The sequence below is a fragment of the Panthera pardus genome, unplaced genomic scaffold, assembly GCF_024362965.1.
Source record: "Panthera pardus isolate Hobbes unplaced genomic scaffold, ASM2436296v1 HiC_scaffold_13, whole genome shotgun sequence".
Classification (NCBI taxonomy): Eukaryota; Metazoa; Chordata; class Mammalia; order Carnivora; family Felidae; genus Panthera; species Panthera pardus.
In genome coordinates, this window is record NW_026526688.1 from 148,999,668 (window position 1) to 149,057,418 (window position 57,751).

The 57,751-nt window shown below is 36.3% G+C and overlaps 1 protein-coding gene and 1 long non-coding RNA gene across 3 annotated transcripts; one reads left to right on the forward strand and one right to left on the reverse strand.

Moving 5' to 3' along the window:
* Nucleotides 1–367: 367 nt before the first annotated feature.
* On the forward strand, nucleotides 368–852 carry LOC128776595 (uncharacterized). Its single transcript, XR_008421757.1, has 2 exons — nucleotides 368–488; nucleotides 723–852. It is a non-coding gene; the product is annotated as an uncharacterized LOC128776595 (long non-coding RNA).
* Nucleotides 771–49,428, reverse strand: LOC109278196 (UDP-glucuronosyltransferase 2A2-like). 2 transcript variants are annotated; one of them, XM_019468321.2, is made up of 6 exons: nucleotides 49,320–49,428; nucleotides 20,770–20,918; nucleotides 15,656–15,787; nucleotides 6,961–7,048; nucleotides 4,951–5,170; nucleotides 771–3,035 (listed from the first exon to the last, which is right to left on the reverse strand). In XM_019468321.2, exons 2-6 carry the CDS (start codon nucleotides 20,890–20,892, stop codon nucleotides 2,756–2,758), a joined length of 843 nt encoding a protein of 280 aa, XP_019323866.1. In that variant the 5' UTR covers nucleotides 20,893–20,918; nucleotides 49,320–49,428; the 3' UTR covers nucleotides 771–2,755. The 2 variants fall into 2 exon arrangements, with proteins under 2 accessions (XP_019323866.1, XP_019323844.2); XM_019468299.2 differs by lacking the exon at nucleotides 49,320–49,428 and adding an exon at nucleotides 27,272–28,071.
* Nucleotides 49,429–57,751: the final 8,323 nt, after the last annotated feature.

Here is a 57,751-nt window from a genome sequence, read left to right on the forward strand (position 1 = left end):
GGGACTGAGAAGCAAAGAACCCGGGGAGAAAATAAAAGTGAGATTAGAAGGCACGTAGTGATTCAGTGTAAATTGTGGAACTTACATTTTTCTGTCCCATAGGCAGCAGACACATTTTAGTCTCAACTACAACAGTTTAAAATATCATAAATATAGAGGTGCCTGGGTGGCTCAGTCAGTTAAGCCTCTGACTTCAGCTCAGGTCGTGATCTTATGCTTCCTGAGTTCAAGTCCAGCATTAGGCTCTGTACTGACAGCTCAGAGCCTGGAGTCTGCTTTGAATTTTGTGTCTGCCTCTCTTTCTGCCCCTCCCCTGCTTGTGCTCTCTCTCTCTCTCTCAAAAAGAAGCATTAATTTTTTTAAAAAATAAAATACCACAAATACAAAAAAGAAATTCACAAATACTATTCCCTTTAATGTAGGGAGTATGGTAGATCTGAGCCTGCAGGTGAATCATTACTTTTGGTAAAATATGTAGAATATATGGGGTGCCTGGGTGGCGCAGTCGGTTAAGCGTCCGACTTCAGCTCAGGTCACGATCTCGTGGTCCGTGAGTTCGAGCCCCGTGTCAGGCTCTGGGCTCATGGCTCAGAGCCTGGAGCCTGCTTCCGATTCTGTGTCTCCTTCTCTCTCTGCCCCTCCCCCCTTCATGCTCTGTCTCTCTCTGTCTCAAAAATAAACGTCAAAAAAAATTAAAAAATAAAATATGTAGAATATAACAGAAACAAATCCCTCATTGAAAAAGCCAAACAAGTTTAAAAATCAAAACATACAATATGAATGAATTTTTATTCACAACATGTAGAACATTCTTTGTGTTAACATATGTGCTCATGTACAAAACAATTACATCTACCTATTAGCATTTTCAATTAAATTATGATCTACGTTTTAATTGACTAGAAAAGCCAGAAGTCATTAAACTCCTGAAAAATGTGTTCTTATTAAAACTTAAACTGGAAAAAATATAACGCTTCAATGGTTTTATTTAGCCTTTGTATACCTAAAATTATTATCAGAGTTTATATATTTAATATTATGCTTTATAGATTATTTAAATAGGCAAATATTTCTTTTTAAGAAAAGCTTTCATCTCCACAAGGTAGAAAATATTCCTTTAATTGTTAAGGTAGTTGTTTTGAATAAACTCGGTAATTGCTAACAAGGTATGCAAATCTTTACTGTAACTCCTTTATGTCATTTTATAACAAAAAAGAGAAGGAATATCTTTAAGCTATGATTTTAAAGACTATTATAGGAAAGCACATTATCTAATTGCCAGATAAAATAATTCAGCAATATGATACATTGCTTTGATAGATCTTAAACCAAGCAGCATTAGGGTTTACATTTTGAAACTTTATTCTTCAAAGCATCATAATTATTTTCAAATTCATCAAATTGAGAAAATATGTCGTTTATATTTCTTTATTGTTAATTTAACGCCTAAGAATTGTTTGCCTTGCTGTTATTTAGGCCACTATTCCTGTAAAACACAGATAATCCTCCAAATGATTTATATTGTTCTAAGATGCAGCTATAATTTTAGGTCTATTAAACTTGGATTATAAATATCAAACTGTGGTAAATCATTTACTGAGTTTGTTTAATACATAATTCCAGTTGGATTAAATAATTCTTCAACCTCAAGGGTAAAGAACTGGCAGATGTACTGGAAGACAGTTTTTTTAGAAAAGAAAGGGAGAGAGAATCCTTACTTTTACTGAAATTCAATGTATATCCTCATGCTTACTGCAGATTTCTGGCGAATGCTAGTTATCAAGAAGCCTAAGTATTTGTGCTTGGTATAGTGGTCACAGTACAGTTTTTGAGAGGACCAGGAGAAGTGCTGGGGTAAGGGAAAGGATGAAATGGGAAAACCCACTGCATTTCTGTTAGATGGAGAAATCATCCCCACAGCAGACAGAATTCTGAGAAATGCATATCCCCCCCTTCAAATTATCTGCAGTGCAGTTAAAGAGTTATAGTTTTGTCTCTTCTTTCCAAACATGGATATTATAAGTAAAATTGGTGGGAAGAGTAAAGGGCAGGTATTAAATTATAATTGTTTGGTTTTGTTCCACCATACCATCTATAATTCTAAGTAATCGAAATCAACTAGTTCTCTAAAGTCACAAAGTATTACGGTACAAATCTGGTACTATTATTATTAATTTTTAAATCAAGGGCAATCTTCAAATCAAAGACAAAAGATAGTGTTTTGTACTCCAAGGGGAACAAAGATCGATGTGTCATATGAAATGAAATTAATGGTTTTAAAACATGATTCACAGCAGAGTAGAAACTTTGAATCTCCTAATATTTCTATTAGAAGGGAACCTCTGCTTTTTTTCTACTTTGTCTAGTTTAGAGAATATGCAATCATTATAACATACTGGATGCAAAATGATGTTAAGTATTTAGAAAACGTTTAATATGATTGGTACTGAAAATAGAATTTATTATTGCATTCCTGAGTTCTCAAACACCATCCTAATTTGTTGAGCTAAAACAAGTGAATAAAGTACTAGGATTTTAGTAGTAGGAACCTCCATGTGTTTATCTTCTCTTTTTAAAGAATAAGGTATTATACATCTTAACTCTAAATCATGTGGTGAACTCCTTGGGTGATTCTTTGACCTTTGACTTCATAAGCTGAGGAATGGACAAGAACTGGGAAAACCAGGAAAGGAATCTGTTCAAATCACTGGCTGGTTAATTCAGATGGGCCCTGTTTTCTATCTAAACTATTAAACTATTCTCTCTTGTTCTTCTTCCCTGTCTTACCAAATTTCCAGCAACAAAACAGGCAACATTTTGTGACCAGGAATATAGTAGTAGCCACACAGGCCAGCAGGAACCCAATCACATCCAACGAGTGGTACTGGACCCAGGTGAGGTCATGGGAGGTTGGCCGAAGGTGTTTGGCTCCTTTGTGGCGCATGACAAATTCAATCCAGAAGACTGCTCGATCCAAGGGCTTTGTAGGCTGATCATGGTGAATTCTTGATAACCTCATAGCATTCTCTTTATAGCTAAAGATTGGATACATAGATAGCAATTTGAAAAAATTCATTAAGAACATGAGATACCTAAAATTATGTTTCTATCAGTAAAAGGATATTACATAATTATATAAGAAATTGTCATAAATGATATCGAGTACAGAATGCCTATGACAATTTATTTCCTCTTGAGAGATTTCTAGATACGTTGGCCCTATCAGCAGAATTGTTTGTAGTTTAAGTAATAATTGGAAGTAAGGGAGAAAAGACTTGCTAATTGGAAATACCATTAAAAAGTTTAGAAATAGGAATGTAGAGGGACACCTGGTTGGCTCAGTGGGTTAAGCCTCTGGCTCCTGGTTTTGGCTCAGGTCATGATCTCACGGTTTGTGAGTTCAACCCTGAATGGGGCTCCTTGCTGACAGTGTGGAGCCTGCTTGGATTCTCTCTCCCTCCCTCTCTCTGCCCCTCCCCTATTCATGTGCACTCACGAGCTCTCTCTCACTCTCTCAAAATAAATGAAAGTTAAAAAAAAAAAAAAAAAGAAATATAGAATATGTAGGCTGAGAATACAGACTTTTGATCTCATTTGCTAAGCAAGGTATTAGGAACGAGCTAGTGATAGGAAGCAGTATTGAGGGGCAGGCCAGTGATAAGGGGCCCCCTCTCCCCCTGCCTGAGTTTGAGCTGGAGTGTGAGTGGGATGATGCAAGCAAAATGAATCTGTGTTCCTTTTCTTCTTGGGATGTTATTTTCAGTCTGTTGTTGTTGTTGTTGTCGTTGTTGTTGTTCTGATGCGTTGCTAAAATTTGTTAAGTGGACTCTAGTTCTTTTCTGGAGCTGTTTTCTTTCCTGGAGGGCTCTATAAGGTTGACCTTTGCCAGGCAACAGAGAGGCTAGGGTCTTCATCTTGCTGTTTGGATCTCTCAATTGTATTGTATCTTCTTTCTCTTGTTTTAAGTTAGTATATACCAATATAGGGTTTAAAAAATTTTTTTTAATGTTTATTTATTTTTGAGAGAGACAGACAGAATGCGAATGTGGGAAGGGCAGAGAGAGAGGGAGCCACAGAATCTGAAGCAGGCTCCAGGCTCTGAGCTGTCAGCACAGAGCCGGACACAGGGCTCAAACTCACAAACTGTGAGATCATGACCTGCGCTGAAGTCAAGACGCTTAACTTACTGAGCTACCCAGGCACCCCAATATAGAATTTTTTTAATCAAAAAGTAGCATGATCCAATTTTTATAAAATTATTTCTTTTTCTTCCCTATTTATAGATTAGCAAAAGGAAATATCTGAAGTAATATTTCTCTACTGCTAACTAGTTATATCTGCATCAGGAAAGTTATTTTTTATTTTTATTTCTCTATTTCTTGTTACATTGCCTAATTCTTTATACTGGTAATATTTGCAATTTTTAAGAAATAAACAATAAAATTGTTAGTAAAAAATAAAGATCTGCGTCTCTTCAACAATAACTTATTTTCTTTAAATAAACAATATTTCTTTGAGGTTGTAATCTATTACCTATTAACGGTAGGTGAATCAAAAGGCCTACATAAAATTTGAGAAGTATAAAACAATTGAATTTGATATTACCTAAAAGTGTCAGCTTAGGGCACCTGAGTGACTCAGTCATTAAGCATCTGACTTCGGCTTAGGTCATGATCTCACGGTGAGTTTGAGTCCCACATCCGGTGAGCTCCAGCCCCACTTTCAGTGAACATGAGCCCTGTTTCAGGTGAGCCCTGCTTCTCTCTCTCTCTCTCTCTGTCTCTCTCTCACCCCCTCCTTTCTCTCCCTCTTTCCTTCCTGCCCTGCCCCCTGCTCACTTGCACCCTCTCTCTCCATCTCAAAAAAGTGTCAGTTTAAAAATTGAATGAAACAATTTACTCCTTTTAAAACACCAGATGCTTCTCAGAAAAGAATATATTCTATACTTACGAAGGGTTGTTAATAACTGCCTTCAAAGCGTTAAGTAGATCCGAACTTGTCATTGTATGTAAGTCTACTTTAAGAGCTGCCCCTTTGGCTTTCATACGAGCAATATTATCATACTGATCACCAAACATGGGAATTCCCACCATAGGGACCCCATGGTAAATAGCTTCATAGATCCCATTGGTTCCACAGTGAGTGATAAAAGCTCTGGTCTTGGGATGACCTAAGAGGAAAAAACATATCATTATTCAAAGTTGTGAGAGTTTCAGAAACAGAAAATCGTGACGCCTATAAACCATTGATTCAATTAGGTAACATATACTTAAATTCAAGTTAGTTAACATGCCATGTAGTATTGGTTTCAGGAGTAGAATCCAGTGATTCATCACTTTCATATAAAACCCAGTGCTCATCCCACAAGCATCCTCCTTAATGCCCATCACTCATTTAGCCCCCTCCCTCCCTCCCTCCCTCCAGCAACCCTCAGTTTGTTCCATTTTTTTATGGTTATTTATTTTTGAGAGAGAGAGAGAGAGAGAGAGAGAGAGAAAGAGAGAGAGCATGAGCTGGGGAGGGACAGAGAGAGAGGGAAACACAGGATCCGAAGAAGGCTCCAGGCTCCAAGCTGTCAGCACAGACCCCTACATGGGGCTTGAACTCACGAAGCGTGAGAACATGACCTGAGCCAAAGTCGGATGCTTAACTGACTGAGCCACCCAGGCACCCGTTCTATGTCTTTAAAAGTCTCTTATGATTTAGGCAGCATCTTCTACACAATTCTGTGCCATGAGACTATATATAAATTCCTATAAGATCTAAAGAAAGCAGCAATTCGTTATTCCAGGCTAAGCAGCAATTACTTACTCTAGCAAGTCATTTCACAAACCTCTAAGAAGGTCTATGTGGACTTTAAATGATGGAGAGTAGTTGCCAGTTGGACAAATTGGGGTGAGGAATTAATAAAAAAAAAGGATGGAGTGATTTAAAAAATGAAATTCTTGTATGGATAAGGGAAGGAGTGGTGGGAGGTACAGGGTTTCAGTGGGAGAATGTTGGCATAACAGTCTAGGAAGATAAATTAGGGAAAGTTCATGAAGCACTCTGTTTAATAAAATGGGATTTTACATTTGATTTTATAGTAGTATAGAGACATTTACAATATTAGAGATGGTGAATAGGATTCTCACTTTTTTTTTTTTCAAACAGAAGAGGAAAGAAGAGAGGTGGGAGTAAGTGGATATAGAGAACCAGGAGGCTGCTGCAGTATTTTATGCAAGAGTTAATGAGAGCCTGATCTAAATGTGTGTCGACTCTGACTCTGAGGAGTCATAAATGGGAGAATTCTATTTTGATTGTAATTTAGAGCTCGGGAAAGATTTGCTCCTTGACCAAACTCTAGCCAAATTTCTTTGAACTCTCTTCTCAACTAGGCTCTGATTTTGGAGCTTCTGAATTTCTCTCTGCATTGCCCAATTTTAGCAAGAATCCTACTAAATCAGTTTAGCTAGACTCCCCCAGTTTGGTATCTGATCACCCATATTTATATCTGATTGGTTTCCTCATCCTTCACCTTCCCCAGGTGGTGTCTGATGACCCTGGTCTGTTTTCGGCAAGAATCTGCTTAGGTTGGTGTAGCCAGAATCCCTCCCTTGCCCTGATGTTTCCTCTTAGTATTCTTCTACCCAGTGACCCCCACTCTGCTCCTTGGCTATAAGATCCCCACTTTTTCTTATTGTATTCAGAGTTGAGTCCAGTCTCTCTGCTTCACTGCAAAAGTCCATGAACTAGTATCTATATTCATCATAATGGTCTTGAATAAAGTGTGCCTCACACTTTTTAACAAGTATCATGAAGATTTTTTTCTTTAACAAGCTCCAGAAGAAATGCGAAGAAGAAATTAAAAATTTTTTTGCTTGTTTTTAACACAAATTTGTTGGATTGATCCGTTACTAAATTATCATTCAGAGGATCCCTCATTCAGCTCTGTTTAGTTTTGCTTCTCTTTGGTCTTACCAAGAAGATCATTCTGGGGAATCCATTCATATAGCCGGGTATTGGGTCCTAATGTGTCTGGTTTCTTTCCTGTGTATCTCCACAGAACCTGTCAAAATAAATACCTTTAATCTATTAGAAGATTTTCAGAAGCACATCCTTTCAAAATGAGACACTTACTCAGAATTAGCCTAGTTCAATGCCTCCCTGTAACAAATGAACAAAATAAGGCCTTAAATGATTAAGTAATGAATGTTTAAAGCACTGAAACGGCAACCATGTTTTCAAACGCTTGCAATAATCCTAATAGACTGCCATCATCAGGGCCATTCTCAGTAGGTGAAGAAACAAAACCAGACAATCTGTATATGGAATAACTACATATTGGTGTTATTAGGCCTTTGTGGGAATTTTTGGTAATTTTTTTAAACAACGTTTAAAATTTTTTTAAACAACGTTTCCAGAGGCAAAGGAGAAGGATGTTACATTCCCTTTAGGAATTTGTAAGTGTTTTGAACTTTTGTTATAAACTTGACAGTGACATAGAAGCAAGTATTGTTGGGGTGCCTGGGTGGCTTAGTTGGTTAACCGTCTGACTTCAGCTCAGGTCATGATCTCATGGTTCGTGAGACTGAGCCCCACGTTGGGCTCTGTGCTGACAGCTTGGAGCCTGGGACCTTCTTCAGATCCTGTGCTTCCCTCTCTCTCTCTGCCCCTCCTCCGCTTGTGCTCTCTCTCTCTCAAAAATAAATAAATAAAACATTTTTTAAAAAAGAAGCAATGTCTTTTTTATTGTGGTCGAATATATGTAATGATATTTAGCATTTTAATGTATTATAAGTATACAATCCAGTGGCATTAAATACATTCACAATATTGTAGAACCATTACTACTATTTTTAATTCAAATGTGTCTGTCCATCATCTCCAACATGAACTCTGTATCATTAAACAATTAACTCCCTATTCCTCTGACTTGGCAGACTTTGGTTACCTTTATTCTACTTTCTGTCTCTATGAATTTGACTGCTCTATGTACCTCATCTAAGTGTAATCATACCGTATTTGTCTTTTTCTGACTGCCTTATTTCACTTAGCATTATGTCCTCAAGGTTCATTCATGTTATATCATATCAGAATTTCCTTCCTTTTTAAGGCTGAATAATATTCCATTGTGTGTATATACCACATTTTGTTTATCCATTTATTTGGTGGTTGTGAATAATGCTGCTATGACCATTGGTGTACAAATATCTTGTTGAGTCCCTGATTTCATTTGTTTGGGGTTTTTTTGGATATGTAGGTAGGATTGTAAACACTGGGTCATATGAGAGTTTTATGTTTAATTCTTTGAAAAACAAAACTGTTTTTCATAGCTACTACATCATTTTGCACTCCTACCAACAATGTGCAAGGGTTCCAATTTCTCCACATTCTCACTAACACTTGTTATTTCCCAATTTTTAAATAATAGCTATACTAATGGATTTGAAGTGTTACATCTTTTGTGCTTTTGATTGCAATTTCCTTAATGATTAATGATGTTGAGCACCTTTTCATGTACTTATTGGCCATTGTATATATTCTTTGGAGAAATATCTATTCAAGTCCTTTCCCATTTTTGAATTGGGTTTTTGTTGTTGAGTTTTACGTGTCCTTTATGTATTGTGGACATTAATCCCTTATCAGATACATGATTTACAAAGCTTTTCTCCAAATCTGTATGCTGTGTTACTTTCTTGGTAGTATCTTTTGATGCACAAAAGTTCTTAATTTGATGAAGTCCATTTTTTTCTTTTGTTGCCTATGCCTCTGGTGTCATATCTGTGAAATCAAAGCCAAATCCAATGTGATGAAGTTTTCCTCCAATATTGTCTTCTATAAGTTTCATAGTTTTTCTTCTAAAGTTTAGGTTTCTGATCCATTTTGAGTTAGTTTTTGTATACGGTGTAAGATAGGGTTTTAACTTCATTCTTTGGCATGTAGATATCAGGATTTTACCAGCACTTTTTCAGAGACTCTCCTTTCTCTACTGGTCTTGTACCTTTGTTGAAAATCAACTGATCATATATGTGAGGGTTAACTTTTATTCTGTCTTTCATGCCACTGGTTTATATGTCTCTTCTGCCAGTTCCACATTGTTTAATTTACTGTGGTTTTATAGTAAATTTCAAATTTCAGAGTTGAAAAATGGGAGTCCTCTAACTTTATCCTTTTTCATAGATTGTTTTGTCAATTTATGGCTCTTGCAGTTCCATATGAAGTTGAGGATTGGATTTTCATTTGTACAAAAAAGTCTGTTAGAATTTTGATAGGCATTGCATTAAATCTGTACATTGCTTTAGATCATGTTGACAACTTAACCATGTTAAGTTTTTCTATCCATGCACATGGTATGACTTTACTTGTTTAGATATTCTCTGGTTTCTTGAAGAAATGATGTTTTGTTGTTTTCAACATACAAATATTTCACCTCCTTGGTTAGATTTATTCCTAAGTATTTGATTTGTTTGGTTGCTCTTGGGAATGGAATTGTTTTCTTAATTTTATGCTCAGATTGTTCAAATATGTGTGTATAAACACAGCTGATTTTTGTGTATTGATTCCACAATTTTGTTGAGTTTGATTATTAGCTCTATTAGCTCTTTGTGGATTCTTGGGGATTTTCTATGTATAGGATGATGTCATCTGCAAATAAACATTATTTTACTCTTTTGTTCCAATTTGGATGCTTTTTCATTTCTTTTTCTAGTGTAATATGCCCAGACCATAACTTCTGGTACAATGCTAAATAGCAGCAATGAGATTAGGCATCCTTGTATTGTTCTTGATTTTAGGGAGAAAACTTTTAGTTTCTGCCATTAAGTGTGATGTTAGCTATGGGTTTTCCGAGTTTACTCGTTATCACATATTGAGGAATTTACCCTCTATTCCTAGATTTCTGAGATTTTTTTTATCATGAAAGAATGTTGGATTTTATCAAATTCCATTTTTGGGTAAGTTAAAATAATCATGTGGTGTTTTTTTTTTTCCTTCATAAGTATTAATGGATGTATTGCACTGATTAATTAACTTCGGCTGAACTACTCTGGCATTCCTGGGATAAATCCCATTTATGGTGAAACACCTTTCAATATTATAGTGGATATCATTTTTTTAAATAATTAATTTTTTTCTAGTGGATTTTATTTGCAAATATTTTATTGAGTATTTTTACATCTATATTTACAAGGGATCTTGGTCTGTAATTTTATTTTCTTTTACTGTCTTTATCTGGCTTTTGTATAAGGGCAGATTTGGCCTCAGAATCATTTAGGAAGTGATCCCTCCTCTTCAATTTTTTTGAAGAATTTGAAAAGCATTAGTTTATTTAATTATTTCTTAACTGTTTGGTAGTATTTACCAGTAAAGCTATATGTCCAGGACCTTTTGTCATTGAGAGGTTTTTGATTACCAACTGAATGTTTTGAGTTGGTATAGGTTTGTTGAAATATTTGTTTCTTTTTTAAAGTAAATTGTGTTTTTCAAGGAATTTATCCATTTCTTTTAGGTTGTCTAATTAGTTGATATACAATTGTTCCTAATAAGCTCTTATAATCCTTTTTATCTCTGTAAAGTCAGTAATCTGCCCAGGTTCATTTCTGATATTAATTATTTGCATCTTCTTTTTCTTTTTTTAATTCCTCTTTGCCAGCCTGGCTAGAAGTTTCAGAAATTTGTTGATATTTTCAAAGAACCAACTTTTGGTTTCATTGATTTTCTTTATTATTTTTCTATTGTCTTATTTCTGCTCTAATGTTATTTCATTCCTTCTGGTAACTTTGGGTTTAGTTAGCTTTCTTTTTAGGTGTTCTTTTTAGGTGGTTCTTTAAGGTGTAAAATTAGGTGTTGACTTTAGATCTTGCCTCTTTTTCAATGTAGACATTTATAGCTATAAACTTTCCTCTGAGCACTGCTTTCATTGCATCTCATATATTTTGGTGTATTGTCTTCATTCATTTTCAAAGTATTTGTAATTACTCTTGTGATTTATTTTTTGGCTTATAAGTTGTAAAGTACAATAGCATACGTTAACTCTGCTCCTTCATAGCTACATCCCCCACTCTCTGTTCCTGATGACACAAGATACACATTTATACATTGTTTATAAAAATAGATTAGATTAATAATGGCTATTTATGCATTTTTAAAAAATCTTTGAGAAGGTTTTAAAAAGTAGAATACAATAAAATTTTTGAGAAGATTTTAAAAAGAGGAATACAATGGCACAAAAACAGACACTCAGATCAATGGAACAGAATACAGAACCCAGAACTGGACCCACAAACGTATGGCCAACTAATCTTTGACAAAGCAGGAAAGAATATCCAATGGAATAAAGAGAGTCTCTTCAGCAAATGGTGCTGGGAAAACTGGACAGTGACATGCAAAAAAATGAACTTGGACTGCTTTCTTACACCATACAGAAATATAAACTCAAAATGGATGAAAGACCTAAATGTGACAGGAAGCCATCAAAATCCTCAAGAAGAAAGCAGGCAAAAACCTCTTTGACCTTGGCCGCAACTTCTTACTCAACACATCATCTCCCGAGGCAAGGGAAACAAAAGCAAAAATGAACTATTGGTACCTCATCAAAATAAAAATCTTATGCACAGGGAAGGAAACAATCATCAAAACTAAAAGGCAACCGACCAGAATCAGAGAAGATATTTGCAAACGACATATCAGATGAAGGGTTAGTATCCAAAATCTATAAAGAACTGATCAAACTCAACACCCAAAAAACAAATAATCCAGTGAAGAAATGGGCCAAAGACATGAATAGACACTTCTCCAAAGAAGACATCCAGATGGCCAACAGACACATGAACAAATGCTCCACATCACTCATCATCAGGGAAATACAAATCAAAACCACAATGAGATACCACCTCACACCAGTCAGAATGGCTAACATTAATAACTCAGGCAACAACAGATGTTGGCAAGGATGCGGAGAAACAGGATCTCTTTTGCATTGTTGGTAGGAATGCAAACTGGTGCAGCCACTCTGGAAAAAAGTGTGGAGGTTCCTCAAAAAACTAAAAATAGAACTATCTTATGACTCAGCAATTGCACTACTAGGCATTTATCCAAGGGATACAGGTGTGCTGTTTCAAAGGGACATATGCACCCCAATGTTCACAGCAGCACTATCAACAATAGCCAAAGTATGCAAAGAGCCCAAATGTCCATCAATGGATGAATGGATAAAGAAGAGGTGGTATATATATATATATATATACACAATGGAGTATTATTTGGCAATCAAAAAGAATGAAATATTGCCATCTGCAACTATGTGGGTGGAACTAGAGGGTACTGTGCTAAGCGAATTTAGTTGGTCAGAGAAAGACAAAAATCATATGACTTCACTCATATGAGGACTTTAAGAGACAAAACAGATGAACATAAGGGAAGGGAAGCAAAAATAATATAAAAACAGGGAGGGGGACAAAACATAAGAGATTCTTAAATATGGAGATCAAACAAAGGATTACTGGAGGGATTGTGGGAGGGGTTTTGGGCTAAATGGGTAAGGGACTTTGAGGAATCTACTCCTGAAATCATTGTTGCACTATATGCTGACTAACTTGGATGTAAATTTAAAAAATGAATTAAATTTAAGAAAATAAATAAGAAAAAAAGTAAAAAGTCGAATACAATTAAAACTACAATAATACTAGCTTTTGTAATTGCCTTAGTTTTTACCTTTGCTGCACATCTTTATTTTTTCATGATTTTGTGTTACTGTCTAGTAGCCTTTCATTTCCACCATAAAGACCTTTCATTCTTGCAGGGGAGGTCTAGTGGTAATGATCTCCCTTGCTTTTGTTTATTTGTTAATGTTTTAATTTCTGACCTCATATATGAAAGAAACGTGCCTGAAATGAAATTCTCAGTTGGCAATTTTTTCTTTCAGCACTTTGAATATATCAACCCATTACCTTTTGGCCTCAAGGTTTCTGTTGAGAAATCGTCTAGTCACCTTTTGTGTGTTGAGTTGCTTCCCAAGATTCTCTCATTGTCTTTGTCTTTCAACAACTTGATTATGTATCTTAGTGTGGATCCCTTTGAGTTTATTCTACTTTAAATTCATTAAGCTTCTGGATTTTTAGATTTGTGTCTTTCATTGAATTTGGGACCTTTTAAGCCATTATTTCCTCAAATTATTTTTGCCCATTACTCTCAGGGACTCTCAGAGTGTGTTTGTTCTTCCACTTTATACTATCCCATAAGTCCTTTAGGCTTTGTTCACTTTTCTTTGTTTTTCTTTTTGTCCTTCTGTCTTGATAATTTCAATTATTCTTTCTTCAAGTTTATTGATTCTTCTGCTGGCTCATATCCGATTTTGAATCCCTGAAGTGAATTTTTTATTTCAGTTATTGTAATTTTTAGCTGCAGAATTTCTTTTTGGTCATTCTTATGATATCCTTCTCTTTACTGATATTCTTATTTTGTTCCTACATCATTTTCTTCTCTTTATCAGGGTCTTCCTTTAACTATTTGAGCATCTTTAGGGCAATTGTTTTCTTTATCTAGTACTTCCAACAGCTAGGCTTCTTCAGGAATGGTTTCTCTCAGGGTGCCTGAGTGGCTCAGTTGGTTAAACATCTGATTGGGCTCAGGTCATGATCTCATGGTTCATAGGTTTGAGCTCTGTGTTGGGCTCCACACTGCTGGTGTGGAGACTGCTTAGGATTCTCCCTCTCTCTCTCTCTCTCTCTCTCTCAAAATAAGTAAATAAACTTTAAAAAAAGGAACGATTTCTCTCAATATATTTTGGTCCTTTTGATAGGCCATAGTTTTACATACCTTTGTATGCCTTGTCACTTTTTTTGTTGTTGAGAACTGGACAAACGATTTTTGTAATCAATATAATAACTCTGGAAATCAGATTTTTTTAGGCAATTTTTTTTTAATTTTAGAGAGAGAGCATACAGGCAGGGTATTGGGCAGAGGGGGAGAGAGGGAGAGGAAGAGAGAGAGAGAGAGAGAATGAATCTTAAACAGCCTCCATGTTCAGCATGGAGCACAATGCAGGGCTTGATTCCATGACCTTGGAACACGACCTGACCTGAAATCAAGAGTGGGACGCTCAACCAACTGAACCACCCAGTGCCCCTGGAAATAGGATTCTCTCTTTCCTTAGGGTTTGAGGCTTATTTGTTTATTTTCATTATTGAAAAGTGTCTCTTTGCTAGGAATCAGACTGAGGTGAATGCTTTAGATCTTCTATATCTAAAGCATTTTTTTTGAACCTGTATCTTTCCCTTGACATAGATATTGCTTTCTAAATTCCATTGTAGGTCAGGTTGTTTTGAATGGCCTCATTCCTTAATGTCTGGCTCACAGGCAGAGAAAAGAGGGAAAAAGAAAAACAAACAAACAAACAACAGTGCTGCTTCAACTAATGGGTGTTGAAATAATTATGACCAACTTTTGTTTCTACATATCAGTGGATGGAAGGCAATAGTTAGCAATCAGAATGCAGAATCATAATATTTAGAGGATAAGATCCTTTTTGTCCATCTTGGCTCCATCAAATCACACAGTAATACAGGCAGGTTAGCTGCCATGAGGCTGGGTGATACAGGATCTGAAGCTCCTGCAATGCCAAAATTAACTACAATTGACCAAAATTAATTACAATTGATCAGCCAATATTTCACCGCAAATTGCAAGTGCTCAGATAGACTGCAGAGTTCTAATACAGTTACTTCAGAGTTTTTGCTAGTATAATTGCTGTTTAGGTGCTTCCTTGGTGCTTCCTACTTTACCTTGATGTCACCTCTAAACATACTTCAATACAATTAAAAATTTAATACTTTTATGAAGATTTTTAAAAATTAAATATTTAAATGGGTACTGCTTCCACAAACAATTTTCCAAAGGAATTTAGTTATGAATTTAAGCACTGTCATGATTGTTTGGAACTTAAAAATACATGTAATTGTCTATTTTGACTAAAGCTAGAAAACAAAAAAATATCCCTGGTAGTTTAAGAACATTATTAAGTTATAACCTAGAATGTTATTAACTTAAAAATCAGATTTTGCTAGGAACATCATAGAGTGAACTGCACAAATTTTTTATTGTATTACTAAAATTTTTAACTGTTTAAGAGAATCCTTATTTAGGAGTATTCTAGGAAGCGAAGCTGTCAGTTCCAGGCTAAACCAGGACCTGGTTCAAAACCATCAATTAAAAGTCCCAATTATATATAGTCCCAATTATGTCCCAATTATGAATTAAGTTCATATTTTTAAAATATCTTTTCCTTTACGATCATATTCGTTATAACTGGCATGTGTGCCTCAGACTTAAAAATAAACAAGAACAACAAAATAAGATTAGATTACATAGAAGCCTTAAATCCTAGACATAGAGCCAACAGATTGCTTCAGATTAGTGAATGATTTATTTTATCCTATTAGTAAAAATAAAAATACTACAATATGTGTTCCTGATAGTAATGCCAAGTTTAAAGCAAGATAATAATCAAATGTTTTTAGTGGCCCTCTCTAGCATTTAATACTTTTTCCTCAGAGTTCAGTTAAATTGATATTAACAATACTAATAGCTTTTCTTAACATTCGTTAAGTAGATTTTTAAGGAGAACTTCATGGATTTTAAAATGGCTGCCCCTCAAAAAAAGATAAGATTATCCGACCTTCTGTGGAATCTGGGCAAGGGCTGATGCAATTAGATTAGACTTTTCTTCTGTGAGGTTTTTGATCATTGAACCCAGAGTAAATACCACAACTCCATCCTTTCCAGAGCTTTGGACAAACTCTTCTAACTCCTGTAAAGAAAACAGTCTTTGTAATAATGAAAATTTAGAGCTTACAAGAACAAGAAAGCCATATAACTTTAGCACTGTGTTTGAATTATTGAACAGTTCTGTCTTTCCATGTTAACCATTTTGGAGTATGAAATATGATCACTGGTTATCAGGCAAATAAAAATAATTTAGTTTGGAGGTTCCCTTCCAATGTGTTCTAAACACTTTTGAGGTATGTTTGTGTGTGCCTGTGTTTACAAATTATTGACTATGTGTTATCTCCTGCCATGTGCTGAGGTCTTTGGATGCATTATTTAACTTAGATATATGGTGAACTTAAGAGATACGTATACATTTCCACACGGGAGAGCTGTTTCAGAGAGGTTAAGTAATTTGTGCAACGCTACACAGCAGTAGCCGGCAGAACCAAATTTCTCAGTGAAGCTTGTTGACTGTACAGCCAGTGACCATACTTCGTGCTCTCTACTGCCTCTAACATCCTCTCCATAATGCCCCAAATGTGGCATTTGATTACTGCTTTAAGTTAAATTCTTCTGGTACTTCACTTTATATTTAGCCTTGGATGCTAAGAAGATTATCATGAACTTTTATGTTCATTCACAGCCAGAATAATGATATGCTAATGGATACTTACTTTTTTTCTGTTTCTAAATTTAAATTTTCTTTTGGTTACATTTGTGCTTTATATAAGCTTCCAGTACCACATTTAGAAATCAGGTAGCCATACAACTTATCAGATAAGTAACACAGAAATACCTATAATATAATACCTATAAGTGACAATAATATTATGGAAATATATGGCTTTGCATTAAAGATAAAAATGGCATATTTAATCCTGTTGAAGTCAAAAGCAATCTTTTTATCCCATTTTTAAGTACTAAATAAACTAAGCCAATCAAGTAAGACAAGAAAAAAAAATGTATGATGACTGAAAGGGGAAGGCAGGAAAGAGATTCATTTTAAAGAATTGGATCACATGATTATGGAGGCCGACAGGTCCAAAATCTGCAGGATAGGCTATCAGTCTGGAGACTCAGAGAAAAGCCAATAGTGTCTTTCAGGTCTGAAGGCTGTCTGCTATCAGAATTCTCTTTTGCTTCAGAATGGTCAGACTTTTGTTTTATTCAAGCCTGCAGAGGTTCACCAACATAATGGAGAGCAATTTGCTTTACTCAAAATCCACCTATTTAAATGTTAATTTTATCCAAAAATTACCTTGCAGAAACACCCAGAATAATATTTGACAAAATATTTAAGTATTTGGCCCAGGCAAGCTGACACATAAAGGCTTGAACTTTGTGATGATCACTGTCATCACACTGTGATGATAGATGGATTGACTTAATATGTAAACCCAACAGTCTCTTTAATTTTCAATTACAGCAAAATCTTCTTGAGAAATCGGCAAGTATTTTATAATGTATGTAGAAGAATATCTTTCATAAATAATTAACGAATTTTGGAAAATAAAAGGAAATACTTGGAAGTACCTCAGATAATAATATGTAATATATAACATGAAATATGTAAAATGATTGCTCTGATCTCCTAGTAGATGATGTGAACAATAGAACAAAAGTGGTAAGACCAGAAAAAGAACTGAGTATATGAAAGCCTGCCATGGGATAAGAGTGATGTCAGAAGTTAGTGAGACAATCAGTGAGAAAAAAAATCACACTGAGTAGATTATTAGGAGTGGTGTAATAATATATAAATTATTGAGACAAAAAAGGGAAGTGAATATTTATCTCCTACATATATTTATATGATATCATAATAATAATTTAAAATCTAAATAAGCCTGTTCAAGCCTTTAACTGACTGGATCACCCACATGATGGAGAGCAATTTGTTTTACTCATAATCCACCTATTTGTTAATTCTTTAATATGCAAGCATTTTCGCAAAATTTCATTCCCTGAATAATTCAGGTGTTTAGTTTTGGTATTAGAATATTGCAGGATTTTCAGTAATATCCCTAATTATAAAAAGCAGATTAAGGACACTAAATGTATGTTACCTACAAATACAAAAGTCAATGTGAATGTACAAAGTAACCCATAATGAGGATGAAAAGTGAAGTAATCATGAGGTTTGAGGCTCTAACAGAAAGAAACATGATGACAAAATCTGATAAAACTTGATTCTTTCCACAAATAATAACCACATTTGTGTGCTGTTTTTGAGTTAGTGTTTGTACACTTTTGGAGTGTCCCTGGGGTCCTACTATGCTCTGGTGGGAAGAGATATGGGAAATAAGATTGCATTGGAGAAACATATATTATTGGTGAAATAAATAATTATGTAAATACACACAAACATAGATTATGTAAACACATATGGTATATTATGGTATCAGTAATAAGGCAATAGGAGGGTTCTGAATAGTACTGAATTATTAAGATATAGCAAATAAGCCTATAAGTAAATCTTACACCATCCTGACAGTTTTTTCTTTGTCTTTAGAATTGAATCTATACAGTGCATGGATATTTTATCAAAAACTATGAAATAACATAAAGAAGGCTCAGAATATTTAAGTGATTACTTATTTTTTAATGTTTGTTTATTTTGAGAGAGCAAGTAGGGGAGGGACGGAGAGAAAGGAAGAAAGAAAATCCCAAGCAGATTCCATAAGGTCAGCACAGAGCCCAAAATGGACCTTGATCTCATAAACTGTGAGATCATGACCTGAGATAAAATCAATAGTTGGAGCTTAATAGGCTGAGCCACCCAGAGGCCCCTAAGTGATTACTTTCTGAGCAAAAGCAATAGTTTAGAATAATATAGAATGGATTTCCAATATTATTTAAGTTGTCAAAATATTAATTTATATAATAAAATAAAGTAAAACTTCCTGTTACATGGTTTAAAAATTCCCAAATATTCTCAGTCTCTTCGATGAGTATTCCATATACTTTCTGGTCTTACTGAAAATTGGATTTTGCCCTATAATCCTTTAAGTATACTCTATTCATTCTACCATACTTGTATTAGTCAGGGTCCAGATAGACACTTGATCCGTGTTCTCCTCTCTTCTGACTGTATTTCCAACGGTTTCCTTTACTATGCCTTAAAAAAGTATCTTCATCTTTATGTTTTTAATCATAAAAACATATCAATATCAATAACCCATGATTCCTAATGCCAATTGTCAATCTTTTAGGAACAGCCCCCATTCACAGAGGCATCTAGTTCATAGTCTTATGCTCCACCCCAACTTCTGTTTTTACTCTGGGTAACTTAATGTTCACGATAAGCACCCAATATGAAATCATGTTTTTTTTTTATCCCTTGACATCCCTAATTTAAGACCATTGCTTATTTAAAAGGCAAAACCATGGAGGCAGTAAAAAAGTGGTGATCCCAGGGATTTAGGGATAGGGATAGATGAATAAGTGGAGAATAGGAGATTTTTAGGGCAGTGAAACTGTTCCGTATGATACTATAAGGGCCGATACATGACATTATACATGTATCAAAACCTATAATATATATAACATAAAGAGTTAACTTTAAGTTATGGAAATTGGTTGGTATTGATTGTAACAACTGTGCCCCACTAGTGTGGGATATTTATGGTGGAAGAAGCTGTGTGTAGGAAACAGGCAGGAATTCTCTATATTTGCTGCTAAATTTTGCTGTGAATGTAAATGGCTCTAAAAACAGTGTATTAAAATTAAAAGAAGAAAAACACAAATACTGCCTATCCCCTGAGATTAAGACACTGTATTCAACAGCTGCTTACTTAACATCGCATTGGTACCTCAAATTTAGCATGCCCAAATATGAACACATTATTTTCCCTCACAGCTGCTCCCCTTTAATTCTTCACTTTAGTAAATGCCACTATTCTCTGCTAAATTGGCTGTAAGAAACCAACAAAGACATATACAAAGAAACAACAAGCCAAGGATTCATTCTCGAACTCTCTCCCTTAATCCCCACCTCCAGCCAATCACCAAATCATAATGATTTTTTTTGTAAGTACTTCTTAAATCTCTCTACTTCTACTCAAAAATTACTATCATATTATAGTTTGGATCTCTATAATCTCTTGCAGGAATTATTGCAACTGTATCTCAGCTCATTTCCCTGTGTTAAATCTTGCTTCATTCCAAACAATTCAATAGTCAATGTTTATGAAAAGGTAAGTCAATGTTTATGAAATGTTTTGCTGTTTAAAAATTATACACTGATCTTTCATTGATCTTAAGTTTGAAGAATACTTAGTATTGCCCATTTGTTGTTTTTTTGTTTTTTTTTTTAATAAACTATCTCCTGATAACCTTCTCAGTCTAATTTCTCTTCTTTGTTAAAACCAAACAGTTCATCATTGTTGAACTTTTGCCAGGTTTTTTGGATGGGCCATTATATCTCTATTTGAAATATTCTCAAAGTATTATAATTTCCCCACTATTATCCATTTCTAAGACTAGGTTATGCTAAATAACATGCAGCTACAAAATCTCAGTGGCCTAAGACAACAATTTATTTTTTTCTTATGTTGAATCCTTATCTATTGAGCTGCAGCTGGTTTATCCATTCTTTAATCAGGAACTCAGGTTGATATATTATCTAGAACACTACCTGTAGCTACTATCTATAGCCCTTTGACATAACAAAGGAAAAGAGAACTCTGTAGTAACCAGATCTGACAATTAAATAGTGGGCCTAGAAGGGATACATACCACTTTACCTCAGTCTCATTGTGCAGAGTACTCCATGGTTCCACTATACTCAGGGGCTAGGAATCTCATCCTTAGCAAATATGTGACATAGCTGATGAACAACATCACTAGTGGTTGTCATGATAATGTTATAAGATACCTATGGTAGTATAATAGTCTAAGAAAATAATGCCCATTAATTGCTGTGTCTATGTTTTCAGCTTAGGGATTAAACATTATAAATAATAAACTAGAAATAATTCCAGGAGATAAAAAGTTAAACAATCAAAAATAAGCACACTTATTTACCTTCGGTAGGGGCTTTGCAGGCTTGCAGTGCAGTCCTCCAACAAATTCAATGTTAGGTAAATAAGGGTAAGGAAATTCAATATCCCAGTAAGTTCGAATCAACCACATTTCAGCTTTCCCCATAATCTCACATAATGTGGCAGGTTTTCCTGAATAAAAATGAAGGATAATGGAAAACAAACTGGTATATTAAATAGGGAATGTTTGACCATCTAATTTTCTAAGAAAAATCTTTAAAGAACCAATATTGGGCCCATGCAAACCATACAAAATCAATTCACCTTTTCCTGAAGGCACATAATAGTGAGATTTTGAATAACCAAGCAAGGACAAGACCAAAAGCCTGCTGCTTTCTCCTGCCAATGGAGTCTGTCTCTTCAGCTAAGCCTGAGCCCTACTTCATGCTCAGAATTGGCAAATACTCTCAGCAAAGGATAAGAAACAAGCAGTGATCCTTGGCTCATTGTAGTAGGGTCTCTGACTCTTCTGGAATTACAATTTATCTCATTCTTGTTGCTCCAAAAGCCTTGTGATTTCTTTAAAAACTGACCTTTGAAATTCATCTGTCTTCTCGTGTTTTCGAGTGTGCTGTAAACACCTAATCACATCCAGCCAGGAATAGAATCTTTTAATACATTTTTGAAAAGTCTTATCTCCTTTGCTATGCAAAATTAAAGTTCCTGTTTCACAAGAGTTTGTCCTCTTTGGTGGCAAAATATTAGCTATTCTGACATATTTAGTTGACTGACAGCAACAAAGGAGTACCTTTCAACTGATGTGGCAACCAATTGAACATTAACAGAATAAAAACTCAAATTAGTGGCTGAATTAAATGATTTTCCTTATTTAGGAGCCAGAGCTTTATTTCTGAATTCTAGTCAATTACTATGGTATAAGGAAACTTACCCAGAGGTTTTGTGTCCTTTTGAAATATATACTCAGTATTGCTGATACGAGGAAATTGTAACTATATAGTTTTCCACCATAAGGCCTTTTAAATATTCTCCTTGATAATTCTAAACATGTTAAAATTTTGATCAGAAAATATGAGGGATTTTGAATTGACCAGGACAATCTATCTGTATAAGCAATCACAAACAAATCTCAGTAATTTATGGGTTTGATTCTGGTAATGGCAATGGTATTGAAAATCCAACTTCATACTCAGTACATACTCCATTTTAGTGACTTCCTGGTGTCAGCCACGGATGTAGCTTCTCTTTGTGTAATGCTTCACTCGCCCCACCTTTTTTATAACAGTTTTGTAATTTATATGCCATACAATACTTCCTTCTAAAATACACAGTTCAGTAGTTTTTAGTATATTCATAAAGTTATGCAGCCATCACCATTATTTAATTTTAGAATATTTTCATTACCCCCTCTAAAAAACCCTGTATCCATTGGCAGTCATTCTGTTTCCCCTTCTTCGCAGCCTCTGACAACCACTACTCTACTTTGTCTGTATTGGTCTGTTCCAGAATAATCTCACTCATTTCATATAAATCAATTACAAATGGTCTTTTGTGCTCCCATTTTTCACTTAGCATAATGTTTTCAAGGTTCATCCATGTTGTAGTCTGTATCAGTTCTTCATTACTTTTTATCGCTTAATAAGATTTCTTTATATGGATATGCTTCATTTTCTTTATCCATTTATCAGTTGATGATCATTTAGGTTGTTTTCATTTTGGGCTACTATGAATAATGCTGCTATGAGCATTCATGTGTATGTTTGTGTGGGCATATGTTTTTATTTATTGTGGATACACAGCTAAGAGTAGAACTGCTGGGTCATAATGGTTGATTCACTTCTTCATAACAAGATAATATCTTTTTGCTGTTGAATCTCCATTCCTGAGATATTAGGACATTAGGATATTTAGGACACTTAATGCTATTTATTGAAATGAAGTCAATATAGTACAAGGGAAGTAAAAATAATTGATTTGGATAAAGAGATTTTTAGAAACCATTGTCTCAAATTTGGAAGTCAAAAGAAACCACAGCATGCCTTTTTGATGTCATACTGAGACACTGTTAAACAATAAATGATGGAAGAATTATTTAATTCTTTAGAAGAATGTGCCTATATTTTACTTTTTTATTACTGATTCCCTATTTACTTTTGAGTCCACATATACTTGGGTTAAATGTTAGCTTGCGTATTTCTGTCTGGTAGAAAATATCATCCCCCAAATTATGATTTTATTGCTCTATATGACATTAAGCAGTTTTGTGCCTAACTTTAGTAGTATTACCCTAACATTACTTTTTCCCCCCAGTTGTTTACAAGTAGCTCCTCAAAATATATTTGAACCACACTTGCATTCTTAACTGGTTTCCTCCTCAATGATTGAAAATATATATATACATATATACATATGTATATATATGTGTGTGTGTATGTATATATATGCATACATATATATATTTATGATTCATTTAATGATTGTATAAGAATTATGGGTTGTATTTTTTTCAAAAATAATTCAAAAAATACTTGGAATACGTTACATAATGAAGATCCTAAATTCTGAATAACCCTAAATAAAAAACTTTATTCTACTAAAGTAATAAAATTTTTAAACTTCTGAGCCAAAGAAATGTTTTCCGTCTACCTATCAAGCCTTCACATTCTTCTTTCTCAAATTACTGATATATTCCCAAAAAGAATATTCTAGGGTGCCAAGAGCTAAGAATCAGAGACAAAGTCATGTTCCATCAATGATGGTTCACTATAAAAGAGGTTCCAAAACTTCATGTTAAGTTTCTGGAACCAGAAATAAACAGACAACTTAGATCCAGCAACAGATCACTCACCGCTTTATTCATGACTCAGAAAATGTCTCCAAGATGAGATGCTGTTACCTTTGCTCAGTTTTGCCTTTTGCTGTTTGGCCCCTGACCATGGGTAAGTGATGGGCATAGCAGTTTCTGTCCACATGTTTTTAGGGCCAAATCTAGAAGAAATAAGCACCTGCTTCCATCCACAGAAGGCCCAGAAAAAGTCACAGTGCTGTGTATTAGATCTTATACTGTCCTGAACTAATCACTGGCATATCTTGGGCAGCATACTTCATCAGCAAAGGCAAATGCTGTTTGATATCGATTATATGCAGAGTCTAGAAAAATCAAACTCATGATAAGAGAGATCCGATTCGTGGTTGCCAGAGGCTGAGTGTAGAGTGGACGAATGGGACGAAGGTTGTCAAAAGATGTCCATTTCCAGTTATAAGATAATAAATACTGGGGAATATAGTGTACAACATAATCATTATAGCTAAGAATACTATTTTGTTTATTTGCAAGTTTCTAAGAGAGTAGATCTTAAAAGTTCTCACCATAAGGAAAACAATTATAAGTATGTGAGGTAATGGGTGCAAACTTATCATGGTAATCATTTCACAGTAATACATCTCTCAAATCATTGCGATGAGTATCTTATAAAATGTTATACCTCAACTGTTATCTCAGTAAAAGTGCAAAAATTCATAACAAGAAAAGAGTTTTGGTTATCACCTATTACTCATGATCTTATTGGAGCAGTCAGTCAATGGAATACGCAGCACACACACATACACACACACACACACACACTCACAAAATCACACAAAAACAAAAAGCAACCCTCCAAAACAAACCAAAAAGTGAGATCAACTTCTGAAAGAAAAAAAATGACTGTCATTACTTACTGACTTTTTTTTAAATTTTTTTTAACGTTTATTTATTTTTGAGACAGAGAGAGACAGAGCATGAATGGGGGAGGGTCAGAGAGATAGAGGGAGACACAGAATCCGAAACAGGCTCCAGGCTCTGAGCTGTCAGCACAGAGCCAGACGCAGGGCTCGAACTCACGGACCATGAGATCATGACCCGAGCCAAAGTCGACCGCTTAACCAACTGAGCCACCCAGGCGCCCCACTTACTGGCTTTTTATGAATTGTCAGTCCAATCTAAATCTAACTTAAATACTAGTAGAGTTGCTAAGGGATTATATTTAGGTTGCTGAATTCAAGAGTGAAATACAAAAGCACCAACGGATCTCCTTTATCTTTATAACTATAAAAAAGAGATATTAATGGTAACTAGACTATAAAAATAATGCTAGAAATAAGTGAGAGTTTTAGCAAAGAATGGTAAAATATTACTGATTGTTATAAAAAAGATCTGAATAAAAATTTGTTTTGAAAAACTTTAGATGTTCAAGAGGTCAGTTTTCCCCTGATTGATCTCTGAATTCAGTGTAAACTTAACTCAGTAAACACATAGAATGCTTCATAAACTTTCCATAAAGTTCATTTGAGAGGAAAGATGCAGAAGGCTATCTACAAACATTTTATAATAAACAAACATAGTAGGAATTTATACTCTTAAGCTCCAGAGATATAACTGAAGAATCTTATGTGGGAGTTTTTTTCCTGACATTATTTTGTTCTGGCATTGAGAAGAATGAATAGAGAGAAACCTAAAAGCAAAGTGAAACTAATATGTATAATGTGAAAATGTCTCGCATCACAAGGAAGTGTGATTCAACGTTAATAGTTGATAAGTTATTTGGCCATGTTAAAATTTACACTTAAGGTATTAATATTCTAAATCTTTAGGGTTACATAGAAAAACTTCATAGGGAGGGTAAGTGATTATTTTGTTATTGTTAAGATGCCAGTAGTAATGCCAGGGACCAAGTTGTTGAGAAGAGAGATTTTGCTTTTAAAATATACTTTAAAGAGAAAGACAAGGATGTAAGATGTCCAAAATATGCAGACTTGTAAACTGGAAGACTAGGCAAGCATAAAATAATAATGAAGATACTTCCTATTCTTATAGCTTTTTTTTTTTTTTATGTTTATTTTTGAGAGAGAGAATGAGCGCACAAGTTGGGAAGGGGCAGAGGCAGAGGGAGACACAGAATCCGAAGCAGGCTGCACACAGAATCCGAAGCAGGCTCCAGGCTCCTAGCTGTCAGGACAGAGCCCAACATGGGGCTCAAACCCACAAACTGCGAGATCGTGACCTGAGCCAAAGTCGGTGCTCCCTCAACTGACTGAGCCACTCAGGCGCCCCTATTTATATAGCTCTTTGTAATGTAAAACAAGACAAGCCATAACAGCAAAAACTTCCTCACCTTTTGGAAAAAAGAATTATTATTATTATTTTTAATGTTTATTTATTAGAGAGGGAGGGGGGAGGGGCAGAGAGAGACAGAGACAGAACCCAAAGCAGGCTCCAGCCTCTGAGCTGTCAGCACAAAGCCCAATGAGGGGCTTGAACCCACAGGCTGTGGTATCATGACCTGAGCTGAAGTTGGGACACCTTAACCAACTGAGCCACCTAGGCGCCCCTGGAAAAAGAATTATAATGAAACTTCCCATTGAACTAATCTATAGTATGGGAATGTAGAATATAAAGAGGTAAAAGGAATTGCTGAAGTAAGAGAGAAAACAGTGTGCTCAGGGTCAAAGCTCACAATTTGACCTCTAATGCAATTTTGAATAGAACAAAAAAAAACAAAACAGTGAGATTTAAAAATCTGGAAACATGGTCTTTTAGGGGAAAAAAAATCACATTTTGCCATTGGGAGAGAACTGCATATGAAACCAATATATATTTATTTATTTTCTAGTTTTGTGCTCATCACATGCTAAACCCTGCAACCAGCAATAAAACCTAAATTGGATGCAAACAGAAAGCCTGAGAAAAAGCAAGTCGATCAGGAAAAAAAAACAAAAACAAAAAAAAAAACCCAAAAAACCAGACTGTATAAAAGCAAAACTAAACAAGAGAGGAATAGTCCAGAATTATGTCAAATTCAGCACACAGTTTTCTAGATATTCCAAAAACATTAGTAGCAGCAACCAGGATTTATGTGTATACATGGAGAATATTCTTCCTGTGATAATTTGTAAAAAATCAATCATCCAAAACCAAAAAAAATTTTTTTTGGTTTTTTTTTTTTTGTTTTTTACTTAAAAAGCTTGGGTCCTCACTTAAAAATATTTTTTTAAGGGACACCTGAGTGGCTCAATCAGTTAAATGTCTGACTTGGTCTCAGATCATGATCTCACAGTTTGTGGGTTCAATCCCTGCATCAAGCTCTGTGCTGACAACTAGCTCAGAGCCTGGAGCCTGTCTTTAGATTCTAACCCTCTCTCTCTGTCCTTCTGCTACTTGCACTCTATCAAAAATAAATAAAACACATACAAAAAAATTTTAAAAATACGTTTTTTAAGATTTTATATTGTCAGGTAAACATTTACATTTTATTTTTTAAGTGTTTATTTTGAGAGAGAAAGCACACAGGTGTGAGTGCATGAGTGGGGGGAGAAGCAAAGAGCGAGGAGAGAGAGAGAGAATCCCAAGCAGGCCTCGGGCTTGATCTCATGATCACAAGATCATGACCTGAGTCACAATCAAGAGTCAGATGTTTAACCAACTCAGCCACCCAGGCACCCTTTTTCTTATGAAGTAAGAATCTTTAATGCATGCAAATATATCTTACCTAAAGCCTTGCTGTAATAGTCATCCCATTCCGGAAATACAAAATATAAAAACATAATATCAGTCACTATGTACAGTAACCAATTCTCTAGTCTCTGTACAAAAGTCATGCGGTCTGTCAGTCCCGATGTGATGCCAGGAACATATGAAGAAGGGATAGGAAGCTGAGCACACAGTCTCTCAATGACATTCCCATAAGAAAATCGAAAAGAGTACATAAATGGAATATTGAGGAGCTCAGCCAACAATTCCCCACAAAAGCTTAAGGGATCAGCTAAACAGATATCAAACTTAGCTGCTTGTAGCCTGCTGAGTAACTCCTTATTTGTGATAGCACTCTCACACATTCTTTTGGCTGTCCTAGAAAACCTGTAGACAAGTTCTGTCAGTTTTCCTTGCATGCTCCACCATGAAAGTTTTGGCACCTCAAAGGAAATATCATAGAGAATACCACTGAACTCTTCCATGAGAGTTTCTTTAGTTACTGGAAGTTGAAGGATCTCCACATTAAAGGGAATCTTGGTATGATCAAACAGATAACTTGGTGAAGGTACCAGGACAGTTACTTCATGCCCACGAAGCTGGAGTTGATCCAGGATAACTTTTAAATTAATCCAGTGACTAAAATCCAAGGGCCACACAAGTATTTTCCCAGTCCTTCCAGAGTCGAAGAAATACAGATGCAGCATGAAAAGAACCCAGAAACCTTTTACAGTCCTCATGATCAACTCTTGCTCTAACTAAACCGAGGCTTAAACCAAGTTCATGAAGTTCACAATCCCACAGATCTCTTTCATGACTTTCTCAATCAATTTATAGTAGGTTGAGCTGAACTTTGGAGTACATAGTTGGTTTTACCAAATGCAGCTGTTTTGTTTTAAAAAAAATCAATACAGTTGGGGCGCCTGGGTGGCTCAGTCGGTTAGGCATCCAACTTTGGCTCAGGTCATGATCTAGTGATTCATGAATTTGAGCCATGCATCAGGATCTGTGCTGACCCCTCAGAGCCTGGAGCCCACTTCAGATTCTGTGTCTCCCTCTCTCTGCCCCTCCTCCACTCGTGTGAGTGCGTGTTCTCTCTCTCCCTCCCCCTCAAAAATAAACAAACATTAAAAAAATGTTTTTAATCAATACAAACAACGAAATGAGTTAGGTAGAAAATAGAATGAGAGTTTTAAAACTTCTTTTAGAGGATATGAAAACAAAAAGGCTTAAACACAAATTGAGAATAAATTCTAAATGATGTTAAAATCCATCACCATGTGAAGCATATTCAATTAAGGCTGGGTATTTTGGTAACTTTTTCTCTGGTATCTTAAGTTCCTTTGAACAGAATGGTCTGTGTAGTATTTTTCTTACGGACAACTCTGCTAGGAATTCTAGAGGAAAGAGGTTATCACCTACTTCCAGAAGCAGAGTATACGTGCCAGAGGCATTAGGGCAGGGAGAAAATTTAAATCCAAATGTTCTCATGCTGAATTCAGTGCCCTTTCTGCCAAATCACATCTATCTTTAAGAGAAAAAATATTTTTTTTCTTTTGCTATTACTTCATATATGAATTCAAGTTCTGATTCTAGATCAGATTCATATTATGTTGAAAAGAAACAGAATAAAGGCAAGTCATGAAGAAGATACCTTAATAATCTTATTCTTCCTTCCATCACACTCAATTCTATTTTCTTTACTTTCTTGTTCTAACAAACTTTTTATAATGTAAAATTCTATTTTCTTTTTTTTGCTTGGATCCCTACACCTGGAAACCACCACCCCATGTAGAAATGGGTCCAATGATATTTAGGACAATAACTTTATCAATAATCCTTTTGCTTAAAAAGTTGATTTTAGGGGCACCTGGGTGGCTCAGTCGGTTGAGTCTGACCTCAGCTCAGGTCATGATTTCACAGCCCATGGATTCGAGCCCCACATGGGACCCTGTGCTGACAGCTCTGAGCCTGAGGCTGCTTTCGATTCTGTGTCTCCCTCTCTCTCTGCCCCTTCCCTACTTGTGCTCTGTCTCTCTTTCTCTCCCTCTCAAAAAAATAAAAAATTTTTTCTTAAAAAAAATTGATTTTATACAAGGAATTAGTAAGAAATATATCATAATAACATTATCATTTCCAATATCATAAGAATATCTGACTAATAAAAAACAGGATTGAGCAATTATTCAATTGATCACCGTATCTATAAGTTCTACTCCCAAGTTATATATTGATCTGTTCTTCTCTGTCAGTTGTTATTATCACTTTAAACCTAGCCATTTTCATATCCAACTTGGATTTACTGCAATAGTTTTCTAACATCCCTACTTTCATTTTTACACTCTCATAACCCGCTTTATACAAAGAAACTTTCCTGACTTTCAAAAAGTTTATTTCAGAGAATGTCAGTCTTGGGTAAAATATGTTAACTCTCTTTTTCGTGTATGTTAAAATCTGTATTCTCTGAAATGGACCCATGAATCCTGACTGATATTCTAATCTTATGTTATTCTACTTTATTCCTCCATCCACATCAGCTTTCTTTGAGCTGTTTGATTATTAGCAATTGTTTTCTGAAGTGATATCAGCAAGAATTATGGACTCCATCAGTAAGCCTGCCTACCAGCTTTTGGGGACATCTCATCTTCACACCTCCCTTCCCCAGCTAGGCCCACAGTTGTCCCCAACACTGCATGTACCTCACTCCTATTACCTTTGATAGCTCAAGGTGCATGACCCCATTGTGGTGAGACTAAGCCTTTGTAGACAGCTTTTGGGCAAGTGAAAAAGGCTGGCCTGAATCTGTGGGATTGGGAGAGTTTACACAAACTTAAACATTTCAGGGCTCTGCCCTAGGGAAAATGAATGGGAAGCTCTCAACACTAGGTCTGTTTTTGTGGGTTAGGATAAGTCATACAATCTGAAGACATCCCCTCAAGAGGGAACAAGAAGTAAGGAGCAGACATCCATAGAAAAGGACTGATAAAGCTAGTGGGACTGACGGGTGAAGGTGTTTTTCTCCCCCAGAGCCAGTCAGCAAACCCTGGAGGGAATGATCACTTCTTTAATGTGAAAACTGACACAAGACTTCAAGGAACAAGAAGAGTCAAGGAAATATGACACCACCAAAGAACACAAAGAAATGCAAATCTGTGAATTGCCTGCAAAAAGTACAAATTAGATTGTTCTAAGGAAGCAGAGTAAGCTTAAGAGAACACAGAAAAATCAATGAAATCAGAAAAACAATATATGTACACAATGGGAGTTTCAATACAGATAGAAATCATAAAAAAATGAGCCAAAGATAAAGTTAGAAAAAAATTAAAGAGGATATTTTGCTTATATGAGGACCAAACAAACAGAAATATTGGGTCTGAAGAATATAATGAATGAAATGAAAAAATGAATACAGATCATCAACAGCATACTCTATGAAGCAGAAGAATCTGGGAACTCAAATACAAGTTATTGAGATATTGGAGGAGCCAAGATGGCAGAACAGCATGGAAGTTTTTTGTGTGTCTCGCGTCCATGAAATACAGCCAGACCAACACTAAACCATCCTATACACCTAAAAATCTAATTGGAGGATTAACACAACAATCTGCACAACCTGAACCACAGAATTCAGCAGGTATGTGGCACGAAGGAGGTGAACTTGGGGGAGAGAGAAGCCAGTGGAGGGCAGGGAGCCACTTTTGCAGGCAGAGAGAGGATGGAGACTTGGGAGGGGGAGGAATACGGGAAAAGTACCCCTCCCCAAAAGCAGCTGGAGAGAAAGTGGAAAATTAGAAACAGCTGCAGGGACTAAACTAAAAAGGGAAAAGGAGAAAGGAGAAAGGAGAGGGTTTAAATTCCATTAAGACTGTAAACAAGGGGAGCGCAAAGTCTGCAACTCCACAGCTCGATACCTGGCGGTGCTCTGGTGAGAAGGGTGAATCGCCAGGAACAGAGTGGGGTCCGGGAGGTTCTCAGGCCACACGGGGAAAATCAGTTCCACTGCTGGAAGGACATTTGGTGGAGACTACTGAAGCCACCGGTCGCAGCAGACCCCAGAAAACAGCCACATTCGCTGGTGCTGGAACAAGGTCGTTAAGGGTGAAGCCTGGTGACAGATATGTGTTGTGATTTTCCATAATCCCTGAAAAGCTGCTGCTACACTATCTCGCAAACTTTTTATGGGGCAGGCAGGCACCTGCCACAGTCTCGGGGCACGGGCAGCAGCAGGGTCCCACAAGTGTTCCTGGGTGCAGCCAGCTTTTGGCCATTGCTCAGTGAGACCCTCCCAGAGGGGCAGAACGGGTCAAAGCCACAGTCCTTCAGAAGTAAGAGACCAGGGTAAAAAGCCGTATTTGATACAAAACTTGGGAGAGAGGTACTGCCTGGGTGGGGCCTGGTCATGAAGAGTGAAAAAGCAGGGAGCAGATGAAAGCTGAAGAGAGAGGACAAGTGCGCAATTGCTGATCGGGGAGAACATAGATATGATACTAGAGACTGGGTAGCTGTGTGACATCATTTTCACCTCTCCTGCGCATGCGCATACACACCTACGAGCACCACAACAATCCACCCCCGTGGACTAGCAGTGCCATCTAGTGGAGAACGGAGCCGTTACAATGAGCCCCGCCCAACGGGGCCAACCTCGTTCTTCAAGAACACAAGTCTCACCACCTACTTAGTTTATGGACTATAAAGCGCTACATACATAGTCTGACTTCTATGGGAAAACGAAGTAATTTCACTCCTATTTCAATCTGTAGGTCCATCTATTCAATTTTCTTTCTTTTTTTCTCTTTACACTATTTTTCTTTTTCTTGAATACAGAAAGAGAAAAATTCATTTTTATTTTCAATTTTTAATATTTTTAATTTCGTTACTATATTTTTTACTTTTGTGTAAATTTTTTCAAACTCTCTTACTTCCATCATTTTATTTTAGTCTTCTTCAGTGTATTCACCTTTTCAAATTTTCAAACGATTTCTTTTTTTTTTCTTTTTTGTTTCTATTCTTTTTCTTGAATGCAGAAAGAGAAATTCATTTCTACGTTCAATTTCTATTAAAAATATTTTCCTTTAATTTTTTTACTATATTTTTTGATTTTATGTAAATTTTTTCAAATTCTATTTTACTTCCATTATTTTATTTTAATCAACTACAGTGCATTTATTCACTTTTTCAAATTTTCAATCATTTCTTTTTCATTTTCCTTTTTCTTGAATACAGAAAGAAAAAATTCATTTTTATTTTTAGTTTTTATTAAAAATATTTTTAATTTTTTTCTACTATATTCTTCACTTTTGTGTAAATTTTTTCAAATTCTATTTTACTCCCATCATCTCATTTTAGTCTACTTCAGTGTATTCACTCTTTCAAAATCTCAAATGATTTCCTTTCCCCCCCCCCCTTTTTTCTCTGTCTAATCACTATCAACACCCAGAACAAAACACACCTAGGATCTAGCACCATTTATTAGATTTTCTGTGTGTGTGTTTATTTTTTAGCTTTCATATTTTTTAATTTTCATTTTTTCATTTTAATTTTTCTACCTCATTAATTCCTATTCTCCCTTCAAAATGACAAAACGAAGGAAGTCACCCCAAAAGAAAGTGCAGGAAGAAACAACAGCCAGGGATTTAACCAACACAGATACAAGCAAGATGTCTGAACCAGAATTTAGAATTGTGATAATAAGAATACTAGCTAGAGTCAAAAATAAATTAGAATCCCTTTCTACAGAGATAAAAGAAGTAAAAAATAGCCAGAATGAAATTAAAAATGCTGTAACTGAGCTGCAATCATGGACGATGCAGCAGCAGAAAGGATGGATGAGGCAGAACAGAGAATCAGCAATATAGGACAAACTTATAGAGAATAATGAAGCAGAAAAAAAGGGGACGATTAAGACAAAAGAGCACGATTTAAGAATTAGAGAAATCAGTGACTCATTAAAAAGGAACAACATCAGAATCATCAGGGTCCCAAAGGAGGAAGAGGAGAAATAGGGGTAGAAGGGTTATGTGAACAAATCATAGTGGAAAACTTTCCTAACCTGGGGAAAGACACAGACATCAAAATCCAGGAAACACAGAGGACCCCCATCAGATTCAACAAAAACCAACCATCAACAAGGCATATTATAGTCAATTAAACAAAATACTCAGGCAAGGAGAGAATCATGAAAGCAGCAAGGGAAAAAAAAAAGTCCCTAAACAAGGGAAGACAAATCAGATTTACAGCAGACCTATCCACAGAAACTTGGCAGGCCAGAAAGGAGTGGCAGGATATATTCAATGTGCTGAATCAGAAAAGTATGTACTCAAGAATTCTTTATCCAGCAAGGCTGTCATTCAAAATAGGAGAGATAAAAAGTTTCCCAAACAAAAATTAAAGGAGTTTGTGACCACTAAACCAGCCCTGCAAGAAATTTTAAGGGAGACTCTCTAAAGGGAGAAAAGATGAAAATATATAGAAAATACATACATACATACATAAATACCAAAAGCAACAAAGATTAGAAAGGACCAGAGAACACCACCAGAAACTCCAACTCTACATGCATCATAATGGCAATAAGTTCATATCTTTCAGTACTCACTCTAAACATCAATGGACTAAATGCTCAACCAAAAGACATAGGGTAATAAAACAGTAAGAAAACAAGATCCATCTATATGCTGTTTACAAGAGACCCACCTTAGACCTAAAGACACCTTCACATTGAAAATAAGGAGATGGAGAACCATCTATCATGCTAATGGTCAACAAAAGAAAGCCGAAGTTAGCCATACTTCTATCAGACAATCTAGACTTTAAAATAAAGACGGTATCAAGAGATGCAGAAGGGCATTATATCATAATCAAGGGCTCTATAACTAAGAAGACCTAACAACTGTAAACATTTATGCACCAAATGTGAGAGCACCCAAAGATATACATCAATTAATCACAAACATAAAGAAACTCATCAGTAGTAATACCCTAATAGTAGGAGACTTCAACACCCCACTCACAGCAATGGACAGATCATCTAATCAAAAAGTCAACAAGGAAACAATGACTTTGAATGACACACTGGACCAGATGGACTTAACAGATATATTCAGAATATTTCATCCTAAAGCAGCATAATATACATTCTTCTCCAGTGCACATGGAACGTTCTCCAGAATAGACCATGTACTAGGACATAAATCAGCCCTCAGCAAGCACAAAAAGATCGAGATCATACCATGCATATTTTCAGACCACAACACCCTAAAACTTGAAATCAACAACAAGAAAAAATTTGGAAAGGTAACAAACACTTGGAGACTAAAGAACATCCTTCTAAAGTATGAATGGGCCAACCAAGAAATTAAAGAGGAAATTAAAAAGTATATGGAAGCCAATGAAAACACCACAACCCAAAACCTCTGGGATGCAGTACAGGCGGTCATAAGAGAAAAGTATACAGCAATTCAGGCCTTCCTAAAGAAGGAAGAAAGATCTCAGATACACAACCTAACCTTACGCCTTAAGGAGCTGCAAAAAGAACAACAAATAAAACCCAAAACCAGCAGAACACATGAAATAATAAAGATTACAGCAGAAATTAATGCTATCAAAACCAAAAAAATAGCAGAAACGATCAATGAAACGAGAAGCTGGTTCTTTGAATTAACAAAATTGGTAAACCACTAGCCAGTTTGATCACAAAGAAAAAGGAAAGGACCCAAATAAATAAAATCAAGAATGAAAAAGGAGAGATCACAACCAACACAGCAGAAATACAAACAATAAGAGAATATTATGAGCAATTATATGTCAATACAATGGGCAATCTGGAAGAAATGGACAAATTCCTAGAAACATATACACTACCAAAACTGAAACAGGAAGAAATAGAAAATTTGAACAGACCCGTAACCAATAAGGAAACTGAATTAGTAATCAAAAATCTGCCAAAAAACAAGAGTCCAGGGCCAGATGGGTTTCCATGGGAATTCTACCAAACATTTAAGGAAGAGTTAACACCTATTCTCTTGAAGCTGTTCTAAAAAATAGAAATGGAAGGAAAAATTCCAAACTCTTGCTATAAGGCCAGCATTACCTTGATTCCAAAAGGAGACAGAAACCCCCACTAAAAAGAACTAGAGATCAATTTCCCTGATGAACATGGATGCAAAAATCCTCAACAAGTTATTAGCCAACCGGATCCAACAATACATTAAAAAAATTATTCACCACGACCAAGTGGGATTTATACCTGGGATGCAGGGCTAGTTCAATATCCACAAAACAATTAACGTGATTCATCACATCAATAGAAGAAAGGACGAGAACCATATGACCCTCTCAATAGATGCAGAGAAAGCATTTGACAAAATACAGCATCCTTTCTTGATAAAAACCCTCAAGAAAGTAGGGACAGAAGGAGCGTACCTCGAGATCATAAAAGCCATATATGAACGACCCAACACTAATATCATCCTCAATGGGGAAAAACTGAGAGCTTTCCCCCTAAGGTTAGGAACAAGACAGTGATGTCCACTCTTGCCACTGTTATTCAACATGGTGTTGGAAGTCTTAGCCTCTGCAATCAGACAACACAAAGAAATAAAAGGCATCCAAATCGCCCAGGAGGAGGTCAACCTTTCACTCTTCGCAGATGATATGATACTCTATATGGAAAACCCAAAAGATGCCACCAAAAAACTGCTAGAATTGATTCATGAATTCAGCAACGTTGCAGGATATAAAATCAATGCACAGAAATCAGTTGCATTCCTATTCACGAACCATGAAGCAACAGAAAGAGAAATCCAGGAATCAATCCCATTTACAGTTGCACCAAAACCCATAAAATACCTAGGAATAAATCTAACCAAAGGGGTGAAAAATCTATACACTGAAAACTATAGAAAGCTTATGAAAGAAATTGAAGACACACACAAAAAAAGGAAAAAGATTCCATGCTCCTAGATAGGAAGAACAAACATTGTTAAAATGTCGATACTACCCAAAGCAATCTACATATTCAACGCAATCCCTATGAAAGTAACACCAGAATTCTTCACAGAGCTAGAACAAATAATCCTAAAATTTCTATGGAACCAGAAAAGACCCTGAATAGCCAAAGCAAGCTTGAAAAAGAAAACCAAAGCAGGAGGCATCACAATCCCAGACTTCAAGCTATACTACAAAGCTGTATTCATCAAGAGAGTATGGTACTGGCACAAAAACAGACACTCAGACCAATGAAACAGAATACAGAACCCAGAAATGGACCCACAAATGTATGGCCAACTAATCTTTGACAAAGAAGGAAAGAATATCCAATGGAATAAAGACAGTCTCTTCAGCAAGTGGTGCTGGGAAAACTGGACAGCGACATGCAGAAGAATAAACCTGGACCACTTTCTTACACCATACACAAAAATAAACTCAAAATGGGTGAAAGACCTCAATGTAAGACAGGAAGCCATCAAAATCCTCCAGGAGAAAGCAGGCAAAAACCTCTTTGACCTTGGCCGCAGCAACTTCTTCCTCAACACGTCTCCGGAGGCAAGGGAAACAAAAGCAAAAATGAACTACTGGGACCTCATCAAAATAAAAAGCTTCTGCACAGCAAAGGAAACAATCAGCAAAACTAAAAGGCAACTGACAGAATGGGAGAAGATATTTGCAAATGACATATCAGATAAAGGGTTAGTATCCAAAATCTCTAAAGAACTTATCAACCTCAACACCCAAAAAACAAATAATCCAGTGAAGAAATGGGCAAAAGACATGAATAGCACTTCTCCAAAGAAGACATCCAGATGGCCAACTGACACATGAAAAATGCTCAACATCACTCATCAGTGAAATACAAACCAAAATCACGATGAGATACCACCTCATACCTGTCAGAATGGCTAACATTAACATCTCAGGCAACAACAGATGTGGTGAGGATGCTGAGAAAGAGGATCTCTTTTGCACTGCTGGTGGGAAGGCAAAGTGGCATAGCCACTCTGGAAAACAGTATTGGGGTTTCTCAAAAAATTATAGAACTGGGGCGCCTGGGTGGCTCAGTCGGTTAAGCGTCCGACTTCAGCTCAGGTCACGATCTCGCAGTCCGCGAGTTCGAGCCCCGTGTCGGGCTCTGGGCTGATGGCTCAGAGCCTGGAGCTTGCTTCCGATTCTGTGTCTCCCTCTCTCTCTGCCCCTCCCCCGTTCATGCTGTGTCTCTCTCTGTCTCAAAAATAAATAAAACGTTAAAAAAAAAAATTAAAAAAAAAAAAATTATAGAACTATCCTATGACCCAGCAATCGCACTACTAGTTATTTATCCAAGGGATACAGGGGTGCTATTTCGAAGGGGCATATGCACCCCAATGTTCACAGCAGCACTATCAACAATAGCCAAAGTATGCAAAGAGCCCAAATGTCCATCGATGGATGAATGGATAAAGAAGAGTTGGTATATATATATACACATATATATATATATACACACACATATATATATACACACATATATACATATACACATATATACACATATACACATATATACATATATACACACATATATACATATATATATATACACATATATACGTATATATATACACATACAATGGAGTATTACTCGGCTCAAAATGAATAAAATCTTGCCATTTGCAACTGCATGGATGGACCGGGAGAGTATTATGCTAAGTGAAATTAGTCAGAGAAAGACAAAAATCATATGACTTCACTCATATGAGGACTTTAAGAAACGAAACAGATGAACATAAGGGAGGGGAAAAAAATGATATAAAAACAGGGAGGGGGACAAAACAGAAAAGACTCATAAATATGGAGAACAAACAGAGGGTTACTGGAGGGGTTGCGGGAGGGGGGATGGGCTAAATGGCTAAGGGGCACTAAGGAATCTACTCTGAAATCACTGTTGCACTATATGCTAATTTGGATGTAAATTTTAAAAAATAAAATTAGGGGCGCCTGGGTGGCTTAGTGGGTTAAGCGTCCGACTTCGGCTCAGGTCACCATCTCGCGGTCCGTGAGTTGGAGCCCCGCGTCAGGCTCTGTGCTGACAGCTCAGAAGATGGAGCCTGTTTCGGATTCTGTGTCTCCCTCTATCTCTCTGACCCTCCCCCATTCATGCTCTGTCTCTCTCTGTCTCAAAAATAAATAAATGTTAAAAAAAAATTTTTTTTTAATAAAATTAAAAAATATAAAAATACGGTTTTTTGTTGCAAAGTAACTACTATAATTGAGAAATAGTGTGTGAAAAGATTTCCCCCCACTCTAGTAGACATAATTTCAAGGCCCCCTCTATAATGCCTCATTCATGGTATAATACCCAACATTTTTTTCTCAGGCCTTTTTGCTCTTATGGAAATGACAGGTACTTTAAAACATACTGGAGGTTAGAGTTTGCTTACAGATTGTTGAGAAACTACATGAATACGAACTATCTCATTAAAAATTCAGATTATGTATAGAACACCGTATCTTAAGTGTTTTCTGTTTCAAGTAGAAGTACTTTCTCTTAGATTTTTTTTACTTCATAATACTTGTCATTGTCTTTCAGGTGGAAATGAGGTATAGTCAGCATTGTTGCAAATGCACCTACATTCCTGTATATATTATGCATTTGTGCATAATTAACCTCATTATAAACTAAAAGCCACATAAATAATGCAAACTGTCCCTGTGATAACTGTGCATATCACAATGTATCTAAGTGCTGGATGTAAATGTGGATAAAAGCATCAGTGAAACTGAAAATATTTTAATGTTTTCTGCTCTGCAACAACAATTTTCAAAGCTTTAATCACTTAGAAATTAAATACCAGAAAGGTATTTAATAATACCAGGCTTCCTTGGAGCCTTCTCTGGTAAGAAGATAAGCTAGTATTTTATAGACCAATTTGGATGCCTTTAACATAATCTCTAAAAGATCCAGTTTTATAAATCTAGAATAATGGTTAAATAGAAGGCTTTACCAACAGTTTTGTTCAAATAAAAATAAAAGTGCGAACAGTCAAAATCTAAATTAACTGTAATTATTTTCTCCTAAGTGTTGTAACCCTTGTGGGAAACAGCATTTCTGGCAGTATTCCCAAAGGACTTGAATATAAAGCAAACCTAAAGCACAAGCAAAATTGCTTTTATTTACATTGTCCTTGAGTTAAGCACCTATTCTTTATATTTGCATACATATTAATAATTTGTGTTAAGGGAATTAAATTACTTTAAGTGTAATTTTATTCCACTGTATTTTAGCTTGATAAGTAATTTTTATAAGTTGACTACAGTGGCTTAAAAACATGGAATTTAAGTAAAATCTACGCTGAAAATAATACCTGTAAACCACACCAAAAATAACAGAAAATGGGTTAGGTAGTATATTTGTAGTATACAAGGTAAAGTTTTAACAATATATTCATCATACAGTGTATAATGTTATTACCAAAAATCACTTTAATAATAAAATAATTTTATGTCATTGTTATAATTGCATTCAGAAATTAAAAATGTTTTTAATTGTGTAATTTTTAAACATGTGTTTTGACTATATTAAAATGTAATAAATAGTTTTATTCTAAAAAAAATTGATCTTTGCAATTCTTAGACCATATAATCAGATACATAAACCTATGTCCAATTATACATGATCAAAGAATCCTCTATTCACTTTAATTTTGCAGTTTCACATAAAGCAATATATATACATAGAGTTAGGAAAAGACGTGAACATAAAGATACATTGAACAGAATCACAAAAATCCCATTATACATTGCAAAAACTACAATACTATCCATGTGGTTGTTTCTTCAAGATCAATCCTAACAGCTTCCAAATGTCTATGTTGTCCAAAAAGATTTAAACACAAAAACTCCAAGCGGTTACACAGAATGACAGGATTGATGTAACTTTTTCATCTTTATAATCTCTGTGTTAATACTGTTTATTTCAAATATACAGCTTACAGTCAGAATTTTGTAAGCAACATAGAGGTCAAAGACAAAAATCAAGTGATTATGAAGTTAATCTTGAAAATAACACAGGGAAGATGGGTCCATCTACATCAGGAACTGTGTAGGAGTTTTAATTTCCATATAGAATGCAGTATCTATTAAAGGATAAGTAATACAAATAAGTAATACAAATATTAAAATTTCTTATATTTTTAAAAGTATCTTTAGAATTTTTAAGTACATTTTTAAAAATATATGTTCTTAAAATCCAATAATATTCACAAAAATTACCAGATAATAATAAAAGTCACTCCAGGGACCTCTACTGGTGAAGCTTGACATTTATCCAGTTAGCAAAGAAGAAATGTTTACAGGGTCCAGATTCAAGATCACAAAGCTGAATCTGAAGCTGAGACACAATAAACTGAAAACTGGCACGGCAGATATTTCAAATTTCTCATTTTTTAGCATCCCAAAGATTCTGTACCTTTGGGTACTGCACCATGATACAACTCAGATGAATAATTTTAAAGTGAAGTCTGTGAAATGGGGGTTATATGAAGCCCTGACAAAGATAAGCATGAAGGAGGCCCACTGAATCTTCAGCCCCATTATCTCCAGAAGTATAATCCAAGTGGACATATGAGCAGGCTAGATTCTTTGTATCAGTAGTAGTAGCCCAGTCATAGTTAGAGGGAGTCATTCTGTTAGGCCATGTGTAAACCTTCATCTCTGCACCCATCACCAATCTGTTGAAAGAGCCATCAGACCAGCTCTAGAGTAACCAGTTATTTGGTGCTTCTCCTATGGTGGATATTTATTTTACCAATGCAAAACATATGGAAATGCAGTTTATTGGGTTTAATTGGCCATCTTTTTGTATGTTTTTTGTCTCTTCAGGTTTATTGTTGTTTGCACGTACTGCACACATTGTCTACTGTGGTGTTTTTTCTACTGACTCTTCTTTGGTGAAGACAAGTTGCAAAGGGTAAACTTAATCTAAAAAATATAGAATTCTGGGGTCATGGATGACAGGGCCCAGAGTGGCAAAAAAACAAAGATTGATTATACGATCAAAAATAAGATCACATAAACTAGCAACAATTAGAAATACTAAGTCAGAGATGAACTTTGGAGCTATGACTGATCAATCATAATGAGGACATGCAGGTTTTGAGAGTCAGAATGGAATGAAATAAAAACTGGGGCAAGGGGACACCTGGGTCGCTCAGTTAATTTACTGTCTGACTCTGTTTTGGCTCAGGTCACAATCCCAGGGTTGTGTGATCAAGCACCACATCAGGGAGCTCCACGCACTGAGTGTGGAGCCTGCTTAAGATTCTCATTCATTCTCTCTCTCTCCCCCACTTGTGCACTCAATCTCTCTCTTTCTTAAAAAAAAAAAAAAAAAAAAAAAAAAAATGAGGGGCGCCTGGGTGGCTCAGTTGGTTAAGTGGCCGACTTCAGCTCGGGTCATGATCTAACGGTCCGTGAGTTCGAGCCCCACGTCGGGCTCTGGGCTGATGGCTCAGAGCCTGGAGCCTGCTTCTGATTCTGTGTCTCCCTCTCTCTGACCCTCCCCAGTTCATGCTCTGTCTCTGTCTCAAAAATAAATAAACGTTAAAAAAATTTTTTTTTTTTTAAATAAAAAATAAAAAATAAAAAAATGAGGGCGGCTCGGTCTACTGAGTGTCGGACTTTGGCTCAGGTCATGATCTCATGGCTGAGTTCGAGCCCCACATCAGGCTCGCTGCTGTCAGTGCAGAGCCCACTTCAGATCCTCTGTCTCTGTCTTGCTCTGCCCTTCCCCCACTTGTGCTGTCTCTCAACAATAAATAAAACATTAAAAAAATTATTTAAAAAAAATTTTCTAATTGAGGCAAAGACACTGAAATCAATCCCAGATGCTTCAATAAAATATAGGATAGGTGATCAATGCCAGGAGAACAATTAGAAACAAAAAAGCCTTAGAAATACAACAGGTAACCATCAGAGCTCTAATGTAGGCGGTCAGCATGTAACACCTCTATTTTAATCAGTTTACTGTAAATTCCTAGAGTCTTTAGGTCTAGGGGGCTCTATCAGTCAAGGTTCAGTCAGGAAAACAGAAAATTCACTAATTCCATCTACAGCTGATCTTGTTCGCTCTTCTATTCATCCATTCAGTTCAGTTTCACTTCATACAATATTAAATTTCATATAATAAATGAATTTCTGATTTCTAGAATTTTGGAATGGTTATTTTATATATCTTTCTCAACTCATTCCATTCTTATATTAACTTACCCTTTCATGTCTAAACACTTTTTTTCTCTGTCTACAATCTTTAGGTGCAAATCATCCTATTTTGTATAGTTGTTATCTCATGTGGTTTTCATGAATTAATCTTCAATAGGTACTGATCTCTGCAAACACTCACTGCACATGTCCTGGATTGTGAAAGCATCCATTCAGAATGTTTTTTTCTGACCTCCTTTGCTGCAGCTTAACGTGATCACCAATTTCATTATAATTTAACTTTTTTAGCCTGAAGTCACTGCACTCTACAGATAGTGTAAATTTTGATGCCTATTGTTAAGGCACTTACCTTTTTAAAAAATTTTTTTTAATTTTTTTTTAATGTTTATTTATTTTTGAGACAGAGAGAGACACAGCATGAGCAAGGAAGGGGCAGAGAGAGAGGGAGACACAGAATGTGAAGCAGGCTCCAGGCTCTGAGCTGTTAGCACAGAGCCTGACGCGGGGCTCGAACTCACGAACTGTGAGATCTTGACCTGAGCCGAAGTCGGACGCTTAACCGACTGAGCCACCCAGGCGCCCCAAAAGTTTTTTTTATTCTCCCCCAAAACCACTTTTTTATACTTCCTACAAGCATCTATTCATGGAATTTCCTTTTATTAAACCTAACAATCGGTGGATATCCTTTCGTGGTTTCATACTTGGCTGTGTATGTTGTTCTATGTTGTCTTTTCTTCAGGATGTATATGCATGCGATTGAAGCAGAAGTGGAAAAGCATGGAGTCCATTAAAATCAACTCAGTCCACTACACTGAATAGAACTCTTAATGTACATGTTTGGGAGAAGGAAATTCCTTTTAATTAATGATGTTTTAAAATTTTCTTGCACTATAGCCAAGAGTTGTTTTACATAGACACGTTAGAATTTGTTGAGGTTTTATCTGTGACCATGTCTAAGTTCAATTTTACAAAATTTTTCATCTGCACTTGAAAAGAATGTACATACTTCCTTTGAGCTCCCGAATTCAACTGATGAATCTTGTTACTTGTTTTGCCAAAATACTCAACTTCTGGAGCGCCTGGGTGGCTCAGTAGGTTGAACATCTGACTCTATGTATCAGCTTAGGTCTTGATCTAGTAGTCGAAAGATCATGCCCCACGTTGGGCTTTGCACTAACAACATGGAGCCTGCTTGGGATTCTTTCTCTCTCTCACTCCCTGCCCCTGCCCCACCCCCTCTCTCTCTCAAAATAAAAAAATGAATTTTTTAAAAAAATCAACTTTCAACTTTTGTTACAAAAACAATTTTCATACTAATTTATTGTTTGCTTGATTTACTGGTTTCCGAGGTATACTGAAATCTTACAATTTTTCTTATTTGTTAATTCTTAGTGAATTACTTCTATCCATAGAAATGTTTTTCTTTATTACATTTCATACTGTGCATCTTTTATTCTACTTTGATATTAATAGCATTACATTAATTTTCAGTTAGTACTGGCTAAATACAGACACATATATAAAACAATTCAAGGTCATTCTGTGTTAGTTATTTTCATTTTAAACAAAAATAAAAGGTGGATTAAACAATCTTTCTTAATAGATGAGTTTACTTGATTCATACTTAAATTAATGTAAAAGTAATACATTAAATGAAAATGAAAGCAACTACATTAAAATACTAGTTTGCACTTACCTGTAACAATTTAACATTTAATTACCATGTTTTTTCTCACCGCATTCTCTTTTTCCTGCCTTTTTATTAGAATGATCAAAATGTTTCTATTCTCTTGAACAGCCAATAAACGTTATACTGCACACATATTTTTCTCAACTCTAAGAAGGGCCTAGAAACAGTAACATCCCAGCAACAATGAGCACACCTACAACCCAGATCTTAATTTCTGTATATTACTCCTCAAAAATAGGAACCACGGCTTCCTGGACAAATGACTGATTTTAATTCAAGGCAAGAAAAACTACAAGATGAGCATGAATCATCTTGAAGTACATTAAACAATGGGAACACATCAAAAGGGTAGTGAGCAACTGGAGAGGGCTCCGATGAATCAAATCTGGAATAATTTGAGTGTAAAAAATTAATAATGATAGTTTTGGATTAAACTCCATAGGATAAATCAAATACCCATAAATCTATACTGACAGAAACAAAAATAAATAAAGGAAAGGGGAAGCTCTTCCTTATGTTCTAATTCCAATTAATAATTAATGGATACTAAAAATAGAGGGCAAAAGTATGATGACAAACAGGATATTTACACAGTTTCAAGGTATCTCCTCACAAAATACTTAATTTCAAAAGGAAAAATTGTAACTTTATAGTGCAGAAACCTGCAAACATCATCTTAATCAAGTGATCAGAGCTAATTTTACCATTAATGAGATACATTAACATCATATGAGTCATGAAAATCATAATGAAAAGAGCATATCACTTCTGTCATATTCTTGCCAAAAATGCACAACTGGAATTTAATCATAAAGAAACATCCAACAAACCTAAGCTGAAAGTCATTCTATAAAATAACTGGCCAATAACTCATCAACAGTGTTAAAATTAAGAAAGACAAAAACAAAACAAAACAACAACAAACACCCCAAAGAATTATCTCAGATTAAAAGAGACTAAGGAGGTATGATAACTAAATGCAACATATGATCCACGACTAGATACTGGTACAGGAAAAAATATATATACATATCAGCTTCTAGACACTTACACTTGTGGTCCATACACTTCTACCCTCCTTAATCCCCGCCCCCCCCCCACCCCCCGCACCGACCACAAAAAAATTAAGAGTCCTCTTCTAAAGGAAATGAAATAAACAGTCCAAGATGAAATAACGTAACCAGAATCAATGTACCACATACAAGTAAAGCCTTTTTCATTTTGACATTTATAGTACTTAGTAATGTGTAGTAATATACACATATTTAGCATAAAAGTCAACATCAGTCAAAAATAAAAATCTCAAATAAAAAAAAAAAACTAGCCAGTTAACAAGTCCTTCACTGGTGCAAAGAGATCCCTGTGAGTCAAAATGCATGCGCACACACGCACACACATACACACACACACACACACACACACACAGACCCTCAGGACACAGTGAAAAAGGATAACTTTAAAAAACGAAAGGTTAACTGTTTTAGCAAATATAGATATCCAAAATATTTCATCCATATAAATAAGATACTGTAAAACAGAACAGAAAAAAGGGAGGACTCATATATTTCACACCTCTTATGCCCCACCTCATATCTCTTCAGCCCATTTTTCTCCTCCAGTTTTTGCTGTGGCAAGGAGCTTCTGCACAGTTGTAACCTAACAGCATAGATCTCTTAGCTTCTGCACTATGACTTCTTTGGCACCACTGCATACTGCTGAAGAACCTCACCTAGCACTCACATGTATATAATTGCAGTATGTTCAGTAGGAGTGCTCGCCTATACTTCAGGTAGTCGGGTCCCGGCTGGATTAAGTCCCAATTGTTCACAGTGATGATCAGCTTGGTATTGTACTTTCCTCCTTTCTCTGGACTTTCCTGGTTTACCTTCCCCTGTTCCCTACTCCTATAACCCTTGGATTTCTCAAAATAAACTACTACATTCTGATCCTCATTTCAAGCTCTGTTTTCAAGGAGAACACAGACTGAGACAGTCTGTAACAGAACTGGAAATAAGAGCAGAGCCACAAAATAAGACTTGGGAATTGGACAATTAACTTGTAACTGGCAATAACAATCTCATTGCTGATGACATGAGCAATAACTATAACATGAGTGATAACTTCTAGAACTCAATGAAATCAACAACTTATGATTCACACAGGGGAGTAAAGAATTGGGAGATGGTAAAGTACTGATTTATGGACAGTATGGACACAATGGTAATTAAATAGTATATGGAGAGAAAATGGCTTTTGTTAACAGTTTTCTATGCCTTGTAAAAAAAATGACAGCGTCAGTTTAAATAAACATCAAATCAAAACATGCTGTCAAAGTCAGAAGTTCTCATTGGGAGTGTTTAGACTCTTTTCTTCTGAAGCAGCAGAAAAGCAGTTTAGAATTGCAAAGGTAGCAGAGCTACAAAGGAGACTCAACTCACAACTTCAACAGCCCTCCTGTGCGAGAGTCAGGACCTAGACAGAAAAAGAATGAAACCCTGGGAGACTTGGGGTGAGGGGAAAAAGCCTGAAAATACTGAATCTCCCAGATTCTTCTGGGTTCTGTTTCTGGGGGTAGGTTGGTAGAGAAATTTCTATCAGAGGACACAGTAAGGTTTCCACTCACCTAAAGCTATGACTTGCTCATTTTGGACTCCTCATATCAGTGGGACAATGGGCAAAGAAAATAGTTATTATTAGTGGGAACAACTAACTTTGACAATTACCCTGATTAGGATCACAGTTACATGGTAGGAAAAACAGATTTTTCCAAGACCCAGGAGATGTAGAGGAGTGCCTAAAATTCAGAGTGGTAGAAATCATTGCCTAATGATAACTCTTACGAGTTTACCTGCAGCAACCATGATCGAAGAATGCTAAGGTAACTTGGGGATGAAGGCTCATGTCATCCCATCAGACTAACAGTTCAGAACAGCCAAACTGCAGGCCCAGAGAGAAGGAAACAAGAAATTTGTAAAAGGGGAGGAGGATGATAGATACTTTATTATTCCTTCAGGGCCAGCTGCAGTAGCTAGGACCAAACCCTGTTCCCACTAATTCCCTTTGGTAAAGGGGAATGAACTTGGCCACCATATTGAAACACTGTAACTAACTGTACTCAATAGAGGGCACCAAGGGATATGCGCATTGCAAAATGTGGACTATAGTTATCACTCATTTTGCCCTACCTCACCTCTCCACTGCTTTCTACTCCCCAACCATCCTTCAGCCACTGCCATACTCAAACCAACTTCCTTAAAGAGATAACCAGACACTAGCCAGTGGTCCTGAACAATCTTGCTTTCTGCCCCGGAGTTTCTCTGATGTGACTGTGGGACGTCTATGAGCAGCTATGTTGACCACATGCATCCAAATACGGCAGAGAGTTACTGGCACCTTACACCAACCTTGACAAATGGGGGACAAGAGCCAATAATACATTCTCTCCTTCCTCTACTATTTTTTAGGTGGCCTAATTAATCTAAGAAGCATTCTACATACCACCTGAAATGGTCCCAGGAGGATAGAAACCAACTCACCACAGTACTGACCAGGCGGGTAACATACCCTGGTACTGACTTTCCCTCCTTCCTTATGTCACTTTCCTTGTCCTACACTCCTATTTCATGGAATCAGTTCTAGAAACAAAACACTAACATGCAAGTCCTTTTCTTAACTGCAGCTTTCTGGGGTAACTAAGCTAAGAGACACATTCTTAGAAGAGAAAAAAACACAGTGGCTGAAATTGAAATAGGTGAAAACAAAAGGTATGTTGGAACATAATATAAGGAAATCTCTTAGAATATATAAACAAAAAACAAAGATGACAGAAAATGTGAGAAATGAGATAAAGTGAGTTATTAATAAAGTAGAGGTCCAACTAAGATCAAATGAAGAAAAAAAGAACTGAGAAAATAAAAAGCAGCAAATTATTAGCAAACCAACACAATGAAGTTTTCCAGAACACAGACATGTATGTAATCTTCAAAAAGAAACAGCCAATGGAGAGCCAAGCTGGATGCATAAAATATTCATTACTATGAAATTTTAAACGAGGATAAATGGAAGATCCTAAAAGATTTGAGAGGAGGAAAATTTTGATGACCAGCAAAGGAATAGGAATTGCACTGCCATCAGCATATCATCAGCAACAAGAAATGCAAGAGGACAACATAACAATGTCTTTATATTCCAGAAGGAAATGGATTTTTAACATAGAATTTTACATCTCTCCAAATTAACTATCAAGTATTCAGAAAATAATATAATTTGAAATATTTTAGGAGTTACACTCATATCTTTCTGACGTCCATCAGGATATACTAGGTTATGCTGCAATAATCACTCAAAACTCTTCCAGGCTTAAACCAATAAAGGTGTATTTCTCTCTCATGTTATATGTCCACTGCAGTTATATTGAGAGTTCTGTGTCAAATAACCCTCATTCTAGAAACCAGACTGACAGAACTGCCACTATCTGGAACACTTCTAGTGACTCTCAGACAGGAAAAGAGGCTTTTCACTGAAAAGTTAAACTTGAAAGCAAGTTAACTTTTAGGCAGCAGAACTATACAAACCTACAGTGTGCCTAGAAGTTGGGTGGTATGTGCAGGGGAGAAAAATACATGCTATACAGCACTAATGACTATTATACTTTCTCAGGCAGTTATGTGAATTTACCTCAATAAAACAAAACTCTAATCCAAGGAACAAAAAAGAAACTGGAACCACCGAACGGTGGACTCACAGGGGAACTGCTGTGCCAAGTGTAGGCACCATCAAGTTGGAAAAGGATGACACATGGCTCGCAGAAGACTTAGTTAAAAATGAGTGAAAAAGACGACTGAGAAACTGGAAAAAAGTGAGGACATGATGAAGAAAATTATGGGGTGGGGGTGCTGAGGAGGAGGAGGAAGAAAAGAGGTGAAGAAAGAGGAAAAAGGAAGAAGGGAGAAAGATGGGGGCAGGGAAAGAAAAGAAATCCAATTAAAATTTACCCTAGGAATATTAACCATTCAGTAGCATGGGTGTCACAACATGGAACATGTAAAGAAGTAAACGGTATTATTTGGCTTTGGAGTAATAGTTGCAATATACAAAGCAAAGAAAACTGTATTTATTGACTGTTAAGAATCAAACTATAAAGACAGAAACTTTATGCTTACAAAGCAATACAAATGTCACTAACCTTGAAAATGTAAAAGCAGCAGCGTATTTTAGAGTAGTTAGGTAAAGGCAGGAGGTAAATGGAGGTAGAGAGGTAGGTGGAAGGATAGAAGAACCAATGTCCTGATCTTAAAAATGAAGACACAAGTGACACTGTCTCTTAAAAAAACAAAACAAAACAAAACAAAACAAAACAGTGGTTGCAGTTTCTCAGTGGAGAAACTGAGACTAAAAAACTGGAAGGATTTGAAAGGAAGTAAAAAGTTTTACAAGGGTTAGGTAAATTTATTCAACACACATACATTATCTAAACTTTAGAAGTCTTTTTGTTTTTCTTTTTAAGTTTGTTTATTTTGAAAGAGTGCCCCAGTGAGCAAGCAAGGGAGGGGCAGAGAGAGCGAATCCCAAGCAGGCTCCGCACTGTCAGCGCATCCAGAGCTGGACTTAGGGCCTGAACCCATGAACCGAGAGGTCATGACTTGAGCTGAAACCAAGAGCCAGACATTTAACCAACTTAGCCACCCAGGCACCCCTAAACTTTATAAATCTTCAAATAGCTACATATCATTATCTAGAGATGTGATAACCATCAGTAAAAACCAAAACTGAAATGGTTAAATAAGGCAGATTGTCAGAAGATACTTTTTCTTTTTTTTAATGTTTTTTTTATGTTTTTGAGAAAGAGAGACAGAGAGTGAGTGGGAGAGGGGCGAGGAGAGAAGGAGACACAAAATCCGAAGCAGGTTCCAGGCTCTGAGCTGTCAGCACAGAGCCCCATGCGGGGCTCAAACCCACGAACCATGAGATCATAACCTGAGCTGAAGTCAGGCTTAGCCAACTGAGCCACCCAGATGCCCCACTTCTTTTTCAATAAGCCCATATATACCATTTGATCTATCTAATCACAATTATAAATTCCCAGGATTTTGCTAAGTTGTGTTTATTTTTTTCCTTTCCCCAGTGAAATATTATCCTTGAAGTACTGGACAAGAATGTTTAGTTGTTAATCTGAACTATTCACTATGGTACTGGAAGTCCTAGCCAATAAGAAAATTATGTAAAAAAATAAATAAAATTTGGAACACAGGAGGAGAATTTGTCATCATTTGTGAGCAATGTGGTATTGAAGAAAATCAAACACAACAAATAAAAAATTATCACAGATTATTTTAAATTCTCTAGGATAACCAAATATAAGATCAGTATTAAAAATCTAAATATTGGGGCGCCTGGGTGGCTCAGTTAGTTAAGCAGCTGACTTCGGCTCAGGTCATGATCTCACGGTCCGTGAGTTCAAGCCCCGCGTCGGGCTCTGTGCTGACAGCTCAGAGCCTGGAGCCTGTTTCGGATTCTGTGTCTCCCTCTCTCTGACCCTCCCCTGTTCGTGCTCTGTCTCTCCCTGTCTCAAAAATAAATAAAACGTTAAAAAATAAAAAAAATAAAAAAATAAAAAAATCTAAATATTTCCTGAGAAAAAAAAAATCAATCATAAGGTATTGTAGAATTTGCCACAATAAACAGAAACACAAAATAAAGGATGATTTCTCAATGATAAATCATGTTGGAACAATTATGCAGTGAGATCTCAATACCATATTCTCACAAAAACAAATTTCAAATTGAATATTACATCTTTAAATGCAAAAAACAAAAAAAACCGAAACTTTAAAATTTAAAAATATGTAAAAAAAAACTTGAGACGAAAGCAGTAGAAAATCAAGAACTCATAAATAAACTACTTACATATTTAACTATATGAAAGATTTTAAACATTTATATGAAGGAAGATACCATAAACAAACAGAAAGCCTATCATTGGTAGAGAATACATACCACAAACCATTAACATTCATGTGTATTATTCATATGCATAAAGCATAATAAAAAAGTAAACTCATAAATATATGAGCAGAGACTGCAAAAAGACAATTGCCACAAAAAAAAATATAAATGGTTAAATGAATTATGAAAAGATGCTCAAACTTATAAATAATTATAGAAATACAAATTAATACAAAAATGAAAATAGTGTTTTTCTCTTGCTAGAATGGCAGGAATTTAATGGCTCTATATTTTCCAGTACTGATAAGAAAATATAGTAAATGGGCAAGTCTCAGAGACTGTGTAAACTATACAACTATTTGGAGAATGACTTGACAATACCTACGAAAATGTAAACTGACCAAATTGTATCATTCAGTATTTTTGAAAAATAGTATAAGTGTTAAAATACATGTGCAAGAATATCCATTACAGCACAGATGCAACAGCAACATTTAAAAGTTCTCTGCCCAAAGATAAGTAAATAGATAAAGACGTTTTGGTTCATCTATACACTAGAAAATATGAAGCTACTAAAAAGAAAAAGGGATGGCTGGGTGGCTCAGTCAGTTGAGCATCTGACTTTTGACTTCAGCTCGGTCATGATCCCAGGGTAGTAGGATCAAGTCCTGAGTCGGACTCCATGCTGAGCATGGCCCCTGCTTAGGATTCTGTCTCTCTCTTTTCCCCTCTCCCCCACTCGCTCCTCTCTCATTTTCTAAAATAAAATTTAAAAAAAAAATTTTTTTTTAAAGAAAAAAGGCAGTCAATATGCACTAACTCAGAAGTATGTTCATGATATACTGTTGAGTGCAAAGAAGCTATCTACAGAAGTATTTATTATTCTCTAACACAATAATCTTAAAACATAAGTATACAGATGATTACAGAAATATAGGGGGAAAAAAGCCTGGAATAATAAATAACAAACTGATAACACACTACCCATGGAAATGAGATTCGACTGGAAAGTGAGACTCCCATTTTATGTATTTTAATTTAGTATTTGTTCAAGGGGCATGCACTACTCTTATAATTTCAAGAGATAATTACAGTACTTTTTCTACAGTTATTGCTTTACATAAAAAAACCATTCCCAGCAAATAATTCCTGGCAATCTAGCTCTAACATAGCTTTTGAATACACTTTCAACTATAGTCCTCTCCCATGTTCCAACACTCCACCTTACATGTAGCATTTCTAAATCTCACCCATTTTCCCCAAACAATCCTGCTTCATCATCTGAATTTATACTCATATTCTTCTTGCTTATGTACTTTATCTCCATATAAGATTTAATCTCGGGGCGCCTGGGTGGCTGGCTCAGTCAGTTGAGCGTCCGACTTTGGCTCAGGTCATGATATCACCATTGGTAGGTTCGAGCCCCCGGTCGGACTCTGTGCTGACAGCCCAGAACCTGGAGGCTGCTTTGGATTCTGTGTCTCCCTCTCTCTCTGCTCCTCCCCGGCTCATTCTGTCTCTCTCTCTCTCAAAAATGAATAAACATTAAAAAAAAAAATTAAAAAAAAAAAAAAAGATTTAATCTCCTTGAGGGCAGAGATTGTCCTTTTATCTCCCAAAGTGTCCCACTGAAAATGTTTAATATGTTGTTAAATTGAATTAATGTAAATTTACAGATATGCTATATTGAACATACTTTGAAAATCTGCACTAGTTCATATGTGTTCACCATTTTTTAAGGGAAGCTCTAAGAAAACTAGACAGAAGTGTTTTTATAGGAGATAGTTCAAGACAGTGATACAGAAAAGATCCTCAATTGGCCTCCTCCCACAGACAAACCAAGTCTACGGCTACATATGTAATGATTTCCTCCAAGAGAGACCTGAAAACTACCTGAGTAACTCCCTCACATTGGGCAAATGAGAAAGAAGCGACATTAAGGCAGAGTGCAGACCCTAAGACCCAAGCTCGCCATAAGCCCCACCCCCAGTGCAGTGAACCACAACTGGGAGGGAATGCACAACCCTGAAGCTTCTTCCTGAGAAGCAAAGGGTTAGTCCCCCAAATTAGACACACCAACTTTTAAGACCCCCAAAACATATGCCTTGAAAGCTAATGGGACTCCCGTCCACAAGCCTCAAAGGACTATAACGAACTAGAAATGGCTCTTAAAGGACTTATGTGCAGACTCACTCACCACAGGGCCTAGCGCAGAAACAGCCACAAAGCACAGAAGCAGCCATCTGAGAAAAGGTACCAGACCTTATGTGAAAGAAATTCATTTGCTGACCTTAAAAGCACTGGCCAGAAGGCCAGGGGCTTTTGGGGATCTCTCAGGGGATGGAGTCTGCTGGGATCCACTTTTGACATTTTCCTCCCTCTCTTCTTGTTATCTTCACACTCTCCCTCTACCACTCCCCAGAGTGCCAGTATCTCCCAGAGGGAAGTTTTTACATTCATCTGGTGCCCCGGTTTTTACATCTGTTTTCGCATCTGATTTTACAGCTGCAACTCAGGTGAAACCCCTGGCTCACTTGGCCCTGGGAGGCCTGTGGGGCTTGCATTCCTGGGTACCATGGGACTAAAATAACTGGGAAGGTGGTTGTTAGCAGATTCCAGTCCCCATAGTACTGCACAGATAGCAGACAGAAAGACATCTGTGGCCTTTCTGAGAAAGAAGCCTATGTACATAGGAGCTTTGGCCTGAGAGCTAGGCTTCTGGTCTGGCACACTTCTAGAGGCCTATGGAGATGTTCTCAGGGAACTGTTAAAACTAATAAATTCAGTGAAGAGTATACAAAATCAATATTAAAAAATCTGTTGCATTTATATACACTAATAATGAACTACCAGAAAGAGAAATTAAGAAAACAATCGCATTTACAATGCATCAAACAGAATAAAATACCTAGCAATAAATTTAACCAAGGAAATGAAAGAGCAGTCTACTGAACACTATAGACACTGCTGAAAGAAACTGAAGATCCAAATAAATGGGAAAGATATTCTGTACTCACAGATGGGAACTGTTAAAATGTCCACACTACCCAAAGCAATGCATAGACTCAATGCAATTCTTACCAAAATTACAATGACATTTATCACAGAAATAGAAAAATAATCATAAAATTTATATGGAAACACAAAAGACCCTGAACAGTCAAAGCAATCTTGAGAAACAAGAACAAACCTGGAGGCATCAACTCCCTGATTTCAAACTACATTACAAAGCTATAATAATTAAAATTGTAAGGTACTGGCATTAAAAAAAAACAAAAACAAAAAAACACAGAATAATGGAACACAATCCAGAATTCAGAAATAAACCCATGCATATATGGTCAATTAATTTACAACAGAGAAGCCAAGAATACACAATGAGGAAAGAACAGTCTCTTCAATAAATGATGCTGGGGAAACTGGACAGCCACATATAAAAGAATGAAACTAAAATCACTATTTTACATCATACACAAGTTAAGTCAAAATGGATTAAAGACCTGAACTTAAGACCTGAAACGATAGAACTCCTAAAAGAAAACACAGGTGGCAAGCTCCTTGACATTGGTCTTGGTGATGACTTTTTGATAGGACTCTAAAAGGAAAGGCAACAAAAGCAAAAATAAACAAGTGGGACTATACCAAAGTAAAAAGCCTCTGCACAGAAAGGAAACCATCAACAAGATGCAAAGTCAACATACAGAATAGTAGAAAGTATCTCTACGTACAGAAAGTAGAAAGAAATCATGTATCTGATAAAGGGCTAATATCCAAATAAAGAATTCATACAGAGCTCCTGGATGGCCAGTTGGTTGAGGGTCTGACTCTTGACGTTGGCTTAGGTTATCATCTCAGTGTCCCGGGGTTGAGCCCTACATTGGGCGCCATGCTGAGCATGGAACCAGACCGCTTGGGATTCTCTCTCCCGCTGCCCCTCTCCCCTGATCACACTTTCTCTCTCCAAAAAACCAAACAAAACAACAACAACAAAAACAAACAATCTAATTTAAAAATGGGCAAAAGATCTGAACAGACATTTTCCCAAGAAAGGCATACAGGTAGGCAACAGGGACATGAAAAAGTACTAACATCACTAATGATCAGAACCACAAGATATTAGTCACGCCTGTTAGAATGACTATTATCAAAAAAGACAAGCAATAGTAAGTGTTGGTTAGGATATGGAGAAAAAGGAACCCTTGTGACTGTTGGTGGGAATGTAAATTGGTCATAGCCATTGCAGAAAACAGTGTAGAGGTTCCTCAAAAAATTATATAGCTACCATGTGACCCAGCAATTCCATTACTGGATATCTATCCAAATGAAACGAAAATACCAGTTCAAAGATATATATATGCACCCCCATTTTCGCTGAAGCATTATTCACAATAGTCAAGATATGGAAACAACCCAAGTATCAATCAAAGATAAACAGATGAAGATATGATATACACACACAAAAAGGACTACTACTCAGCCATAAAAGGAATATTTATCTTGTCATTTGCAACAACATGGAGAAACCTTGAATGTATTATGCTAAGTGAAACAAGTCTAACAGAAAAGGACAAATACCATAGGATTTCACTTATATGTGGAATCTAAAAAAACAATCAAACAAAACCTAGACTCACAGATGCAGGAAACAGATTGGTGGTTGCCAGAGGTGAAGGGGGTGAAGGTGGGAGATGACAGGGGTGAAGGCAATTAAGAAGTACAAAAAACAATGTCCAACTCTTGACTTCGGCTCAGGTCATGATCTCATGGTTCATGGGTTCAAGCCCTAAAACTGGCTCCTTGAGGAGCCGGCTTGAGATTTGGTGCAGAGCCTGCTTGAGATTCTCTCTCTCTCCTCTCTCTGCCCCTCTCTCTCAAAATAAATAAAAATAAACTTAAAAACAAAAGAAGTACAAAGGTCCAGTTATAAAAGTAGTCATGGAGATACAATGTATAGCATGGGGAATATAGTTACTAACAATGTATTAACTTTGTAAAGTGCCAGTGACTAGACTTTGGTGGTAACCATTTCGCAGTACACACGAATGACAAATCACTATGTTGCATACTTGAAACTAATATATGTCAATTTACCTCAATAAATTTTTAAAAATAAGATTGTGGGCTACTGAGTTAAAACAATGAGGCTCAAAGCCTGACTTTATTGCATGCTGGCAATAAAGTCTGAGGCACCTACCAGAGATGATGTGAGAATTAAATATGACATCATAAAAGCTCTCTTTTGCTTTTCCTCCTTTACCTTATTTTTTACTATGCAACTCCAATGTGCTCTGAGCACCTTTCTGCCCCCATCCACGCTTGGGTCTCATGAGTCCAGTCATAAAACCTATCCCTGTGTGATTTCTAAACGAGCAGAAATGTACTTTAACAAAATCTATTTGTCCCTATTAATCCTGCACCCTCACCCTCTACTTTATTCAGATGATCTCTTCCCAAATAGTTTTTGTTTCTGTAAGTCTCTGATCATGTTTAAAGGATCTTTAGGGGGCGCCTGGGTGGCTCAGTCGGTTGAGCATCCGACTTCGGCTGAGGTCATGATCTTGCGGTCCGCGAGTTCAAGCCCCGCATCATTATCTGTGCTGACAGCTCAGAGCCTGGAGCTTGCTTCTGATTCTGTGTCTCCCTCTCTCTGCCCCTCCCCCGCTCATGCTCTGTCTCTGTCAAAAATAAACTTAAAAAATAAAAAATTAAAAAATAAAAAATAAAGGATCTTTAGGTCAAGGTCCAGTGGAAAAAAAAAAATTTCCTCAAAGATTAAAGAAAGTTCTATTCTATGGGGGGCCTGGGTGGCACAGTCGGTAAACTGTCCGACTTCAGCTCAGGTCATGATCTCACGGTTCCTGAGTTCGACCTCCACATCAGGATCTCTGTCAACGCACAGCCTGCTTCAGATCTTCTGTCTTCCTCTCTCTCTCACTGCCCCCCTCCCGCTCGCACACACTCTCTCTCAAAAATAAACAAACATTAAAAAAAAAAAGTTCTATTCTATCATGCAAGATATTTCTGGCTTTGTCTTGTTTGTTGGATTTATCTTAAACCAGTTTCCTGAAGCTGACAAAATAGTTCTAACAACTTCAGGCTTGTCACATAATTTAGTCCCCTAAGGTGAAAAAGTATCTATTCTACTGTCTCTTTCCTAAGAGCAAGTAAATCTCTTTTCCAGAAATCCTCAGAAAAACTCTCACAGCATTCATTGGCATATGTAGGGTAAACTGCTCAGTTCTAAACCAAGTCTTGGGAAAAAGGAATGCCATGCCCAGACTGATTTAGGAGTTCCTGTGGGAAAAAACGAATACAAGGCAGAGCCAGTTATTTCTGAACCACATGGGGGGGGGGGGGGGGGGATACTTCAGTGATAGTTCAAGAACTGTTAGGATAAATACAAGAACGGAGCCATACAGGAAACCAGTAACGTTCACCATAACCGTTATTTAAAATTTATTAATAAAAGGAGTCAGTGGAATCTGTTCTCAAACTCTTCAACTGTGTGTCCTCATGGCAGTGGTAACAGACAGCTGCTATACTAAAGGCAATGTATGTTTCTAAAGATGTCTGCTTGCAAAGTATGAGAATAGCCCACTTTTGCATGAGGTTTTCTACACAGGACATGGGTGTGATTTTGAAATAAGATATGACAAAAATGGGATTTAATCA

Bases quoted from the DNA above. Each gene is read 5' to 3' on its own strand.
- LOC109278196 (XM_019468299.2), bottom strand. From the start codon at position 27,992: ATGAGGACTGTAAAAGGTTTCTGGGTTCTTTTCATGCTGCATCTGTAT. The intron at 15,788-20,769 runs GTAAATAAGTGT...TTTTCTTTACAG, and splicing joins CTGCAAAGCCCCTACCGAAG to GAGTTAGAAGAGTTTGTCCA. The intron at 3,036-4,950 runs GTAAGTATAGAA...TCCAATCTTTAG, and splicing joins GCAGTTATTAACAACCCTTC to CTATAAAGAGAATGCTATGA.